General features: G+C 39.8%; 2 protein-coding genes across 8 annotated transcripts; one reads left to right on the top strand and one right to left on the bottom strand.

Annotated features, from left to right (window-relative positions):
* The first annotated feature begins 1,217 nt into the window (after positions 1-1,217).
* vcana (versican a) lies at positions 1,218-37,120 on the top strand. Of its 4 annotated transcripts, none has more exons than XM_035530280.2 (16): positions 1,218-1,644; positions 2,251-2,437; positions 3,016-3,086; positions 3,955-4,326; positions 5,106-5,280; positions 5,534-5,661; positions 7,060-7,353; positions 9,920-11,407; positions 14,767-27,369; positions 27,487-27,600; positions 27,695-27,808; positions 30,031-30,189; positions 30,677-30,759; positions 34,235-34,379; positions 34,637-34,819; positions 35,191-37,120. In XM_035530280.2, exons 3-16 carry the CDS (start codon positions 3,023-3,025, stop codon positions 35,337-35,339), a joined length of 16,071 nt encoding a protein of 5,356 aa, XP_035386173.2. In that variant the 5' UTR covers positions 1,218-1,644; positions 2,251-2,437; positions 3,016-3,022; the 3' UTR covers positions 35,340-37,120. The 4 variants fall into 4 exon arrangements, with proteins under 4 accessions (XP_035386173.2, XP_035386172.2, XP_081570199.1 ...); XM_035530281.2 differs by lacking the exon at positions 2,251-2,437 and having other exon boundaries at positions 1,226-1,644; positions 14,767-14,934; positions 18,490-27,369; XM_035530279.2 differs by lacking the exon at positions 2,251-2,437.
* A 2,329-nt stretch (positions 37,121-39,449) lies between these two features.
* Positions 39,450-57,921, bottom strand: hapln1a (hyaluronan and proteoglycan link protein 1a). 4 transcript variants are annotated; one of them, XM_035530161.2, is made up of 6 exons: positions 57,806-57,921; positions 53,510-53,696; positions 46,781-46,879; positions 42,596-42,928; positions 41,504-41,806; positions 39,450-41,368 (listed from the first exon to the last, which is right to left on the bottom strand). In XM_035530161.2, the coding sequence occupies exons 2-6, from the start codon at positions 53,559-53,561 to the stop codon at positions 41,085-41,087; spliced, it is 1,071 nt and encodes a 356-aa protein (XP_035386054.2). In that variant the 5' UTR covers positions 53,562-53,696; positions 57,806-57,921; the 3' UTR covers positions 39,450-41,084. The 4 variants fall into 4 exon arrangements, with proteins under 4 accessions (XP_035386054.2, XP_035386052.2, XP_026870882.3 ...); XM_035530159.2 differs by having other exon boundaries at positions 57,730-57,915; XM_027015081.3 differs by lacking the exon at positions 53,510-53,696 and having other exon boundaries at positions 57,730-57,903.
* Positions 57,922-60,948: the final 3,027 nt, after the last annotated feature.

The following is a 60,948-nucleotide window of genomic DNA, read 5'->3' as shown; positions in this document are numbered from 1 at the left end:
CTGCTAAGATTGTGATGACAAAAAAATCAACAGTAATTGGACATTTATCACATGCTATGGATAACTACCAGGCCATGGATCCCTGTGACTGAATGGTTGATTAATGTTGGGCTTCAGAACCTGGGACCTGCTGTACGGAGACTTATGTGTTTATAATTAAGATCGAACACAGCAACCATTGTAAATTAATCATATAGTTTGTCTTTATACAGCATATTCACTATGAAAGTAAGCTTTAGAGATTGTATTGAGTATGTTTCTTGTACAGTGTTTTTGTAGTTTTGAGATGCTCCAATGTTTGCAGTATATTGTTACATTTTCTCCCAATGCAAAAAGTTTTAACTTTTGAGATAATCCCCAGTCACAGTAATCTTCTCACACAAGTAGGCTATCAACCACATCAGGTAATCTTCTCAGTCAATTAGGCTATATGGCACATCAGGTTATCTTCTAGCTCAAGTAGACTATAAACCACATCAGACCTTACGGCCTACTCGAGTGAGAAGATTAGCACAATACTCAACATTTTAACCCCCTTTAAGAGTAGAATATTATCCTTATCAATGTGTGGGCACTTAGTGGTCGGACACTCCCTCTTGTGTCAAAGACAGGTAAAAAGAGTAACAACATTACAACTCCCACTCAACTTAGGCATATCAGAGAGTTTCCAAATAATATCGGATATTTATTTATTTTTTTTGTCATTTTCTTTAGAACGTGTGCTGATTAATGAATACCTTCTTAATTAGCCGTTGACTAAGGATGTTGAGTAATTAAATCGGATTGTTTGATTATAGGGATGTATCCCTTCTTTATTATACAGTTATTATTTACCATATATGTATAGTATATATATGTTATATCATGCGCTCTTCTCTGTAACGACGGAACGAATGCTAGCGACCAAGTACATGGTGAACTAGAAGCGCTGCATGCATGCAATTACAGAAATTATCATGCTACTTCGAAAGCGCCTCTGCAATCATTACGCTTGCTTGAACCCTTGATGGAGCCCATATGGCAAAAAGCAGACTATCACTCATATATTTAAATGCATTTAAATAAAACTACACAGATTCAAGATTCCGCCGAAAGCATGTATGTATTTCACATTACTGAATATTTCTGTAAATCTACGATGTTGTTTTTTGAAAAACAAACAAACAAACAAAAAACCCGTTATCTACTGCTATAAAGATGCTTCCGAACATTGTGCAGAACCCAGTAGTAACACCAATAAATTAGGAACAAGCACTGTAAACTCCAGCGAACCAGACTTCCCTTTAGAATCCTAATTTAAAGTTTTTCTGAACGTGCTAGATTGTCTCATATCCCCCCTCCACCCAAGTGGCTAGTCAGTTTTCGAATGGGCACTACTGCCCCTCCTCTATATTCCTGACGACATAACTGCATGTAAGACGAATTGGTGCTGGCTTGGACATCTTCTGTAAGAGCAAGCGACACAATAACCAGAGCTATCTCCAAAGAGGAGCGGACTTCAACGAGCACCGGGGGAATAAAGCATAACGACTGGCAAACTCGTGGCCACTGTTTCACATGGACTCTGGACATACTGGAATGTAATGCTGGAATTTAAGCACCAATAAACACTTTACCTTTGGAATTATATCTTTTAAATTAAAGGTACAGTATTTCAATTCATCATTTCTACTTTTTTTGGGGTACAGGGAAAAGTATGAACTTCAGATGTCGGGTTGAGTTCTATGAGTAAATGTTCTAAGGATTCCCTGTTAACCTTAAAGGTCTTTAATCGTAATTATAGGTAAACGATCCAACAGTTTTGCATGAAAATAAGTGAACCGGTGAAGAATCAAAAGTTATTCCCATCCTTGAATTCTTGTCAAACCTAATAGAGATGTTAGACAGAATACGGACCTTTCAGTATAAGCACAGGTGTTGCAGTTCGGTTCGGGAGCACTGAAGTAGATGCGACTTCATGAAGTTGAGGATAACCTATGGTGATGGCTCATGAATCTCTGTCGTCAGTTGCCACCTAAAGATAAAACGAGTTTTCGCCATGCCTTATAGCTATGGTATTATGCTTTATTAAAATCGTGGTAAAGAGTTTATTTTACATAGAAGTAGGAATGATGTTTTGAATTGCCAAGTTTCGGATCGCTTTATGTCTGTTTATTTTTTTTTAAATTCATTTTGAGACCACATGCTGACTTTCAATCGGAATGCTAGCTGCATTTAAAGTGTCCCTACTATCTATTCATGGTATGAGAGAGATAGAGAGAGAGGGAGCGTAGAAGACGAGGAAGAGGAATACTGTGAGAATGCATGGCACGTGAAGGAAGTCTATTCATCTGAACAGCGAGCCAGCTGCCAGCACGTACAGAAAGACAGCGAGCCCATGGCTGACTCTGAAATTAGCAAGGAACCGTAAATGAGCTGTCCGCCCAGCTACACGAAAGTAAGCCTGTGCGCGTCTGTCGAGGCATGTGGGCGTCTGTCGAATGTTTCGATTATTAAACAAAACTTTACGTTTAGAATTCTTCTCAGCCACAACCATTAAGTATGCCGTTTTCTATATCATTATGATATTAGACACGAATCCTTGAATGAATGAGTTTAGTTCCAAAGCTCTATCTGATTGGTTTCATTCTGGGGGGTTAGCACTGTAAGTGGGCCTCTGTGCTTTGACGCACAAACTTGCATCTTGTCCCCTTAGGGGGTTACGGCAACAGAATACCCAATTCCACTACCACCCACCTTCTCAAAGGAACCGTTTCGTTTGGCCGCCACTAGACCAACAATCCATGGCAGACAAATGAAGAAGGCAGAGCATTCAAAATTGTTCAATGCATTGAAAGAAAATCGTGGAGCTATGCTATTTATTCTAGTTAGATTTGTATTGGATTTAATGAAATAAAGATTTATTGATGGAATATATATATATATATATAGCAATTAAAATGTTTTTATTTGAAACTCTCATCTGATAGTGTCAAGCAAACTATTAATTTTCTGTTTGTTTTCTTCATCTTCTAGACGGAAAATGTTACTGAATATAAAACATATATTGTGGTTATTCTACTTATGCCACTTATTCTGTGGACATGGTAAGTATATTTACATGTATATATATATATATATATATATATATATATATATATATATATGACACATAAATCAGATTACATTAAAGTTTCAACAGTAATCTGCACAACATATTTCTTAGGACTGTGTGTGTGTGTGTGTGTGTGTGTGTGTGTGTGTGTGTGTGTGTGTGTGTGTGTGTGTGAAAGAGAGAGAGAGAGAGAGAGAGAGAGAGAGAGAGAGATACAGATCTCATATGATGAATAAGTGGAAGAGCATTTTTTTTCCATGTTTTTTACAAAGCAGTGATCTTCTGTTTCCCACCAAGCAAACCTTGTTTCTCAGATCCCCAAGTCTTACTGTGTTCTTCCAAGGATCCATACCTTTTAATTAGGAAAACTCTGTCTGGTGAAAACAGACGGCTTCACCTCATCGCTTAGAAAGGCCCTCCACATACTGTAGTATATGTGGCCCTCAGGGGTTATTCCACCTCTCCAGAGCTTTCCTTACATTGTTGATCAGAGAATTCCATGATTCCCTCTATCCAGACATGATGACTCAGTTTATTTCAACTCTGATGTCTAGCAATCATGGCGATGTGCTTGAGAGTATCAGTTCTGTTGCAGTTAATTAGTTTAATTATAGTTTCTATTTCCCACAATGTTCCTTGGTTGCTTCATATCTATCTTATTTTATTTAGGGAAAAAAATGCTAAACCTTTTGTATAGCATACTTATGTGTTGTTTTGTATAGCATGCTAATGTGTTCCAGCACATGTTGAATCCACACTGGCATCACTGTGTGGGGAAACCCTCCACAAGGGACTCTCTGTGATGCCTTTGGATATGCTGATTGTGTGTATTTAATGTGCTGCATTCTTGAATCTTTCAGCCTCCAGTTCAGTAATAGTGATGCAGCCTGTAAGCGGCTCACTGTCAGGGAAGGTGGTCCTGCCCTGCCACTTCTCTATGCTCCCTACCATGGCACCCAGCAATGCCACAATCCCAAACACAAACTATTTGCGTATCAAATGGACCAAGATTGAGGGTGAGATGGAATTCATCGTGCTCGTAGCCCAGAGCGGTGTCATTAAGATTGGCTCCAGCTACAGGAACCGGGTGTCTGTGCAGAGTCACCCCGAATATGTCGTCGACGCTTCGTTGACGATGGTGAAGCTGCGGGCCAGCGATGCTGGAACTTACCGCTGCGAGGTCATGTATGGCATTGAGGACACACAAGATACGGTCAACTTAGATGTCAGTGGTGAGCGTCTGGCGTTTGTCATTTAGTGCCTCTGTCTATTTCTTAATTGATTATATCTCTTCATTTATTCATTAAAAAAAACCATTCATGTTCTTTCCATGTCCCGGTTGTATTAGCCCCATTGTTCAGTTAATTACAGATGATATATTGTACGAAACTTTTTTTAGTATGACTTATTAGAAATCTTACAAATTAGTACAAATTTTAATAAGCTTTACCCCATTAAATCTGTGGCTCATTAACATGTGTATTAGATTTCAAATTATTTATGTTATATCAATTTAGGTCAGTTTAGTTCAATTTAGTTTTATTCTTTTTAACCCAAGGCTATTTAATATTTTCCTCTGCATTGTCTTCTTTTCTTCTAGAACAGTTGAAAATTTCATTTCTTTTATATCATTAAACAGTAAAATGACCTCCAGCTCAGTAACTTTGAGTGGTGTCTCATAGTCTTCTCTGAGACACATCTCCATTTGAAGACTTAATTTATGTTTGGAACGTTAAATGATGGAATGGGTTGGGTCTGGATAATTTTGGCACTGCCCATGTTTTAGCAAAGTTTCCATCATTTTAATTTGAGCCATTACTCATTCACTTACTGTGTGTTTGAAAGCCACCACTTGGGAGGATGGAATGTCCCTTCACCCATGTGCTTATGTTATTGTAACAATTCAACCCTCATTTTATTATTTTTTTTATGTGTGGCTCACTTTTTTTTTTCAGAGAGTTGATAAATAAGTTTAACATTTCACTCTAGAGTCACTCCCTTCTTCTACCAGGTGTTGTTTTTCATTATCGGGACAAGGCCAGCAGATACACCTTGGACTACAACAGTGCTGTAGAGGCCTGCAAAAGCATTGGCGCTACAATTGCCACAGCAGACCAGCTGAAAGCGGCCTATGAGGATGGATTCGACCAGTGTGATGCTGGTTGGATAGAAGATAAGACAGTGCGGTCAGAGCATGTTCATGCGTTGCACTGTTATTCCTACTGTTACTGTTTAATTTCACATTGCTAAATAAATAATATATTGTACTGCATCTCTTAGCAGTAACATCAATGGCATATTTTGATTACAGTCATTCCTTGCTTGTTTGAGGAGCACTTTTTACAATACAATGCTTTATAGAGATTAAGGGCAAAGACCCTTAATAAGCAAGGTAAGCTTTGAATGAAGGGTCATAAAATGGTTTCTGTCTATGTGTAGATACCCCATCACTAGTCCAAGACTTGGCTGCTCTGGGAACATGCCTGGAAAACCTGGCGTCCGGTCATATGGCTTTCGGAAGCCCTCTGAGACTTATGATGTGTACTGTTATGCAGACAAGCTTGAGGGTAAGAGTTCCAAGGAAATGTTTCTCCGTAACTGATTTTTTCCTAGAGCTTACTCTACACATGATGTGAAATGTTTAAGGTCATCAACCTTTCCTGTCATTGAAAATGTCCACCTACAGACATGAAGTTTGGGATAGCCTCGCAGACATTTTAATTTTGAAGTTCATTAAACAACTGAGTACCAGATAGTATGTGATAATAATTATTACTTCTGAAAAGACCGCTGCTAGTGCATGAGCAGCCAAGTTACTTAATTTATTGTCGTTTGGCACTTTTCTGACACATTAAGCATGATTTCAAACCACAGTTGTACAATTACCTCAATCAAAAATGCAAAAAATAGTCATAGGCATAAGAACTTCAGTAAAGATCAGAATTGGTCACAGAATGTTTTCAAGACTTGATGGCATCAGAAAGAAAAGTACTTTTGCATACTGTTTTATGTTGCCATAGCAAACAGGCACAGTACACCTACACTGGAGACAGTAACATACAAGTCATCCTATCTGTGAGCTGCACGGTAATGGCATTTTGAATGTGATATTTCTGTTGTAGTTTCAAAACTAAATTGAAGAGTGTGTGGTGATAATTTTGGTTAGTCTAGATAGGCTTAATCCAGACTGGCTAAATCCAGTTGCTTGCATACTAGGTGCAGATTTGAGCCAGCAAGGACTGTCCATCACTTGCCCACAGAGTGATTTGTTTGTAGCGTCTGGCATGCTTCAACCCACAGTTCTGTTTTAGCACTGTATAATAATTCTAACAGATGACAGGTATTGTATTACAGCCTTAGTGGGGCTTGAGCACTATCCCTAACATATAAATTAACAGCAGTTTCCAAATTGGCGTCACTTCCTGAAAACAAATACACTGTTCTATGTTGTGGTTTTTAATAGGTTCTTTTCCCTTAATGAAATGGGTGTTTGAGAGGTATCTGTTACACATGGGTGTAAATTATGACTATGGATAGACATCTTGGTTATAACATTTGTTACACCCTAAATCTAGGCAAAAACAGGCACACCCTCTACAGTGATTTTTTTTTTGTTCATTTGTTTGCATTTAATTTAGCTCAAGGGTCACACATGGAAAACATTATGCTTTTTTCAACATCTTGTTTACGAGATGTGCTGTCATCAGATTATTTAAAGAGACTTCACAGATTGCTCTGCTCATCTTGAGATGTAACTGATTATTGGCAATGTGAGTTATGTTTATTTGATGATAACTGATTGTTGCCAGGCGTTTTTAATATTATGATGCATGACAGCAGATTTGTTATGATATAATTTGATTTGTTAACACACTGTGACAAAATGCTTCAATCACTGCAGATCTTTTGGCCTTTTCCCCTGATGTTATGGTTACCCATATCTTTGTGTGTTCATATGTGTCCAGGTCAAGTGTTTTTCGCCCCTGCCACACGTAAAATGACCTTTGAGGAGGCCAAGTCTGAGTGTGAGAGCTGGAACGCAATGCTGGCTTCCCCCGGTCAGCTCCATTCTGCCTGGAGGAAAGGGTTGGACCGTTGCGATTATGGATGGCTCTCAGATGGAAGTGCCCGTCATCCTGTATCCATACCCAGGTTGCAGTGTGGTGGGGGCCTGCTTGGTGTTCGGACCATGTATCGCTACAACAACCAGACAGGCTTTCCAGAACAAACCACGAAATTGGGAGCATACTGTTTCAAAGGTATTAACCTTTGGTGTGTTTTACAACTGTTTGTGGAGCGCATGATGCTAAATGCTGGAAATAGATTCCTTGGTATTGCTGTTTAAGTCAGACATCCAGTGCCTTGATGTCAATTCTTAGAGCGTATGTAATCTAGTCCCCACCCCTACAAGCACTTACATTCCCACACACCCAGACACACACACACACATGCATACACACACACGCACGCACACACACACACACACACACACACACACACACACACACACACACACACACACACTTGTTTGCTTGCAGTTTCCAAAGACAATATAACTCTCTCTTTTCCCACATCAGTGACAGTGAAACTGGGCAGAAGCTAAGACTGTGTACATCTAAAGTCATTTTATTTGTGTTTGAAATTGCTGCCATTGTTTGTTAAATTAAAAGAGTTCATTCAAGTTGAGACATGGTGCATTGGAAAAGTTTACATGAGTCTTAGATAGACTGTAGCGCAATGGTTCCCTGACATCATTGCACTTCACTTTGGGTTGCCTCCCGTTTCCGTGGAAACCAAATTAGACTTGGATAACAGGAAATTTAAATCATATTTCTAAATGTTTTATACTATTGTACCATTAACAGTAACACTGTTACATAGGGTACATTTAATTAAATATTCAGTTCTTGAATAACTTATGGCAGTTGCAGTTTACATAATTTAGTGTTAGTGGCATTATTTATTTAGAAAGAACCGCCATACAAAATCTACAGATAAATTAAAAATATTAGTCCTCTTTTTATCTTAAATAACATATTTGGGGTCAATTAGATAAATTGATAATCAATTATATAATTCTAATAATTTAATTAGAAATAATGAATGTATTATTTCTTGCTGCAAAAATAACACATCTCTGTAGTATTTTTATGTAGTCTGTTTTCACTGGGGTTCCCTGGAGCTCTGACCAGGTCTCTATCCATCAGCATGAGAAAGTGCTTAGGTGTCACTCGCTACCTTGCCATCTACCTCCTGTTTCTGCAGTCAGACCCCCCCTCCTTGTCACTTGCACTCGTGGTTATCAGCGCGGACATGTTGATAATGAATAGAGCTACCACCGTGGCTCCAGAATCAATGGGTCTCACTGACCTCTGACCTGGGGGGGTGCTCTATCTTTTCAACTGAGGCTAATTTAGATAACTCACCTCCTGCCATTCAGGCTGCTCATGCAGAAAGACAACCTACTGTGATAAGTACTGGACCCTAGGGGTCATCTTAAATGGGACACTGTGACCACTGCTGTTGGTTTGGTCTATTTTAGCTTGCAGAGACCTCTCAGGTCTTTGTGTTTTACACACTGTTCTGGTAACTTGCACTGAATTGTGGAGCTGAGTGCATTGCTTTCTCTTTTACCTTAAAATGCCTTATCTTTTTTTCTTTCTCTCTCTCAAAAAAAAAAAGAGTGCCAGATGTTCGAAGCCAGAATAAAGGCTTGCTCATTGACTGGAGCAGACCACAGTCTACTTTCCTGTGAAGGAAAATGACTCACACCTTACATCAGAGATAGCTAGAGAAAGAGAGGGAGTGCATGCACTTAATGCAGACCAGCTGGAGCCATGGCTACAGGCCATGTCACATTAGAGAGGAGAGGTTCACTATGCTGTCACTCCCCAGTGTGTTTTAGTGTGTGAACAATGAATAAGTAAAAGCCAAAGTCAAAGCTTTTAAGGAAAACATCTGACAGATATTAGGTTAATTGTTTAATTAAACAAACATTACAGAAAAAGCTTTCCCTTAATGATCATGCAACCAGTCTAGACAGTTTGAGAGGTGCAATAATAAAAGTAAAAGAGCTAGCAAGATATAATTTCTAAAAAAGCAATTTAAAAAGATTCATACAACATACCCTGTTTTAACTTGGCAAAGTCCCCATTAACTAGAAGAGTAAAAAGCAAACATGCAGAAGGTGTTGACATGAAAATGCTGGGTCAGGTGAGATGTTTTAAGGTGTTTTAAGGTTCACACAAATTTAAGGGAGTCTAGGAACTTTCTTTTCAAAGTTTTATCTCTACTGAGCAATATTGGTGTTTATTTCATAATAATTTTATAATGACCTTGCAATAACATAGAAATATGTAATGTTCCAATGGGGTCAGTTTACTGTGGTAAACAGCAGTTAAGTATTTTGTGGGAAGAAACTGTCCAATAAATTTTTTCTAAATAGCTTCTTCACAAATCAAGTTTGGCTGTTAGTTGTTGACCAGCATGAGTGATTTATAAATGAACTTATATGCTACAGAAAGCTTTTCTAATATACTTCGTTAGAGTTATGTTTCCCAACAAGAGAGCCATGGTCTTTTAAAAGTTGTTCAACAATGATTGTTATGACACATTAATCCTTTTTGCTGTGAAATGCTGTGAACCTATTCAGATAGAAGTGCAATATGGGAAACTGAACGTCTATGAAAATGCACAGCAAAGTTTGTATTATTTGCTCAGTAGAGGAACAAAAACATCTCTCATATATCCTAGGTTTGCCAGTTGTGCTGTATTCCTTTTTGGTGGTGTTTACAGTGGGTCAAACATATTTCTGTCTTCCTTTAGGTCATGAGCATTTACTGAACCAGTCAACTTGGGTGGATGTCACAATCCAGGGTGTCAGCTCTGCCTCACCCAACACAGGCTCTTCAACCATTGGCCAGGCTGCCTCCTTTGCGACAGTGTTCTCTTTGGAGCCAAGAGAAACCTCTGAAGTAGACCACGTCTCTGTAGATGACTATGACAGCATTGCCACAACAGAGCCTCCTTCCATGTTTTCCACCAGCATGGCCCCACCAGGCACCTCACAGCTTCCTAGCAGCCCTGAGTTACCAATTAGCCAGCATGTCACAGTGGATTTTATAGAAGATGATACAATTATGACACCAGATTTAAATGAATTTGGCACTGAAAGCTCAACTGGGTTGGAGGCACAAAGACGTGGAGATGTTGTTCATGATGAGTTCACAACTGCTACTCATGCTGTTATAAAGGCACCTTCAGATGAATCAGAAGATCACACTGTTCTTGAAGTGGGCACAATTCCAGCTGATGTTCTGCTCTCAGCCTCTCCAAGCACAGAGCCTATGTTTGCAGTAGGAAAAACTGAGGAACTGGATCTGGAAGACATACACATGCAAACTACCTCGGACCTACTGCTTACCGTACTGCCCACACAGAGGATTAGAATATCTCCAGATTCTGAAGGAACTGTACAGTCTATTACTGAAACAACTGTAGCTACAAAATCAGTGATGGAGCTTGGGGATTATGGAACCAGCACTGAAGCCTCAACAAGTGAAACAACTCATCACAAATCACCCCAAATACTAGTGCACCCTGTCACTGGGCTTTCCTATGAAAGCAGTTCCAGAGAAAGCACAACAAAAGATGAAGAAGGATTGCTTAGTACCAAAGATGTCCATCTAACCATAGGAGCTGAGAGAGCCCCAGTTGAATCTACTAAGTTTGGTGAATATAATGAATATGAAACAGACACAGACATTAGTGTTATGGCTGGGCCACCATCCAAATCCACCATTCCAGAGGCTGAAGTGACCTCTGATGGAGTTATCAGCTCTGAACTTTACACCACACCACTCACTACTGAAGCCACTGTCACATTCACAACATTTATGTGTAATACGATGCCTGGATCAACCACCCTAGAAATGGAAGAGGTGGAAGAGCGTCTCAGCTCTGTGGAACCTAGTTTACAGATACCTGATATCAGTGCGGAAGAACCCCTGAGCACTACACCCATATCAGCATCACCCCAGGTTACCAAGCCATTGAGATCCACAACAGCTGAAACACCTGCTCAAGAATCGGAAAGTGCAGCATTCACTGAGGAATCAGCATCAGGCAGTCCTGAAAGCCTTAGTGAGATAATGACAGAAAGCAATGATATGACTATCGACACTGGCAGAGAGCATATTCAGTCGGTGACACTTTCTCCTACAACAAGCCCCACAAATTGTACAGTGTCCTCAGCTGGACAGGCTATCCAAGTGATCATCATTAATGTAGATCAGCAAAAGGATAATGATACAAGTAAGACCATTTTAATATTGTTTTTTGCTGATTATAAGCTGTTATGTCTATAGCTATGAAAATGTATTAACTGATTTCATCATCAGTAGATACTTTAAATGAGCATGTGGTTTTCTTTCATTAGTTAATATAAATTATTAATTGCATAATTCAAAGTAGAATGACTGTGAATAATCAGGCTTCCCAAACATATAGTATTAAAGCTAGAGTCAATCACAGAATGTAGATATTTATGATAGTGCTGTCCAGGGTCCTGAATAGTTGGATTCCTTGCCAAGTTCATTTTATAGTAAGAGCCTTTGAGCAGAAATGGAATTTTCTGGTTCAGTTGTTGCTTTTTCTTTTGTATGTGTTATATAAATATTTATTACACCTTCTCTGCTCATAAATGAAATCTTATTATGCTTTGCACATAGGCCAATTATATGTTTGGAAATAATAATATCAAATTCAACAAGTTTTTAAAAATTACTCTAAAAAAGTTAAGTAATGTCCTCAATGACCTCTGATGAGGACTAGATTAGCATGTAAAATTCACTGCTTTACTAAAGACCTGATTTAATGAGGCTTCATTGTATTTTTTTGTGTGTAGTGCAGAAAAGAGTCTCTGAGCGGATCGCTCCACATGAGTTCTTTGTGGGCATGCTTTGTTCAGGATATTCCGAGATTAACTAAAAGAGTTCTTTAGACTTGGCATTTCTCAGACCCTTCTTCTGTTCAGTCTCTGTGTGAAACTGTTCACTCACTATGTGGAAAAGAGTGGGTGAATTGGCCTGTTGCTAGAGTAATTGATGGTATGTGCACTTTAGCTTACATCTTTTGGCATGATATACAGTTTCCATACAAAAGTATTTTTCTATAAAAATATATTAGATAGCTACTATATATAGGTACAGTTGTCTGGTTTTAGAAAGTCCAAAGCTAAGTTTACCATGTTAGCAGTATTTAGGTTTAATTTTCTTTCAGACCTGCTGGGGGGACTTTGGATTGGTATTTTAGTGTGGTTAATAAAGCACTCTGGATATAGCACTCATGTACCTAATCTGAAACTACAGGATGCTTTTTATAAAGACCTTCAAGATACAGAAACTGGAAAAAGACATTGCAGTTCTTCAAATACATGTGGCCTTGCACATATGTTAAATATTTCTAAGCTTTATGCATATTTATCTCAAGACTCAGGGGCTTTAGGAGAGGTTTCTTTATGCTTAGCCAAACTGGTGTTTTTAGTAGTAGGCTTGACACTTCCAGCTGGCAGCTGCTAATTACTGGGTTCTGCAGAGGTGATGTAGCATTCATTTCAGTTAAGAGACCAGTGCAGTCTAGTCAACAGGCCTGTTGATGCAGTGACTCCACAGCAAAGCTACTCCTCTTTCTATCCCAGTTTCTCGAGGTTTGGCAGGGAGACATCTTGGCGCAAAACCCGAATAAACACAGATGCATATTAGCACACTGAAGACTGGGCACCACAAGAAGGCTGATGTCACCAGAGTAAAGTCTTATTTCTGTGTAAAGACAGTGAAGCAGTCAGTGCCTAGTTTGTGTAAAAAGTAATTATGATTTTTTTATTGTTTTTTAACACATTTTTATCAGTGAACTTTAGATATGCTTATAGACCCAAAAGGTTTATCCCACCCTTACTGTAATCATTTTAAGTATATGGTTCTTACACTGAAAATACAATACTTTATATGGTAATGTTTAGTAATGTTTAGTGCAGCAATAACTAAATTTATCTTAGATTTTAAAATGAATCAAGAAGCAACATAGCGGTCATGATATAGGCTGATTTTCCAAGACCTGCCACCAGAACTAACAAACTAATCAAGTTACCATATGGCTGAACTATTGCCAAAGGAATAATTGAGCTGAGGTAATGAGGTAATGATTTAAGCACAAGAGCACACTTGTGTTTGCCTTTAACTACTTCAGAAATTCTCCCCTATGACTGTGCTCCAAGCTGTTTTATGTAATGCCTGTTTTAGCAGATGCATAACGTGGCAACAGAACCTTGGTCTTTGCTCAGTGTCTGGAAGCTGAGCAATGGGGGGAAAGTAAGGGGAGACAGAAGTGCGGAGGTACTAAAATCTGTCTTTCCAGACACTTTTAGACTGAAACAGGTGTCTGCATCAGTCACTTCTGCCCTTGCAGGTGTTCCAACCCTCATCCACTAATCCAGTAGAAGCCTGGTTTATGGGAGAAGCTAGTTAACTGTCAATGTTTGTTGTTAGTTTGTTGTTAGATGCATGTTTGTTGTGAATGTGTATTAAAATATATGCAATCCCTGTTGACTGGAGAGAGATTATACTTGCCTTTTTTTGAGATTACTGCTTCCTTTTTTTGAACAGGATTGATCTTGAAGGTCCATGTTATTTGTTTTAAGTATTGTTTTGAGGGATTAATATTAGAGGATGCAGAAACATGAGAAGCATGTCAAACTCTGTCAAAAGACTCAAAAAACTCAAAAGAGCTCTAATGTTTTGTGTAGTGGAGAGGATAGGACTGTCTATGCTGCTCTCTCACATACAGTAATAGAACAGAATGCAGTTATGTATGGAACTTAGATGAGAAACACCTTAAAATTCTTTACAAGCAGTGGTTATTGAAAGGGAGGAAACTGGAGATGCTTCTCATCAGTTAAAATGTGTTTCCTTGTTGTGTAGATGCTTAGAGACTGTTAATGTATTTTTGCCATTGAGATAGATATGTGGAGTTGTCATTCATGTAGTAGATGGAGTAATAGCACTGGAAGCCAAACATGAGGAGATTCTAATAGCACTAAAACCCAAACATGATTCTATTGCCAGCATATGTGTGACACATCACAGTCATTGCATAGAAAAAGATGATAAGTCATTGGTAATATGTTTTTAAACATATCCATAGTTTATTTATTTTGGTCCTGATTATTTGGCAAGAATAAACAGATTTATCCAAGAACTTAAGTACTTTGTACATTCTCTCATCATTATAATTTTACATGGTCACTGCAAATCTTCATAGAGTTTCTGCCAATGAGTGACAAACCTCAATTGTACATATTTTTCTCTTGTACATGTCATTTCTACCACATAATTAATGAAAATAACATAAAAATCAAACATCCCAAAGGTCCCCAGATGTTCAGTATCATATATGGAAGCAAAATATATGTATCCAGTAAAGAAGTGATGGGACAACAAGCATAATAAGGCAGTGTTAAAGCTAATTGACTCATTCCGTTAATCCTACAATTTCATCAACTGAAGCAGTTTGCTTCTACATTCAGTATTTACTGTATTGTCTATGTGAAAAAGAAATGTACTTGTTTTTTAAGTGTTTTGATTATATTTGATTAATTGATTTATTCCATTTTACAGCTGAAGTGGATCCACTACTTACTGGTCAGGTTCCTATTATTCCTGTGGTGCCTGATGAGCCTATCCCCTCCCTTGTGGATGGTGAGCCTATTCTGGCTAGTGAAGATTCTACTTTTGACTTCTCCTCTCCTGTTGCCACCACTACGCCAATACTCAGTTTCATAAATGGTAAGAAAGAGGTGAGTGCTGAGCCCAAGTATGTTGTTGAGGAAGAGGCAAGAGGAGATGTATTTGAGAGTGTGTCCTCAACACTCCCGAATGTAACACAAATAGAAGAACAAAAGGAGAGAACATCTCAATTGGATTATTCTCAGTCTGATATTACAACAGAAGATGAGTCATCAATGTCAAGCCAAGAAGTAACCTATCCATTGCCTGTTTTCTTCAGTACATTTGAGCCAAAATATGATTATAAACAAGAACAAATATTTGTAGAGGGCATTCCTCCATCACCTTTTGTACCAGAACCTAAGGATGAGACACTCATTGATGAAGGAACTATCATACTCAGAACTCTTTCTGCAGACAAAGTTGAAGGAAGTTCCTCAATAAAGCCACACCAGGCATTGAAAGAACTAGCAACTTCTTCTCTAGATACTTTGGAAAAGAAAGTGACAGTTGCGTCATCTAATGCAGGCCCCCAGAGTAGAGTAGTCACTGAAGATTTTAGTCAAACATCATTCATTAAGACCATAAACACAGATCAAGCAAGCACTGAAACTCTGTCAGTGATCCCTAGGAAACCTGAAGATTCATCACAGATAGGAATGCCTGACACTGCTTCTACAACCATGGGCATTTCCTCAACAACTGCATTGCATGCAACAGAAAAAGATGCCCATACCCTTGAGGCAATATTAACTGGTCATTCCTCCTCCACACCTTTCCTGTACACAACAGAAAAGGTGACAGGATTGACCAAAAAGAAAGAGAGCTCAGATGCCACAGTTGGGGTGACAGATGTTACAAATCTAATGGGCACTGATACAATCAAAACAATACCTAAAGACATTTCAGTGCTGATACCTTTACAAATGTCCACAGTAACAATGGGCACAGTGAGCATTCCCTCCAGTGTATCCCCATTGGGGTTTGAAGATAAACATACATCTAGTATAACAATAATTCCTAAATCCTCTACCCTCTCTGAAGCACTACAGACAATGCAGGAAAATACAAAATCAACACCAGACACAGGCACAGATAAGACTGTAAAAACAGACCATACAGAAATTACACAAAGGACAAAGGAAAAATTAGTAGCTTCTTTCACTGGAGACATAGATACTTCAGAGTCATTTACTGAGAAGGTCATAAGATATTGGACAGCAAAGAGCACAATTATTGCAACTTCTGTTCCTGGCATGGAAAGCATAACCAAATCTATTCCCATAGCTGACGAAGAAGGGTCAGGAGACCAAACCCCTGATCTCTTTTCTACAAAGCCTGCTTTACTGCATAGCACAGTCACAAGTGAATTTGGCAACATGACGTCACACTCAATAATGACACAAACTGAGAAGTTGCAAACAGAAGCACTATCAATATCTGCAGATCCATCAGCCCTTCCAATTATTGTTTCCTCAGAAAAAAACATTTCTTCTGTGGAAACAACAACTTTAGATGAGAAATCAACTGAGATTCCAGTTACAATTCTAAACACATTGTCAGCAGAGGAGATAGCCAGTAAACATGTGCTGTCAGGCACAGGTTCACAAACCATCTTTCAATTTTCAGAGACTGATGGCTCAGGAGATCAACCCTATGTAATGCTGACCAAAGAATCCACACCAGTTGCTCCACTGCATACTACATCTAGAGTCAAAGAAATTATCAGTGAAACAGCTACTCATGTAATCCAAACTGTTCCTGGCACAGTGTTAATACAGACTGATCTGACAACTCAAGATGAATATTTGGCACCTATTTCAGAGAGATTGGAAGCAAAAACAGATGCTGACACCTCAGTAAAAGAGACAACTGAGACACTTAGTAAAGTGCCTTTGCCCACACTTGAATCTGCTGTGCCTAATGCATCTCACACATTTAGTGAAAGGACTAAGCTACTCTCAGCTGAAAGCACAGTAAGAGAAACATTTATAAGTGATAGTACCACAGAGCCACATGGAATAAGCATTGCAGTTTGGAAAACTAGGGTCACCACACCAGAAAATGTGAAGTATCTGACAGAAGTAACATCCACATCATCAAAGCCACCAGAATTGCCTATTATCGATTCCTCTGAAATAATGTTTTCCTCAACAGAGAGCTCCGAGACATCTGATAAGTTTACTATGGAGTCCTTAAGCACTATCTCATCCATGTTTAGTGCAGTGGAAGTGCCATCAGGGACAACTTCTGAGTCACTATTCCATTTTCCTGAGGAGAAAGGCTTAGGTGGTCAAAGAGTTTACACTATTACAACAATAACAAGAGCAAAAACAGAAACAGAATCTCCTACTTTATTTCATACTGAAGACAAAGACAAAGACATACTGAAGACTTCCACAACAGCAATGTTTGAAACATCGTTACCTCAGTCAGAGGGCACAATGCTGGAGAGAACATCTGTGATGCCAATTGTTTCATTTGAAAAATCAACTGTGGTTCCTACACATGAACTTACCAGAGAGCAGGAAATGACCATTGCACCAACTATAATGAACGCAAGTCATACAGTCACATTAATTCCCACCATATCCTTGTCAGAGGGAACAACAATAAAAGCAGAAACAGAACATGTGACAGGTTACACTGGTGCCACAAAATTGTCAGATATTACCAGCACTGACAAAATCACGATCACTGACCTACCTCTAGATGAATCAGAACTTGATTACACAAAGAGTACAATGGGCCATTTAAATGTTGAAATAGCAACACATTCCACACCATTTAAGTCTCATATTACTTCAATAGTTTCTGTAAGCCCATCTCAAACACAATTTATGGCTTCTTCTTTGGAACCTGGTAGTGGAGACACCGAGGACACCACAGGTGAAACTGAAGGCACAGAAGCTGGTCCTGTAGCATCCAGTGTTGCTCTTGAATCAATTCCTCCATTTCCTGCTTCCTCAACAGAAGATGTGACAAAAACATCTACAGCAGTGACAAAAACTGAGGAAACAGAGTTGCCAATACACACACCTACAGAAGAGATTTCATCAATTTTTTCCAGCTCAACTTTTACAACTCCCGTTTTATTTTTCAGAACAGATGAGGATGAAAAATTTGTGAAAGAACAAACAACAGATTATACTACAAAACAAGCAGTTTTTACAAGCACTGGCAAAATGTACACTATGTCTAGTTTGTTTGCAACAGATGATAAAATCTCTGCAAAACAAACTGTAGAATCATCTTCAGCTCCTGCTTTCACTCCATCATCCAAATCTCCAGCTTCATCTTCTGATTTAGAGAGAACTGGCACAGCACGTTCAATTTCAACTCACATCGATATGGAAGTGTCTGGGGCTTTAGGTACAGATGATGGTCAAGAGTCTACCCTGCTTGAAGGATCTGCTGAAAAGATATCAGAAATCACAACTGATGCTGTCAAGGAATTTTCTGTGAGGACAGATGAAGCAGAACTTGATTACACAAAGAGCACTTTGGACCATTTAAGTGCTGAAGTAGCAACACATTCCACACCATTTAAGTCTCATATTGCTTCAACAGTTTCTGTAAGCCCATCTCAAACACAATTTATGGCTTCTTCTATAGATCCTGGTAGTGGAGACACCGAGGACACTTCAGGTGAAACTGAAGGCTCAGAAGATGATGGTTCCGGTACTGTAGCTTCCAGCATTGTTCTTGAGCCAACTCCTCCATTTCCTGCTTCATCAACAGAAGATGTGACAAAAACATCTGGAGCAGTGACAAAAACTGAGGAAACAGAGTTGCCAATACACACACCTACAGAAGAGATTTCATCAATTATTTCCAGCTCAACTTTTACAACTTCTGTTTTATCTTTCAGAACAGATGAGGATGAAAAATTTGTGAAAGAACAAACAGCAGATTATACTACAAAACATCCAGGTTTTACAAGCACTGGCAAAATGTCCACTATGTCTAGTTTGTTTGCAACAGATGATGAAATCTCTGCAAAACTAACCCTAGAATCATCTTCAGTTCCTGCATCTTCTCCACCAATCATTTCTACAAATTCATCTTCGGAATTAGAAAGAATAAGCTCTACAACACATTCAACTTCAACTCACATTGATATGGAAGCGTCTGGGGCTTTAGGTACAGATGTTCATCAAGAGTCTACCCCGCTTGAAGGATCTGCTGAAAAGATATCAGAAATCACAACAACTGATGCTGTCAAGGAATTTTCTATAAGGACAGATGAATCAGAACTTGATTACACAAAGAGCACTTTGGACCATTTAAGTGCTGAAATACCAACACATTCCTCACCATTTAAGTCTCATATTACTTCAACAGTTTTTGTAAGCCTATCTCAAACACAATTCATGGCTTCTTCTATAGAACCTGGTAGTGGAGACACCGAGGACACTTCAGGTGAAACTGAAGGCACAGAAGATGATGGTTCCGGTAATGTAGCTTCCAGCATTGTTCTTGAGTCAACTCCTCCATTTCCTGCTTCATCAACAGAAGATGTGACAAAAACATCTGGAGCAGTGACAAAAACTGAGGAAACAGAGTTGCCAATACACACACCTACAGAAGAGATTTCATCAATTATTTCCAGCTCAACTTTTACAACTCCTGTTTTATCCTTCAGAACAGATGAAGATGAAAAATTTGTGAAAGAACAAACAACAGATTATACTACAAAACAACCAGTTTTTACAAGCACTGGCAAAATGTACACTATGTCTAGTTTGTTTGCAACAGATGATAAAATCTCTGCAAAACAAACTGTAGAATCATCTTCAGCTCCTGCTTTCACTCCATCATCCATATCTCCAGCTTCATCTTCTGACTTAGAGAGAACTGGCACAGCACATTCAACTTCAACTCACATCGATATGGAAGCATTTGGGGCTTTAGGTACAGATGATGGTCAAGAGTCTACCCTGCTTGAAGGATCTGCTGAAAAGATATCAGAAATCACAACAACTGATGCTGTTAAGGAATTTTCTATAAGGACAGATGAATCAGAGCTTGGTTACACAAAGAGCACTTTGGACCATTTAAGTGCTGAAGTAGCAACACATTCCACACCATTTAAGTCTCATATTGCTTCAACAGTTTCTGTAAGCCCATCTCAAATACAATTTATGGCTTCTTCTTTAGAACCTGGTAGTGGAAATACCGAGGATGCTATAAGTGAAACTGAACACTCAGATGATGATGGTTCTGGTACTGTAGCATCCAGTGTTGCTCTTGAGTCAACTCCTCCGTTTTCTGCTTCATCAACAGAAGACATGAGAAAAACATCTGGAGCAGTGACAAAAACTGAGGAAACAGAGTTGCCAATACACACACCTATAGAAGAGATTTCATCAATTATTTCCAGCTCAAATTTTACAACTCCTGTTTTATCTTTCAGAACAGATGAGGATGAAAAATTTGTGAAAGAACAAACAACAGATTATATTACAACACAACCAGTTTTTACAAGCAATGGCAAAATGTCCACTATGTCTAGTTTGTTTGCAACAGATGATGAAATCTCTGCAAAACAAACTGTAGAATCATCTTCAGCTCCTGCTTTCACTGCATCATCCATGTCTCCAGCTTCATCTTCTGACTTAGAGAGAACTGGCACAGCACATTCAACTTCAACTCACATCGATATGGAAGCATCTGGGGCTTTAGGTACAGATGATGTTCAAGAGTCTACCCTGGTTGAAGGATCTGCTGAAAAGATATCAGAAATCACAACAAATGATGCTGTCAAGGGATTTTCTATAAGGACAGAAGAAGCAGAACTTGATTACACAAAGAGCACTTTGGACCATTTAAGTGCTGAAGTAGCAACACATTCCACACCATTTAAGTCTCATATTACTTCAACAGTTTTTGTAAGCCCATCTCAAACACAATTTATGGCTTCTTCTTTAGAAGCTGGTAGTGGAGACACAGAGGACACTTCAGGTGAAACTGAAGGCTCAGAAGATGATGGTTCCGGTACTGTAGCTTCCAGCGTTGTTCTTGAGTCAACTCCTCCATTTCCTGCTTCATCAACAGAAGACGTGATAAAAACATCTGGAGCATTGACAACAACTGAGGAAACAGAGTTGCCAATACACACACCTACAGAGGAGATTTCATCAATTTTTTCTACCTCAACTTTTACAACTCCTGTTTTATCCTTCAGAACAGATGAAGATGAAAAATTTGTGAAAGAACAAACAGCTGATTATATTACAACACAACCAGTTTTTACAAGCACTGGCAAAATGTCCACTATGTCTAGTTTGTTTGCAACAGATGATGAAATCTCTGCAAAACTAACCCTGGAATCATCTTCAGTTCCTGCATCTTCTCCACCAACCATTTCTTCAACTTCATCTTCAGACTTAGTAAGAATAAGCTCTACAACACATTCAACTTCAACTCACATCGATATGGAGACGTCTAGGGCTTTAGGTACAGATGTTCATCAAGAGTATACCCTGCTTGAAGGATCTGCTGAAAAGATATTAGAAATCACAACAACTGATGCTGTTAAGGAATTTTCTATAAAGACAGATGAATCAGAATTTGATTACACAAAGAGCACATTGGACCATTTAAGTGCTGAAATAGCAACACATTCCACACCATTTAAGTCTCATATTACTTCACCAGTTTTTGTAAGCCCATCTCAAACACAACTCATGGCTTCTTCTTTAGAACCTGGTAGTGGAGACACCGAGGACACTTCAGGTGAAACTGAAGGGTCAGAAGATGATGGTTCCGGTACTTTAGCTTCCAGCATTGTTCTTGAGTCAACTCCTCCATTTCCTGCTTCATCAACAGAAGACGTGATAAAAACATCTGGAGCATTGACAACAACTGAGGAAACAGAGTTGCCAATACACACACCTACAGAAGAGATTTCATCAATTTTTTCCAGCTCAATTTTTACAACTCCTGTTTTATCTTTCAGAACAGATGAGGATGAAAAATTTGTTAAAGAACAAACAGCAGATTATACTACAAAACAACCAGGTTTTACAAGCACTGGCAAAATGTCCACTATGTCTAGTTTGTTTGCAACAGGTGATGAAATCTCTGCAAAACAAACTGTAGAATCATCTTCAGCTACTGCTTTCACTGCATCATCCATGTCTCCAGCTTCATCTTCTGACTTAGAGAGAAGTGGCACAACACATTCAACTTCAACTCACATCAATATGGAAGCGTCTGGGGCTTTAGGTACAGATGATTGTCAAGAGTCTACCCTGCTTGAAGGATCTGCTGAAAAGATATCAGAAATCACAACAACTGATGCTGTTAAGCAATTTTTTATAAGGACGGATGAAGCAGAACTTGATTACCCAAAGAGCACTTTGGACCATTTAAGTTCTGAAGTAGCGACACATTCCACACCATTTAAGTTTCATATTGCTTCAACAGTTTCTGTAAGGCCATCTCAAACACAATTTATGGCTTCTTCTTTAGAACCTGGTAGTGGAAACACCGAGGACGCTATAAGTGAAACTGAAGGCTCAGAAGATGATGGTTCTGGTACTGTAGCTTCCAGCGTTGTTCTTGAGCCAACTCCTCCATTTCCTGCTTCATCAACAGAAGATGTGACAAAAACATCTGGAGCAGTGACAAAAACTGAGGAAACAGAGTTGCCAATACACACACCTACAGAAGAGATTTCATCAATTATGTCCAGCTCAACTTTTACAGCTCCTGTTTTATCCTTCAGAACAGATGAGGATGAAAAATTTGTGAAAGAACAAACAACAGATTATACTACAAAACAATCAGTTTTTACAAGCACTGGCAAAATGTACACTATGTCTAGTTTGTTTGCAACACATGATGAAATCTCTGCAAAACAAACTGTAGAATCATCTTCAGCTCCTGCTTTCACTCCATCATCCATGTCTCCAGGTTCATCTTCTGACTTAGAGAGAACTGGCACAACACATTCATCTTCAACTCACATAGATATGGAAGTGTCTGGGGCTTTAGGTACAGATGATGTTCAAGAGTCTACCCTGGTTGAAGGATCTGCTGAAAAGATATCAGAAATCACAACAACTGATGCTGTTAAGGAATTTTTTATAAGGACAGATGAAGCAGAACTTGATTACACAAATAGCACATCGGACCATTTAAGTGCTGAAGTAGCAACACATTCCACACCATTTAAGTCTCATATTACTTCAACAGTTTCTGTAAGGCCATCTCAAACACAGTTCATGATCTCTTCTTTAGAACCTGGTAGTGGAGACACTGAGGACACTACAGGTGAAACTGAAGGCACAGAAGCTGATGGTTCCCGTCCTGTAGCATCCAGTGTTGTTCTTGAATCAACTCCTCCATTTCATGCTTCACCAACAGATGATATGACAACAACAAAGTCTGGAGCAGTGACAAAAACTGAGGAAATCAGCATTGTTCTTGAGTCATCTTTTTCTGCTCAATCAACAGAATTTGATGCAGTCATAGAAACTGAGGGGACGAAGTTTCCAGAGCTCACAACTAGTCAAAAGATTTTGCCAGTTTTTCCCACTTCACTTCCTTCCGGGCCTATTACTTCCTTTACAACCCGATCTTTAAGTCAACAGACATCTGACTACATTGCAAAACACCCAGTTTCTGCTCAGACTAACAAATTACCTAGTATAAGTACTGTACCCTCAACAAGTGATTATGTCTACGTAAAACAAACTCTAGAATCAGATTCAACTTCTGCCTCTTTTCATGCAAGCATAGCTCCAATATCATCTCACTTGCAAAGAATAAGCTCTACCATACACCCATCAGCTCATATCGATGCAGTTTCAAGCACAGAAGATGAGCAATATTCTCCTATATTTGAAGCATCTGCTGAGGAGACACCAACACCAAGTGAAGCAAATCTTGAATTTTCTGTAGGAACTGGTGTGGCAGATGTCAGTCCTACCCAGTCCACATTGTTCAAGTCTGAATTTACTTCCACATTGTCTTTTAGTTTAAATCCAACAGATTATACAGCTTCATCTGCAGACCCTGGGAGTGGTGGCACAGAGGCTACAGCATCTGAAGGGGCTGAAAATGATGGTTCTGGTGCTCCTCTTGAGTCTCCATCACCAACTCCATCAAGAAATATGTCAACAGAAAAATCTCAAGTGTTAGTAAACACAGATATCAAAGAGATTACATCATTTTTTCCCACTTCAGTTTTCACATATAAAGAGGATGATTTAGTTGACCAGCTGACAGTAGCTCCTGGTGCACTACTGTCAACAGCACCAATTAACCTGACATCAAAACATACTGACATGGAATGGTCTGGGGTCTCAGTCACAGATGCTGACCAAGGTCTATCCCCTGTAGATGGAGGTTCAGGACATCAAACTCCAAAGCTCAGTAAATATGCAGTTGCTGCCACAGTTGACATACATGAATTTACAAGTACAGGTTCTGAAATGACTACACAAGTTGTCACATTTGGCAAAGGTACAGAAAAGCCTGAATTGTCCCACAGTGCCCCACAAATAAAGACAGAGCAGAGAGCAGATGATTCTGAGATATTTACATTTACACAGGATTCTTTGACAACCAGTTTGCCAAGACTTAGTATGGACACTACACTTTTGAAGGAAGGCAGCAGCATCAACACATTACCTGAAACAGTGACTACAGAGACACATGTTACTTCTGTAGTTCCCCCTGTCATCTTTTCTGATCATACTGATAAACAAGTGACAACTATTGTCCCCCCTAGTAGTGAGATTAGGTCTGATACACCAAGCATGAAGCTTCATGAACCGAAATCATCAACAGGCACTGTGGTCATATTTACAGAAAATGCAAATGATGAGGATGAACTTTTCTCAACAGTTACAGACAGTATGGCAGACCATAGCACTAGAGAAGAATATATTCTAACAGATAATACAATCATTGATGCAGATAAAGTTTCAGTGTTTGAGCCCTCATCACCCTTTTCCCCCACAATTATCACAGCGGAAGCAGCTGGTATTACAATGATCTCTTTAACACCACAGTCCTCCAACATAATAGAGGAACCAGATGGATCTGGAATGGATAGTGCTTTGTCATCAGTGCCACAATTTCATGTTGCATTTCAATCTACCACAGAAGGGTCATCAAGTAAAGAAATTACTTCTAGAACAGGCTCTCTATCAAGTAGTCCAACATCACTGGAAGAAACAAAAACAAAACCAACATTTGTTGAGCTCCTTCATGAGAAGTTTACTGTTCCATTAGAACACTATCTAACCTTTGCTCCTTCAAAGTTAATGCCTTCCAAAACATCAACTTCCACATACTCTCCTCAGACAACCCCACATTTGACCCATGGTACCAGACATTCCATGCACACAACTTCACATATTAGTTTCAGCACATTATATCGCACTTATTCTAGCACCAACACACCTGATTCCAGTCATACAGCCTCACATAGTACCCACAGCACTCATCAGCCTACATTTACCCTGACCACTAAATCTAATCATACAACCACTGACCATTATAAAACCTCAGCCACTGACCACTCTAAAATCTCACATTCACTTTCTGCTACATCACATCCTGGATTTGGTTCTGCACAGTCATCATTTAAACCTACACATTCTACCCTTAAATCTCTTTCCACACCAAGTGATGATTTCTCTGGAGACCATGACTCTGTACAGGATTCTGGAGTGCAAACTTTAATGCCAACTTCTCAAACTTTCACTACACCTACAGACACGGACTCAGAAACAATAAAAACTGCAACAAGTAAACCCTCTGCTAGGTCACCTGTAATTATTCATACTGTAAAAGATACATTTGAGGAAGCTGTACAGACAACAGAAGCCCCACAAGCTGTTATGACCACTTTGGACAATGTATCTCCAATAAACATGGAAGAAATTGTGCCTAAATCAACAATATCAGCCTTGTTTACTCATCCCTCAGAAGTGGAAAGCTCTAGTGAAGGTGCTGACCAAGATGTGATAATTCCAACATCTACACCCTATCATGTCTCAAGATTACCTGTTGTAACAGGTATGCTACCATCTGCTGATTCTGTTCCAATAATTGATTCTGTTGAAGATATTGACACTACAACTACAATGACTGAAAAAACAGAGACTACACTGACAGGCAAGATAACAAAATTGACAGAGGACAATGAAAAAATGTCAGCAGTGCCTTTGGTTGATGAGTCAAAAACTTCAGTGGTTGAGACCTCTGCCTTCCCTGCTACTACAGCCTTCCCTGCAACTACTTCTCAATTCTTTACTAGTACAGTTCAGTTTCTGCAGTCATCTTTTGCACCATTTTTAGATCTTTTAAATAAATCTACTGAAAGACCTTTAGGAACTGTGCAACCTATTCAGGAGCTGTCCACAGAAAAACTGTTTGGTACCAGCAGAGGGACAACAACAATCCCACCAATATCAGGCTCAGATGAAAGCTCAGGAGACCAGCCTATAGAAATGTTCAGTAAAGAGTCCACACCAGTAGTCTCTCCTAAAGTGGCCATAGTCCATAAACATTTCTCCACCACCCATTCAGATTCATTAGTGTCATCATCTCAGAAAACTCACATGAGTTTAGATACAACCTCAGCACGCACAACAAACACAAAGTCTGTGGAATCATACTATCAAGATCTGTCTGAAGTAACACTTAACCCCCAGCCTACCAATATATGGGCAGAAGGAGATTTGACAGCAACAACTATTCCTATAATTTCTATGTCCACATCAGAAAATGAGAAGTCTAGTCAGCCTATTGGAACCACAAAGGAAATTGTACCATCTACTAAACAGATGCCAGTAGGGGAAGCAATTTCATTTGATTTGGAGTTGGTTTCAATCACACACAGACCTGAAAAGGCAGACACATCAATATATAGTCCTGCAGATCAAACAAAGACCCTGGACTTTATTGAACCTATCACAGTTGCATCAACATACACACAGGACACTGATGACACATCTGAATCTTTTGTAGTAGAAACCATACCAGATTTTAGTGGCACTGTGACCACCTCACAGGTTGAGACTGATACTACCTTTAAGAGAACAGACACAAGCTTGCCTGTTACTCACAGAAGTGAGAGCTTTACAAAATCTATCAGTTCAGAAAGTAGCAAAGAAGAGGTTAGAACTGCTGTCCCAACCTCTGATGAGGTCCAGGCAGTTATTTTATCATTAGTTACCACATCACCACTGCTACAGCCTGATGACTCCAGCACCGGATCTGTTAGTGAGCAAACCATGTCAAAGGAGCAGCAGGCAATTGGCCAGATTGAGGAAGCTATAACTCCTATCACAGACATACTTATCCAGGAGAGTGTGGATAATACATCATCAACATCTGCAGTTCCAAGACACATTGATGCCACTACTTCATATGAAGATGCTTTTGATCCAGTAGTACAGACGGCAACACAAAGGCCTTCTGTGCATACAGATTTAGGATACACAGTTTTTGAAGAGACCTTGGATATTTCAGGTATGGCTGTTATTTATTTTTTTAATAAATAATTTAACCTTGGTATTTCTAAGCACAGTTTATAAGTCATGTACTGTGATAGCCTTTGGATTGCTAATTCTTTCTTTTTAACTACAGGTGTTCATTCATGTCCTGATAATATTTGCTTGAATGGTGGCTCATGTGTGAAAATGGGCATTGCCCAAATCTGTCACTGCCCTCCTGGATACACTGGGCAATATTGTGAAATAGGTATTCTTTAGATACACAACAGTTTTCTATTTGAGTATTAATCTGTTGTTAATGTATTTAATATTTAAACTCATTTTAATGTCATTGTTTTTAGATGTTGATGAGTGCCAGTCCAATCCATGTCATAATGGGGGTACCTGTGTGGATGGGCTGAACTCTTTTTCCTGTGTATGTCTGTCAAGCTACAAAGGGGCTCTGTGTGAGCAAGGTAAAGGCACAGTGATAATACTGGTTTCTACAAAACATACTGAAACATAATTATAAAACATAACTATAACATTCAGCAGCTTGAAAGAGTTTGTCTCTTAAGTAATAAAATAGAATTGCAAAACCCAACCTTGATGTGTAGATAAACTTTACATTATGAACCACCTAAGATTGAAATAAAGTATGAAAGTGTTACACTTGCACCAGTTTCTTAACATTACCTGAAAACAGGTAAACTGTATTTAGCTGTAATAATATTGATGACAATTCTATTATTCTGCATGATCACATAGATCATATAGATCCTTTATGATTATAAGACTCTTTTGTCACCCCTTTTCATTGCTTCTTGAATTCTACATGCTAAAGCAAATCTCAGTGGTATATGAACTGTGCTGAAAATCTCCAATCCTATAATAAAAATGAGTCAGACACCAATGGGTAAAACAAAAGCAAATCTTATTTAATATTTGTCTCAGCCTGCAGGCATCTCACACACACAAGGTGTCTGTAAGGGAGAGGCAGGTTACTCTTTTCCTCTGCGCTTTATACTACAACTTTATATACTATAATACTTTATACTTTACACTACAATGCAGAAAAGGGTTGTTTTGCTCCCTTTCTACCTAAAAAGGGGTTGTTTTGCTCCCTGCTGTCTTATTTGCTTTGCAACAGAGCATTCCTCTCAGAAACCAAATTTGCAGATGGTACTAGGTATAGTTGTTGTGATGTTTGGAGAAAGAGTAGCTGTCTGCTCCATGTTCTTGTAGCACAAAAATGTAATTTTTCCATTACAGAACTTTGCCAGAATTAAAATGACATCTATATAATTAAAATAGCTTCATCTGTAGGAAACATATGAATTTGGTGATTTTATTTTGTGTTTATGTGCACTTAATGCATAATTTAATGTTTTGATTAACATCATTAATGCTTCATCTCATGCCGATCATGTCTCCGTAGTGTATATGTCATATGTCATGTTTCAAGTAAACATGCTGTGATTAATGTGCTTCATGATTTATTTGACCTCAGTTAAACACTGTATTAAGGGTACAGTAACAATGTCCACTTATCACACCCGTAAATATTGTAATGACTTAGTGGTGACTTAGGAATGATATAGTGTCTGATTGCTTATACAAAATGACTTTCTCAAATGCTAATGCAAAAAGGAAAACAACAAGGTGATGCAAAAGCAGCTAAACAACTATTTAGAAATCAAGAATGAACCAGAATATCTTATAAATTACTGCATTAGAGTTAGTGGATTATAAGTGTTTTAAATCATGTGTTCTGTCTCTGTAATAGAACTTTATTAGATTATTCAATTTACAAATTGTCTTCGAAATGACTCTTTCTTGCATTTAAATCTTAATCAAGCTAGCATATATATTACTGTGCTTTTTACTTAATCTGGGCCTTTCAGGTGTTCTCCATCATCTTTTTTTGGTGAGGTTTGGTGATTAACTGCTGGTCATTACTGCCTCTGCCAGTGCAAATCAGCTTCAGTCCAGATACATAATTTATTTTATACAAGCTCTCAGTCTGACACAGTGCAGCCCAGAGCTGGTTCAGAAACAGCCACAGTGATTGATTGAACATGGTTCATTTGCAGATATAGTTTATACTCATGACTCATTTGGTACAGTCTATTGAACATTTGTTTATTTAGAAACACTGCACAGCAGAAAATCTGGCCTGAAAACCTACAAAATAGCTTACCAAGCATAAAATATTTTGTGTCTAGTGTGCGTCTAACAACACCCTTCCCCTTTGTTTATCAGTCTAAGACCATAATTTCATCCAACAGTCTAGAATAATAGATCTCTTGAGGTTTTTATATGCTTTGGATGAATCTGGCCTTCGTGATACTATTGAAATGCAAGTGCTGTGCCCATTTAGTTAATTGGTGTGTAGTATAGTAGGAGGATGAAAGGGAGATCAAAACAGAAGCCCTGAGGTGCAGAGCAATTTTAAGCAGGAGGACATTCACTCTTGAAGTAAAGATCAAGATGTTCTGAAACAAAACAAATTTAGATTTATTGCACAGATACCAATTTACCAGGGACTTTATACTCAAAAAAGTGGTAATACTGGACATTCACCTTCTTTATTTTGTAGGTTTTAATTTGGTGCAAGTTACATATAATCAGTTGGTCTTCAGTAGAAAACAGATTGGTAATGGCAGAGCAATAATGAAGAATGACTCTCTTCCTGCAGACACAGAGGTATGCAACTATGGCTGGCACAAGTTCCAGGGCCATTGCTACAAGTACTTCCCCCACAGACGCACCTGGGATGCAGCTGAGCATGAGTGTCGCCTCCAGGGGGCGCACCTCACCAGTATTCTGTCCCATGAAGAGCAGCATTACATCAACCGTAAGTGTTGAGTCTCTGATTTTAAGATATTCCAATGAGTGGATTTTATTTGTACTTGCCATGATGCTAATAATGTGGTATTCATAATCAAAAGGCCACCAGGGAATAAAAAAGTATCATTTAAAATATATTATGAATGCCAAAAATAGTAGGCTGTCCACTACCTATGAGCTTTAAATTGGATAATTTATCCTTGGTCTTAAATAGAAAAAAGTCCAAAATACAGATTTTGCTTTGAAGCTCCAGACAGCAGATATAACAGAAATCTCTTATTAGAAGTACCAGAGCCATAATCCTTGTTCCTGAGCCAAGAAGTGAAGTTTGAAGCCACATGCTTTTACCATGTCACTAGAATGGAGCACAGTATTCTCAGGCCTGAGAAACAGGAAGTGTGATGTGTAAGCTAAAAAATGCTCCTTGTTTTTAAAGACTGACCAGGCGCACCTAATATGGGAATTAACCTACGTGCCCTATTTAATTTTGGCAGGCCTTGGCCATGACTACCAGTGGATCGGTCTGAACGATAAAATGTTTGAAAGCGATTTCCGGTGGACTGATGGCCATGTTGTGGTAAGAGAGTTCATTATAATTTATGTGATCCTTTTGTAAGAGGATAGACATCATAAATTCTAATAAAAATAATGATAAAATTTGTGGTCTCATAGATATCACTTTGTTTCTATTACTTGTCTGATGTGAATAATGAGAATCTCTGAGAGTCTTTGGGAAGTCCGTTCATTTCAGCTATAATTTAAAATGCAGAAACATGCCAGGACTAGTAACTCCTAGCTTGTTTTTGCATTTTATGTGTTCAACTCTGTGCAAAGGAAGGTTTGTAAGAAGTTCCTCAGTTATTGCTGGAGGTATTCTTCCAGCTGACAGGAAAGTGTCTAATTGCTGCTTTGGGTCGTTTGGTGCCAATTGGGCTAACACTTCAAAGATCCAGACTGTTGTCAGGGGTTGGGGAAGGGAGAAAGGCCTTGGGGGTGCAGGAGATAAGCAGTGTTCGTTGGCGGATGTCCTTTCGCAGTTGAGAGATTAAGAAGAAGCCCATGGACGGCAAGGGGAGGGCGCTGACAGGTGCAGACAGGTACCAGCTCTCCCCAGGAAATAGAGAACAACCAGCCTCACAGATGGGCAGCAGCTGAGATGGTGTACGGTGAAGGACAAGGCCTTGGGGGTGGGGTGCGTGTGTGGAAGGAGCTGGATGGGCTGATGTGCTTTTACATACATGGTGTGGATGGAGTTGAAGAGCTGATGTGGCACGTACAGTACGAGCCGAGAGAGGAAGGAAGAGAGCCGAGAAGAACGTTTGTCAGATATGCCGCAGGGGTTGTTGCGAGGGTCAAAATGGCATCATTACAGAACGTCTGCAGGAAGTGGCGGGCAACCTGTTGCGTGGGGTAATAACAGGATGTGTGGCAACGCAACCCACACGGCTTTGAAGGGCCAGGCACAATGCATGGTGCTGCTGAAAGATTCGTAGCCATTTGCAGACGGAGGCACATTCCACAGAGTTCAGCTGACGCACTCCAAAGACAGGAGCCAGTCAGACTGGATCAGCTGTTATAGAATAAGCATTAGGGCTGGATATAGGCCAGCCTTTTCTTTAGGTGAAGAAGAGTACCAATGAAGCGCTTTAAACTGAGCGATTTTTCAAGCGTGTGAAACACTAGGAACAGGATCTCCACACAGGGTGGAAATTTGTGTGAATGCGGAATGAGACTTTGTTGGGATTGCATGGCCAGATAAACATCTGCTACAGCCACCCACATGAAATATTACTGGTGACGCCCACGAATGTGCAACATCATGAGACTCTGTGTTCCCACTCTTCTCCACAAGGACAATCAGTGGTACAGTTATATTCATAGTGTAAAAGGTGAAAAAGCTCTTCAAAATAGCGTCCCCTTTGTCTGAGAGCCAGAGTATCAACTACTGCTGAGTGTTTATTGTTCGTGGGTAGTAAATTCATTCATTTACTGCACTTTGTAGTATCACTTTTATTTTAGGGCTACATTCTTTCCATATAAAGAGAGACATAGTTTGTGACTTTATACCTGGGCAGTGAGCTTCTTGGGTGCACAGGAGTTGGAGAGAAAACTGGTTAAGGGTTGCTGGGTCCCTGGACATGCCTCCCTTAATTGCACTGTGCATAGGTCATTATCTGGTCCTGCAAGTACACAGGGATGACATTTATTATGGGTCTTGGCCAGTGATTATGACCATCTGGATAAGAGACTGCAGAGAATTGCTGATCAGACATCAGACTGGAGGCCACGTCGACCATACTATCTCTTCTCTTTTTTCTGTATCTCATTTACCTCAGATCTGAGGTTAATGTGAACTGTAGCTTACAGTCACTACAGGGGCAAACAGTGCACCCTGAATAACACCAGATCTGTACATTTACACTGACAGCATTTGTCAGACAGTCTAACTCAGTGTGGCATACATATATTTATCAGTATGTGAGTTTCTTGGGAACCCATGACTTTGGTGTTGCTAGCACTTTGCTCTGAGTCTCATTTTATCTACAGGAAATCTCTATTCTGCAAATTTGCACTTTGATGCTGCCAATATAATTTGTGAGTGTGAGTTTTCCAGTGTGAGTTTTCAGTACGGGTCTACTCATTTATGTATTGCAGTTAAAACACAAAACAACAAAAGAACATTTTTGTGTCAGGAATGCATATCGCCTTTGTTAGTGGTAGGAGTTTTGTTGTGAGAAGGTGTACAGCTCCCCTGTGTGGACTCTGATATGTACTGTCACCAGAAAGGTTATTGATGTCTTTGCTAAGAAATAGATTTTGTTCTGCTTCATGGGTTTTACTAAATTTGCAATTCATAACCTCCCAGCTCTTTGTAATACTGATATGTCAATTTAATGAACCGTAAGAGAGATGAATAAGTCAGCATGTGGTCTAAGCATATTACCACATAATTCAAATGATGTAGGCATGAAACAACTAAGTACCATAAGTAAGCTATTGATTTTAATGATTGCAATATAATGCAATCATTTTAGCCTGCAAAGTACTTTCAGAAAACACCATGACCACTACACTTGAATTGTGCACTAGTAAAGAGTGGTAGGTCGTTAATGAGCTCTTTTAGTATGATAGCTGCTGCATTTACAGCTAAGCTTTAGTAGCACTTGAAACAAAGGGAACATAGAAGAAATATATTATTCCTGTTCAAATATTTAGCATCCCTAAAATGTCAAATTGGATATTCTTTTCTTCTTTTGTGAATGAGTAGCATCAAGGGGGAATGGCAGTTTTATGTTTATGTGATAGGTTTAATAGATAAATTAGAAAGAAGAACAAGAGGGCAGTGACATTGATGTGAAGCTGCAGTCTTATGCAGTACCCCTGCATGAGTGCTAATAGCGTCCCCTTGTGGAAAAGCATTAGTCTGCTGATGTGTGAGTGAGTTACATGCCAGATCCATGAAGTACTTCACACATTAAAAACTAAACAGACACACGAACAAAATGCAGGAGGTTTACACAGATCTAGCTTCACCTTACCCACACTCTTCACCTTACCCACACTCCTCACCTTACCCACATTCCTCACCTTACTTCACCTTCACCTTACCCACACTCCTCACCTTACCCACACTCCTCACCTTACTTCACCTTCACCTTACCCACACTCCTCACCTTACCCACACTCCTCACCTTACCCACTCTTCACCTTACCCACACTCTTCACCTTACTTCACCTTCACCTTACACACACTCCTCACCTTACCCACACTCCTCACCTTACTTCACCTTCACCTTACCCACACTCCTCACCTTACCCACACTCTTCACCTTACCCACACTCTTCACCTTACCCACACTCCTCACCTTACCCACACTCCTCACCTTACTTCACCTTCACCTTACCCACACTCCTCACCTTACCCACTCTTCACCTTACCCACACTCTTCACCTTACTTCACCTTCACCTTACCCACACTCCTCACCTTACCCACACTCTTCACCTTACCCACACTCCTCACCTTACCCACACTCTTTTCCTTCTTTTGCAGCAATATGAGAACTGGAGACCCAACCAACCAGACAGTTTCTTCTCCTCTGGAGAGGACTGTGTGGTGATGATCTGGCATGAGGATGGCCAGTGGAATGATGTTCCCTGCAACTATCATCTTACCTTCACCTGCAAGAAAGGCACAGGTGAGCATTCTGCCACAAGATGAGCTGAAATTTGCAAGCTCTCTAATGGAAAGTCTACCTACCTGTATTTCTCTAGTGTATAGATGAACTGTGTAAAAAAGATCTATGAATTCTAATGTCAGACTGGTTGATACCAAATTGGACACTTCAGTTTTTAAAGTGCTGTATCTATAGGCCTTCTGCATGTTCAACAGAAAAAAGAAATCTTAACAAAGCTAAAGTATTTTGCTGTTAACATTCTCCTCCTGCTTTAACAGTGGCGTGCAGCCAACCTCCTCTGGTGATGAACGCACGAGCATTTGGCCAGACACGTCCACGCTACGAGATCAACTCGCTCATCAGGTACCAGTGCATGGACGGCTTCATCCAGAGGCATTTACCCACCATCCGCTGCAGAGGAGATGGCTTATGGGATGTGCCCAAAATCTCCTGCATGAACCGTAAGTGTTGTCTCTGCCTGCTGCGACTTTAATAAGCGGTATAAACTGCTAGTGAATGAACTTTAGTGAGGACAAGTACGCATAATCTTTCATACATAACCAGAACCCATTACCATTTATTCATTAGTGACAGATTTAGCCTTTTGGTTGAAGTGATCTGTCTTTTATTTTTAGTGGTAATGTCACATTTTTGCAGTAAAAGTGTTTTCCAATTATTATGCACGTGTCTATGTAAATCTAATAAAAAATTCTGCTGCAGCTATATAAATATTGTATGTTTCAGAGAAACAGAAGTATTAAAAATAGAGAATGGAGTTAATAATTACCCTATTAATGTGTTTTTGAAAATTGTTCCTTAATTACCTTTCCAGCCTCCAACTTCCAGAGGGAATACAGCCGGATGTATCGGACCATCAGAATTCATGGCAACCAATGGAGGAGATCCAAAGAGAACTCTGCCAGTTCCCTCCAGAACCATCATCATCAGCATGCTTTTCATAACCACCGGACAAAACAATAGGCCGGCTTACTAAGAGACCTGGTCCCAGTAATCTAGACCCCTTGGCTAGAGAGATCTTTCTCAGCTAAGAAAGTGTTTTTTTTTTCATTCTTTTAACCACACGTGATGGATTTTCATGTGATTTGATTCATATATGGAGAAAATATAGAAAGATATATGGAAACAGGAAAAGATAAAAAATGAAGAGGACAAGGATCTGAGGTTTAGATACTGGACTAAGCATACTGCCTGTTCAGAACTGTAGGAGTAAGAGAAGATTTTTAAAAAAACGTTCTCAGCTGGCCACTGAAAAAAAAAAGACTGTCACTGTTTCTGCTGGATGACTGCCATGCGAGTGAATTTAAAAATATATATTCTATTTTCACTTTGGATCACAAAGTGCCTTCTTGGTCAAGTGTTTGCTAATATACAGAATCAACTTGCATATCGACTTTTTTTTTTTTTTTTCAGTTCATAGTACCGTATACAAGACACAAGAAATCAAGATTTGCTCAAAGTTACTTCCAAACTGTGCCTGAGAATCCTCTAGCACATATTGTGATACTGACTGTGGTTTCTACACTTGCATTTTCCTCTGGGTGTAGTTTATCAAAGTTCTTGATATAGCGTTCCTCTGTTTCAAAGCTCCTGAGAAGTTCTTCAGGTCTATGAGAACAAGAACAATGGAGGGCACAACAAATGGGAGGACATGCATTCAAAGACTGAATGCAAAGCAAAGCAAACGGTATAGGAAAATACAATGGGAATGATTGTTAACCCAAAAACGATCAACGGGAATGCTAACATGACACAAAAACTATTTGGACTCTTTGATAACCATCCCAAAAACAACACATTACAATAAACCCATCCAAAGGAATACTTAAGTGCCTTGATTGCAAAATGATCTTTTTTTATATCAGGCCATTTTGATTAATCGCTACACTGTCTTTACAAGTCTAAAATGTCACTTTCATTTAATTCCTCCATTTCTTTTCATCTTTAAAAGGGCTCCTCTTCGCCAAATAACTTCAGCCTCTGTGTTTCTTTTGGACATTGTAAAACTACTTTTTAAGAGAATGTACTTTGTGAATTGCTCAATAAGACTTGAACAAAAATGCCTTTTTAACAGCAACCATGTAATTTATTTTTCAAGCTGCTTCTAATCTTCTTGTGTTCATTGTTAAAATGCAGCACCTTGGAGATAATATGACCTGTCTGTCCAAATGCGTCATCATACAGTCGGGTAGATTATTGCAGAGGGACTGGTGATGACAGCTGATTTGTGATGGGATATGGGAACAAAGAGGAAACAGAAACTGACATGACATTTGGGTTGTTTAATTGGTTTCAAAGATCAGAATCCATCATTCTGTACAGCTTTTCTACATGGAATCCTTCAGTTACATTGCCCATCTTGATAATCCAGTTGTTCACCCAGGTGTTTCTATTAATTTTTTAATCTAGTTTTTGTGTTGTTTTTTCAGATGTGTTTTATCCAAAAGTGCACATATCTTTTTTATATTTATAGTATAACAAGATAATTGCATAATGTGAATGTCTGGGATGTGTGTGGAAAAAATATTGTAAGTAAAGTTACTTTTTATACCTACAATGTGTCACCAAAGAGACAAAGAAAGTTTATTCCATTTTGCTGTGGCTCTTGGCCTTCTGTTATAACAAAGACGTGATATGAAAAAAATGAGAAAGTCACTGTTGGAGGCGTCAGTAATGATATTATCCTACACAATCTGAATCACACTTTTCCCACCTGGAATACAAATAAAAGCCTTGAAAAAATGGTTCAGAAAAGCAATGCTATGTTTTTACCAGCAGATGGAGGAATTCGTTTAGTCTATAACAAGTCAACAACAAACATGGAGCCAATGTAAGAAAGTTCCAGAGGTAATAAATATATACTATTTGTGGGAATTTTGGTAGGACAGATAGCTGCAATAAATAGGATTTTAAAAGAAAAACACAATGGATAATGATTCCTCAGCCCATATATGTTCTCACCCAAAATGGCTACTCCTTAACATTCATCTGATGCTATTATACAAAGCAACTTACAACTATGACTGAGTACAACTTGAGAGATAAGGGCCTTGTTCAGGGGCCCAACAGTGGCAACTTGGCAGTGGTGGTGCTTGAACCAGCAACCTTCCAACTACAAGTACCATCACCACTGAGATACCACTGCCCAACCTTATTGCTGTTTGTTAAAAAAAACAAAACAAAACAAAACATAAAGTACTTTACAGCTACAAGAAAAATGAATAAAGTAACAATTCAAAATAATATCAGTAGAACCACTGAATATGAAAATATTCCGCTGTTCCAAATGCTGTATATCATAGCATATGTCCATGGCATGTGCCTGAAATTACCTTGTCAAACATGGGATTTAAACATGATCTAAATGCCTCATTGGAGTTCTCCTATATCACCAGGACGTTCATAGAGGAACCCTGCACTGAAGAACAATTAATTTTCAGTGTAATGGCTGCCAAGTAACTGAGCATAAGCCCCAAAGGAGTCTCACTGCTATTGGTTGTCACTTCGTGCCCTAAAAGTTCTGCAAAGGTCAGGCTGAATGTCAGACCAGAGTGCACAGAAAGAAATATGCAAGGAAGGAGTTCAGGCTGCTGCAAATTCTTCTGGGATTGTGGTGCAGAAAAAGATGCAGTGCCTGAAAGAGTGATGTTCTGTTGCAGTAGGAATGTGTTGAAGAATGTGAAGGATTTATTATGTGAAGGAAAGGATAGGGGAAGAAATAATGCGCTAAATGTTCGGCATCAGCTGAAGGATGCAAGGCAGAAGAAAGGAGTGATGCAGCATTAATAAGCACACAGTAGGCTATATATTTACATGAACAGAATGTGTCCCAGGTGGATTACTTTAATTGGATCAAATGTTACCACTCTGTGTTCAGTCAGACTGGCCAATAATCAAATCCCCAGCTCTTCATTTAGATTAAACTGCCACAAAGTACGTATGTAATAAGGAAAAAGGTTCAAAGCCAGTGAATCTTTCAAAGCAGTTTTTTTTCTTTACCCAGTTTAAAATGTCATCAGCACGTGATCATTTGCAAAAGTTTTTTTTTTTTTAAGATTACGTGGAAAATATCAGACATATATTAGACACCGTAGTAGGAAAGAACAAAACAACACACAATAAAATATAAAAAGCAAAACAAAGTTTTATCTAGATCTGAATGGAGCTTAATCATATATAGCTTGAAGAGCACATGTTTAGTTTTTGGCATTTATCATATGAAAAAGGTTTTGCAATTAATTAAGCAAATGTTAAAACCTGCTATTGCCTGCAGGATAAAAAATATTTTCTGGAGGATGGAAACAGCTTATACATGGCATAAACTGTGCCAATGTTTGGATACTCACATTTAGTCTAATTCTATAAAAGGCTTTGCCAGATTCTTAAATGTTTCTCATGTTTTTGGAAATACAATATTTGGACAATCCTTTATCTAGCAGCCCTCAGCAGCCCCTGGAAGATCAATGGATTTAGATTTTGAAGCACTGTAAGAGAAAGTCGAGAGCCCTCTGCTCCAGCAGGGGGGCAGCCAAGTTGTATTCAAAGTGTCTTAACAGCCAAAAAGAACAGAAACAAGGGAGAGCTTGAAATTTCCTGTTGCCGTAAAACTTATAGTTCTGTTCTTAGGCTCTGGTCTTATTACCTTTGAAGAGACTGGTGTTTCTCCTCTAATGCTCTAAATGCAAGAGGCAGTGCTGGGGGATTTAGTGCTTATATAACAGTCTGTGACTCCCTAACAAGAAGGCCATGAGGCTGTTGTACCATAGCCCTGTGACAGAGGGGTTTTGCTTCCAACTACATATTTTGGGCACACACTTAGATGGTGAAGTCTTGACTCTTACAACTTAAACAGTAACAGAAAAATCCTCTCTTCAGAATTTATCACACACCAGAGTTTGCATGTAGCTATTTATTACATATAAATTCACTGTTTCAAGACTTTCAGTTTACTTGAGTAAAGAGTTCTTAAGCAATGCTGATATTCAGCATTTGGATTGCTTGTATCTATTTGGTGCTGAACACAGCAAAACCCCAAGTTTATTATAAAATCAACTAAAATGAAACCTCCATCAGTCATTTTAAATTGTGTTTTTAATTATTACATTTTTTTTGGAAATGGTTTTTTAGAAAAAAAAAAGCACTGTATTTCAGATTAAAACAATGTTTCATCTGTGTGATACTGAATAATAAAAGAAAAAACTTTTTTTTTTTAACAAGCACAGTCTTTTGTGTATGTAATTGTGGTTTTGCAGTACAAAGTGGAATAATAAGCAGTTTTCTTCCCATTACAAACAAACCCACATGTCAATACAAACAGAATAGAAAATGCAGTGCAAAGTATATCTGGCTCTCAAAGGCTAGTAATAGCAACTTATTCCTTAAAGTCAACACAGAGCGATTTTGATTTATGAAGCCCATCATCTGTGCACATCAAAGTATTCCAATGCAATACACTGGATGCTTTGCACAGTGTTTAAGCCTAAGTACTATAACAAATCCCTTTCACCCCTCTCTTTATATGCTTATCGAACTGCAGTTGCTTATGAGCAAGCAGCAATGTAAATCAAAGTCGCAAAATAACATTTTGCTTGAATTCCCAATTGTGCGATGCGAGGCTCAAGGTAGTCTCCTGAAGTGCTGTTCTGAGCAAGTAACTGAGTCCTACAAAAGATTTAATCTGCCTCTGGGTGCAACTCATTTGCCTTTGCAGTTCTCTGCAATAATCCATCATCAATTGCATCACCAGCAGCTCGTCAGGGCTTGATACATTAGAGGAAATGTGCCATCTGTAATACTACAATATTGGAATAATTCTTTGGGAAGAAAACACGAACAAAAGAATTTCACTAGTCCACTATTTAAGACCAATATCACTTTTAAAAACTGGACTCTTTAGAGATTCTTCTCAATTTTCCTAATGGACAAAGGTTAAGGAAAAGTTCTAAGGAGGCTAAGGAAAATTTCTTTGAAGTTATGAGTTTAGGACCAAGAATCATACTTGGACATTACAGTATATCATAAAGAGGCAAGAGTTATGTGTTCTAGCTTTTTTAGGGAGAAAGCCTACAAAACAGGATACTAATGATTATCTATTGTGATACAACTAGCTATCTAGCAGGCCTAATGGTACTTTAGAGCTTTCACATTTATTTATATATAGGGTTGTAGATATAGGATCATTTAAATATGGTCACAGTTGAGAGTGTTAAAAAAAAATAAACCAACAAACATGGGCAAATGTATTAGACAAAAGTAACATTTCAGAATAACAAAACTTTTGAAGTGGCCATTGCTTTGACTAGACAAGCTACTTCCTTATCAAAAATAAAAAGTCTGTATTTTTTTTTTTTTTTTTGCTTATTGGAGACCACGTTCCTCTGACAAATTCAATTGATACACTGAAAACAGCATTAGTCAGATTGTATGCATTGTCCTGCTTCATGCAGTGGTAAGTCAGCAGAAAATAGTATGAATAACATAAATATCATGAAAATAATGTTTATTCACTGAAAACTGCATGCAATTTGCAATAGTATCTGGAATGTTACAGTATGAAACAGATTTGAGTATTTTCCTTTAGGATATACTGTAAAGGTTATCACAGTTTTAATGCTAGCTTGTGCTAATTGACTCTGCAGGTTTCAGATTGGATACTTGTTTGTCATTGCTCTTTGGTTGGTATGTGAGCTAAGGTGGTGCTGTTCTCCCTCATGGCTGGGCTTGGTAGCAGTAGGCGCCGTAGAGTTGCAACTTCTTGTCGGGGAAACCAACGAAGCGCACGGCTGCCTCTGCCGGGCTGCACTTCATCCTGGGCCTGGAGATGGGGTAGCGCACGCTGCCATCGGCCAACCAGCCAGCGTCGCAGTGGTCATAGCCCTGCAGCTTCCAAGCAGCGAAAACGTGGCTCACCTTCGCCATCTCGGCTCCGCCGGCTAGGCAGGCCTCTGCAGCCTCATCGTACGTCAGCTTCCCGTCCACGAAGAAGACGTGACCTGTGAACAGAAAGGGTGGTGGAGGACATTAGCGTGCTGCGGCTGTGGAGAAAAAAGGAGTCAAAATGAGCCTGGGAAGAAGAGAAGAACTGCTGGAGAATTCCGATGTGAAATGAGAGGGTGGGTTTTACTCGCCGGCAAATCCAACAGTGAAGCAGAACACGTCGAAGCGGCTGCTGAACTTGTTCTGCTGCCCGTAGGTTCTCAGACCTGCATCTGTCCGCCTGCCCCCACAAGGCTCCCTGGGCCTGGTGATGGGGTACTGTACGGTCCCGTCACTCAGCCAGCCAGCATTGCACCAGTCCAGCCCTCCTTTCCAGGCCTGGTAGAGCTGCTCGAAAGAGGCTACCACAGCGTCCTGTCCCAGGCAGGCTGCCTCGGCGTCATGGAAGTTCAGGTTGTAACGACCCAGACGTGGGGAGTATGGGAAAACCACCCCTGTGAAAGAGAGTGATGCTATCCATAAAGAATCGATTTTATATTGGGACATTTGGACAAAGTCATGGCTATTCAGCCTCAGAAAAAGAGTCATTTTTATGACATCATTTAATATAAAGTGAATCAGTTCTCCCTCCATATAGCATATTACCTTAGGAGTTCATGACTAAATTAGCATTGCTGAGCAACAAAGACTCTGACGTGACAATTAATTTTTAATCTCTCCTTTTAATCTCTGGGCAAGTGTATCAAATCTCAGTGAAATAAGAAACAAAGGATTGTCTATGCTTTGATTCTGTTGCCAAAATGTGCAGGACGAAGGGTTTTCATTGTTATTTCCCATATTCCAGTGCTAACTATATTTATTTGTGACAGCCTGGTTTCATTATGATCAGATATCTCTCTTCAATAATTTAGTTATTCTGGTATCATGTGGGTCTGCCTAAGGGTAAGAGCAAAAACAAAGACTGCTCCTCACAGTAAAATAGTAAAGCAACTTAAATAGTGTTTTTTAAAAAAATGTTTTTTTTGAATATCCATATTGAATATCCATGAAAAGATCTTGGGTGATTTTTTTAGCTGACTAAAGGGGGAGATGAAAATTGAGTACTTGCTTGTTTTTATCAGTGTCTTTGGTGGAATAATTTGCTTCAGCTTTATATTACACAGGAAAAATATATACAAAATTGCAAATGAAAGGGAAAAACCACTAACCTATAAATCCTATTAAATTAATTTTCTGAAGCCTATAAATAAAGAAAACATTCTGTTTGAGTAAATTTAAATTACCTTGCATTTGAATCTCCACCTCAAAAGTGCTGTCATGCATGCCATTGCTGATCTCACACTTGTAGAAGCCAAAGTCTTTCAACTCTGTGTTGGTCATAAGCAGGCTGGCGTCATTTTCATCAGCCTCAAGTAGGTGGATGCGTTTCTGGAAGCGTCCGAATGTGACTTTATGTAAGCCCATGGACAGCAGTACACCGATTTCGTAGTCAGACCCCTCCAGCTTGGACCACTTGATCCTGTTTGAGGAGGCACCGAATGAGAAGCTGGGGTCGTGCTTCAGCCGGCAAGGCAGGGTAATGTTGTCACCAACCCTGGCGAAGATTTGGTGGCTTTCTGAAAAGGGATGAAGGGACTTCTTTATAAGCAGCACAGAGGATTTATCTCCAAACAGTTAATTAGATTTTACATTTACATTTACAACTCTTAGCAGATGCTCTTGTCAAAGAGACTTAGAATAATGCTTTGTTGTCACCATAGAAAACTTATCTCTGTGCTAGTATAACTAGTTGATATACTAAGCATCCCATCAAGCTAAGGGCATGTCACATACAGAACAATACAAAAAAGTAAAGTAAAACATTCTCCTCAAACTGATAATTACAGTATGTTTAGACATGGTTGCATTCTTGCATTTTTTAATTACCTAAACTTTCAGGTCAAGCTTGTACCATATGGGTTTTATTATGTTATTATGAAGTATGATACTGCCTTGATTTAGGTTTAAGTTTTTTAGAAGCCAAAGTATATAATATGTACTTTCTTATCAATCTAAAAAAAAAACAAAAAAAAACCCCAAAACACCTGCTTCACCAGACCTCAGTTTGAGGAACTGATTAAATTAGCCTTTAGTGGAAAAAAAATATCTGATTGAAATGTTCTTATGTCTTTAATCCAGCTTTTCAAGATGTATATTGAAAACAACTGTTCTTCTCATGGGCCCAACTGGTGGTGGTTGCTGCTGTGTCCGTTTGTGTTTAAGGGCTATAATTAACTGGGCCAGCTGCTCAAGATGCTTCCTAATAGAGAATTCTGGAGGGCATTTGCTCTGACAAGTCCTCAGCTGGAACTCTGAACATATCAATGCCAACCTGATCGAGGGTTCTACGGTTCCCTACCATCAAAGCCTCCAGTTCCTAGATGTGATTACATTTAGTTCTGGCCACCAGCCAGTCTCCTCCATCCGCAAGTAGATTTAGCAGTCTGCCAAGTGAGAAGCATTATCAAATGCGAGATTAGGCCACTTAACCAAGATAGGCAAAATGTTTATCTTTTATACACCCCATCTGATTTATGGGAAACATGAGTTTGGCAACCCACCAGCCCAAGCTTCCCATTCTGCTTTGCAGCGCACCGTAGCAAGAAGGCCACATTTATTTTACCATGATAGAACTCATTCTCTTGCTGCTTTCCTTTGTTTTTTTCTGCAATTTCCTTATCTGCCAAATAACATTTATGTACTTAATGAAATATTTTAATCATATAGGCTATTTTATATATTTTATTTTCTATAACATCACTTATGAATGCCAAAATATAGACATCGTCAGAATATACACTTTATATTACAATGAATAAAGAATAGCATAATCTTTAATAATCTTTTATCCAAATGGACATATCCAGTTATCCATTTGTCATATCCATTTGTAATAATGGACATGCATGATTTAGACTTTTAGTAGTAATAATTCAGACTTTAAGTCACTTTGAAGGCTACAGAAGCACTGAATTATTATTCCAATTGGCACTGAAGAGTTTGTTTCAAGTCTTTAAAACTTGGTACATGTGCCATTAAGAAAGAACATTAGTCTTGTTATCTGTTAATTGTGCCAGTGTTCACCTAATCAAATATTAGGAGGAGTTTAATTGCAATACAGAATTTATCATTTGTCAGGCATTATGAGTGCTTCTGAAAGACCATAATTCATCAGAAGTTCCACTAAAACAAACTCTCTCCCACATGTAGCTGCTGCAAATATGAGACTCACTGTTAGTTTTTCAGTCTACTCCTCTAGACACTCTCATTCCTTTGCTCTCTTGTTCATATCTACCCCAAGATGCCGCTTGTGCATGGCCCACTCTCCAATCGGCGATCCCTTATTCAGTCTCTGTTGGGTACTGCATGCACTAAGCTAGTGATCAGTAATCACAGTTCTTGCCACTGGATACTTAAAACAACCCAGCAGCACATACCTGGACAAAGAAGCCCCTTCTGTTCAATGACTCTGGGGGTTACAGGCCTGCTTCTCACTTGTGTCTGAGTCATGCATGCCCTCCATGCCTAATGGACTCCTGGGAACAGTGAACTGATGCCCAGGTCAAAGGTAAAAACCAAAAAGAAACAAAACATGTAGAGGCAAAATGACAAAATTGACCTTCTGTGTCCAAAATCGGATCCCATTCCGATCCCATCTAATTCCCATCCTATTCCATTGCATTCACAGTCCAGAAATGGTGAGAATTTGTAACTTCAGTTTGTTCTCACTTACTCTCCCCTGTGAGCAATAAAAGGGCTGAAAAAACTCAGAGGCATGTACATTTAAGTAGTTGGCATGGAGCATAGAATATATATTTTTTCTAACATATTCACAAAATAGCTTATCAGTAAACACACACACACACACACACACACACACACACACACACACACACACACACACATACATACACACACACACACACACACACACACACACACACACACACACACACACACACATACATACATACATACATACATACATACATACATACATACATACATATTGTTAAAGCAGTAGTAAAGTGATTAAAAACTAGAACAATAAAACATTTATGGATGATTTTAAAAATATACAAAGCATAAAAGCAGACAGAACCCTCCACCTCAGGTGATCACCTGTCTGAGCGAAAGCCCAGAGATCAGGAACAGCTGTCTCGAGGAGTGGTAAAAAGGGGAGGACTGTACATTTACATTTAGACAATGATTGGATGTGGTAAATTGTGCCACTCGAGCCTGCAGCTTTCCTACATCTGCTGTACTGGCACCAGCGCCAGCATTGGACACATCCAGGGAACAGCTAGTAAGCCCCTTTAAAATCCTTTACATTCTAATTACACTGGCCTGGGTCTATAGTGCCATGCTGATTATGGAGGTGCAGCTGAATCTGCACTGGTGCCACTGCAGAAAAAACATTTACGCAAAATTAGCATCAAAGTCCCTGGCACTGTCTTGTACATCCTGCACACTTTTGGTGAGTAAGCAACGTTTAACCGAACATGTGCGTGTGCCTCTTGGCACAGCTGGATGCCACACCCTCTTGCAGAACACTGACATGGCGCATAAAGCTCCCTTAGTGCAGAGGAGCTGTGGCACTGGCATTAATAGAGCATAGAGGAATATTCTTCTATTTATTTCTGCTCTTTGTGTCAACCTGTCTCTCTAATATAACCATGCCCACACACATACATACTACAGGGAAGGCATAAAATACACATTAATAGTTTTAATCCTAAAATTAAACATAATTCTCACCTCAAGATTACATGGACCTAAGACGAATCCTGGTTTATGCCTAACCTTCACTGTCACTTTAAAACACTTAAAGTGTACATGAGCCAAATCTTACATTAACTTTAGTCATGAAAACACACAAACCTACACAAATAATATTAAAGAATGAGGATTGTCAAAATGTCTTAATGAAATTTCATGGATTCTTTGACAATATCTGCTTTGCATAATGGAACTCAATAAGCCCTGCCTCCATCACGATATATTACCTCTAAAACCGAATCACTATGTGGAAGTCTTACCTTCCAGGACAGCTGCCAAATATTATGGAAAGCTGATTACATTACGAAATGTCTCACTGACTATGCATGTTATCACACTGAGGCTCAAAATGTGCAATGTTAACCCTTTTACCTTGCATCCAAATACAAGCATATTACATAAATAATGAACAGGATTTAGTCAAAGAGTCAAGACAAGACACATCTTGAAAGAATTGACTATTACATTTTCTAATAGTTTTATATATATATATATATATATATATATAAATAAAAGCTACCAGTGCTGATTTTTGCCACAAGCTATTTTCAAGTGTTTTCTCTAGTACACAGTGCAGTCCAGCATACACACACATGCACACACAGGCACACTCATTCATCCATGCTCAGAAGATCACAGATTTGCCTTACCCACTGTATAGGCACTGTTGGCAAGCCTCGGAAAGAACACCACCAGGCAAAGCAGGCTGATCATCTTCTGGCTTTTGTTTTGGTCTAAGGGCTTCTTCACTACAAAAACAAAAAAAATCATTAATAAAAAATTGGGGGGAGGACAAAAAAAAGGGCTCAAAGTCAGGTCAGTAATAAGGCAGGCAGCAGAGCTGCCACAAGAAACTCTGGGCTCCTCGGAGGTCCCCACTAGAGCCTTTTATTGAAGCCCTGATCGGCCAAAACCACTCCCCCCTCCCTTTAGAGAGGACCCATCAGCCTGTACTTTTGCACTGAGAGCTCCCATAGCTGTTGGATTTATGCACAATTCTTGCCTCATCTTTTGCTGCCCATGGTTCTTTACCAGGCTTTAATTGTATGTATCCATAAACGTATACCAATGCATGTCCAGACTGTTGTCCTCAACTTTTAGCATAAGTTATTGCATGTACAAAAATTTGCATGCCAAGCTTTAGTTGACTTTTTAATAACTTGAATTATAAACTTGTAAGACTTCAAATTTATGTTGGTATGTTGATAAAAAAAAAGCAAATAATAGTACTGAGAGTACATGCTTGCACAACCTTGAACTGAATATTTCCATGTACTCACTAAGAGACTGTAATAAAAATTTCATGTGATAATGTGAACAGCCAATGCAGAAATGGAGTAGATACATTCAAAGGTTTCCTATAGTCACCTGCATGAAGAACTTGAATCACTTTTATCATTATTTAATTTATATAATCCAAACAGGATATGATCTTTTTTCCATTTGCTTTATCCAACAAAGTGATGACGTTCCACGTCAGTACCTGCCAGACAACAACTGTGCACGTAATCTGATTTACAGTCAACCACCCCATCCAGCGAGCTTTTTTCTCTCCTCCTTGAACTACTAATCATCTCCTTTAACTTAACATAACCCCCATCTTCAGTGAGCAAAGCAAAGGCAAAGAGCAGCACAAAGAGGAGATAGTGCCCACTTTACCATCCAAATCTTAATATAGGACCACTCCCTTACCTCTGTTCAGATAGAGGGGAAATGTGGAGGTGCTGTACCGGGAAGTGTGTGGCCCCCTGGGCAACTTTTTCCAGCCATCTCTGCCTGGACGGTAACTGTCAAGAACGCAGTGCCCTGCCCGATGCCTGATGCCTGATGCTTGTGCCCTAAGGATGATCTACTTAGCCTCTGCAGTTATTCCAGCTATGGAAATGTACTGCTTTTTTTTTTTTTTTTAATACACCAATAAAATAAAAACAACAACAAAACTTTAACAAGCTCTACCTCCATAGGGCCCCGGTTTATACACCAACACCCAACCAAGCAATACCCTACCATAGTGTCCCACACCCAAGAGTAAGGTCCAGGGTAGTTACACAGTCTTCCCAGACTCACTCATTATATGTGGAATGATGAAGGGCCTATGTTTAGGGAGCAGCTGGGGAAGTCATACTTCAGAAGGAATGAGTCATTCCCTTACGGTGCCATTATGTAATGTTAATGAGATGTTCATAACATGCTCCACGTATTACACCAGTAACTGTCAGACGTTGGCTGCCATGTTGCTATAAAATGGCTACCTCTGGCAAACTGTAGATATTCTTCTGTTTGTTTGTACTTGAGTTGTAAATCAGCATGAGGAAATTAGTGCATTTTCACTGCAGTCGCAGGAAGAACAAAGATGAGTCTGAGCTATTGGCTTGCAGGCCCTTGGGTTCCCCCCAAGGAACCTTTGAATGGCATGACAGCGAAATAGCACACATGCTGCTTAAGACACAGCACAGACCTTGTTAGCTCCACAGCCAAGTAAAAGACAAAACATCCCACATATTAATAAGATTAAATGGAAATGACTCAGTCAGCTAGGTAAAATCTTGTCCCTGTCTCAAGAAATCCAGCATTATTTTACTTCATTTTGAACCCAGCAGTTGAAGCTAAGCAGCTGAAGGAAGCTTACTGTATGCCTGGACATAGCATGTAGCTATGAACATATTGAGTGTACCTAGGATTTTTACTGCATTTACTGCACCTAGGACTTCTATTTTATTTTAGGTTAGTGTGTGTGTGTGTGTGGGTGTGTGTGTGTGTGTGTGTATGTGTGTGTGGAATCAGTTGCAGGTATAAACCTGCACATTATATCTCACTTATCTGAAACACACTTACTTTACTACCCTGACTTGAAGTGATTCCTTAAGTAGCAGTCTCATTTATCATTGCTATTTATGTAAAATCACTTGTAATTGTTAGTGAGCCATTTCATACACAGCAAAGATAACAATAAGATTGAGAGTGGTAGCAAAATTATCTAATTAAAGAAAATATAATTAAAAGAATTTACAAATCTACATTTGTTTTTATTAACAAGGCCACACGAAGAGCTAATCCACAATATCACTCTGAAACAAACAAACAAACAAACAAACAAAAATCACATTCAATATACTGTTATGCTACCACCCACAACTAAGGAGAGATGCAGCCTGAAATTGCACATCTAACCTTCAGAGAATGAAAGGATAAAAACATACGGCTTTGGAACAACAGCCGTATTTTCAAATCCAGCAAATTACCTCTTTCTGTTGCTGAAAGCATGACGCTCAAGGGGCAAAACAAGCCTCATGTGGTCATTAGTGTGAAAAACAATGGCTACAGCCTCCATCTGAAAAGCGGCATAATGGCCAGTTAATGGGAGAGCTTCCAAAGCAATCAAAACATGAGCCGAAACCGAGGAGAAGTTGCTTGGTCTGGCACCATTGAAAGTTGCATAAGTTTCCTGTGTCACTTACAAATAATGTCTCGGTTTTGTTCAATGTCATTAGCATGAGTCGTCTTAGAGGAGGGCTCACAGAAGGAGCATGTTTATGGCTCACCCCATGTTTATGACTCACCCTGAGCATTTTTATTAATGTATATACAGAGATGGCTGTATGGGTGTCTGTGGACGGTCTGGCAGCTGTGTTCCACCCTGGGCATTTCCCCACATATTGGTTGTGTAGGAGCCAAGCATCCAGAGGCGCTGAACACATTAGTTGCTGGCCCAGTATTTTCTGTTTCACGCAAGCACTGATCTTCATTTTGGCAGAGTGGTACCATTCCCATCAATCTGTGTTCCCTGGACCCTGGCCATCGAAGTTTTGGGAAAAGGTACAGCCTTCAGAAAGCTGCATACATCTGGGTTGGAAGAGAGTTTTTTATTTTTTATTTATTTTATTTTATTTATTTATTTATTTTACATACTGACATCTGGATTCAAATGTGTGGATCAGGTTAGGAATAACATGGGGTGTGTTTCTTTAAGGGATTCAACCAAAATATTTCATAATAATAAATTGGTAAGCCTGCATACTTTGTCACTGGATGTGTCTTCAACAGGTGCCAGGAGTTACTGAGGAAATAGAAGAATAACTTATATAAGTGTTACAAACTTTGATATAATATTTGAGGATTTGTTTTGTAATCCTCATGTGTTTCTGGAAGATTCATTTTTCATTTCAGATTCATTATGACTATAAAAAAACCTGAAGATGGATCTTATATGTCATATCTTATATGCTCTTAATAGCATACACAGGGTTAGCTGGCCTTTGAAAATCTGGCTTAATTGTGCAAGCAGTATTGAAGAGCTCCCGACTAGAGCTTGCTTAAATCACAATATAGGGATATGATATATCATATGTAGTATAAGTGTCTTTCTCTCATATAAAACTAATTAGCAGCACTAGTGGTCCTCGATTATTAGTAGGATTAATGGCTGTTATTTAGTTTGACATCTGTGTTAAATGCCTGGCATCTGTGTTGGAGTTTCTGGCAGTGGGTGGCCACATCCATGCCAGTCCCTTGCCACTCTTTGTTCATCCAAAAAGCAACAATTACAAGAGGGGACTGAGGCAGGTGTAGACAAAATAATGAGGAAATCTAAAGGCAGCTTAGTGCTCCAGATTCCCTCTTGCCCCTATGGAGATGTGAAGCTGTCTGTCTAATTGGAGTCATTGTACTCTCTCTGGCCTGAGAACAATGAGAAGGAGACGTGCAACTTGAACTCCCTCCAGCCTCAGTTCCGCCGCCTCCCCTCACCAACTTCACTCACCCTTGACTGGTATAGCTCAGCTGTATATCCATACAGAACTCACTGAATGAGCTCAGGAAGCACGCTTTAGACTCTGTATGGGAGCCAAACGGGACATAAAAGGCTAAAAAGAAGATCCAAGCAGTGCATCCCCATGGGTATATAAAACACAGCTTTGAACAGTTATTGGAAAACAGGGCAGGGCAAGACCATTGCTACTGGAGCCAACAGCCGACTCTCTGTCTACCTCCCTGTCAATCCTTCTGTCTATGCTGATAAGTTTTCGTTCCCGGCTATCCATCTGTTCCCTGGCAGCCATTGCAAAGGGGGGTGGGGGGGGAGGAGTTAAGCATCCTGAATGAGGCTTTGTTTTTTGCCACCAGCTGTCTCCAATTTCACTCTAAAGCTGTGTGATAATTGTTAAAACATTATTCTTCTTATAACTGTAAATCATGCTATTGTGTGATCATTGCTCACCATTTGGCACTCAACTGTTGTCAACATGCTCATCAGGTCCTTTACTGCTGGCAGATCTGATATAATGTGACATGTATATGCATGTGGTTGTAAAAACTGGTTTGGTGTTTCCATAGTTATATAACCAGTGATGTCCAGAACTTTTGTCCAGGCAATCAGTGTTAATATAAACCAAAACCTTGCTGTGGTACATGCCTATAAACAAGAAGCTTGTGTAATATATGGGTATCGATACAGAGCATGTCGGGCAGTCTGTATTCTGCTAAATTAACGGTAGTGCAACAGCTTGCCTGCAACCATAAGCCACTCTCTGCAGTGTGCAACAACGTTGGAGCTGTGGTAGTGAGCTTGCATGGGGTAAAACTAACACATCCACCCTAATGCCGAGCAGATGATTCAGTCAGGGTTTTGAATGAGTTTGTTTCTTAAAGACTGTACCTCGTCTTCACAGGGATGCTGAGAGGGTGTTTTAAATGCTTATAAAGAAGCTTAAAGAGACCAGAAAAAAAGACTCCTTATAATTGACAAAAGCTCCTCATAATAAAAGAAATAGCCTAAGAAGTGCTTAAGATTAGACAGCACAGATGCACTGAGCAGTATAAACTTAACTAATACATTCAGTATATAGCCAGTTACTGGGTTGGATAGTTTTTTTCCAGGTCACCAAGATTATTATGATAGCCCTACTGATGCACAAAAAGCATAGCAAGTTTGGTGTCAATGGAACACCTAAGTAGTGATCTCACTACCTCAGGTCTTGGCTGTTTTCCAATGCTTGTCCAAACAAAACAAAGGTGTGTATGTACCTTGACCAGGTTCCACCTGGTGTGGTCCCTCCAGTACATCAGTCAACTTTAGAAAGAGCAACAATATTCTTTATGGGTTCAGAGTTTCTTAAGCCAACACGGGACAGCGTAAGTAGAATAACTGTCTCCACAACAATTGACTCTTATAATCAGCTGTGAGATCAGCTGTGATGGAGACTCGGGATGGCCAGTTCTGCTTGGCTGAGAGGGAAGAGGCAGAGTGTTCAGTGGGGAAAGAAGGGAGGATGGTGGGCCTTGGGTAGGCCTAACTGATGATACAGGTTCCTTGAGTTTGCCACCAGGTTTATGTACAGATGTGGGTTTTGCATAATTTTTTTTTGCATAGAAAAATTCCATCTGTGTTCATGGCCTTACACAGTGACTTGCCAAAGGTATGCGTAGCCACCTGCTTTTTCTGAGCAAAACACCAAACCTGAAGGCAGCATCCAAGCTGTGTCTTATTTTTCCCTCAGTTTCATAATGCTTAGCATTATTTTCATTTTTCAAGTTTCTAAAATAAATCAACACATTTTTATTGGTTTTAGATTAACCAATAAGGACTGCTTGATTGGGCACAGTTAACCACATGAGTAAACAAACAGCTGAAGAAATGTTGTTTATGGTGATAAATGGCCCTTAGATAAGCAGCTGGTCTTCTTGTTCTTGGTAGTTTCTTTATGACACTGCTTGATGCAGTTTGATAAGGGTTTAGAATAATGACTAGAGACAACCAAGGACAAATTACTCTGTTGATGAGTAGGAAACAGGTTATTCATCTCCCACGGATCTAATAGATTAAGAATCATCAACTGATAGCCCAAACAACACTGATGTAAAGCATTGGTTCAGGTCATCTGTAACAATCTGCCCTCCACACAGTTACTTGTGCTCTACCTTTGGCAGATAGCCAAGCTGTGACAGATGTGCACCAAGAAAAATGAGATCACTAAGACTAGAGGTGAACAGTGGATTACTAGGATATTAACTTATTAACAGACTTGGCTTTTCTGCCAATATCTTCTATATCAAGACCTACATATTAAAAAATATCTTGCACATTTGCTCTTGGCTTACTGAGAGCTTTACCACCAGAGGTGTGATCATTTAAAAAGTAAAAAAAAAAGAACATTTGAACAAACTATCATAGACATAATGTATTTATGCCCTGTCACACAAGACCTTCATTAATATTTCCCTCAAAAAAGGCTCTGTATTTAATGTAACATGGGCTAAGGTATCTTAACTTCTCAGATCTTATCAGAATGGTCCTTGTATACCTTACCATGACCCTTACTACTAAGACCCTATTGGGGAAGACCCTAATGAGGAAAACTGACCAGAAAAGGTTTATCTCTTACCCTGGAGAAGTACCTTTTGAAGTTCAATGGCTCTGGACTGTGGACCTGTCATTACAGAGTCAATCGGTCTCCCAGGATGATTGGGCTCCAGGATAGTTACAGGTAAACGTCCATACTCAGATGCTATTCAGGCAACAGATTAACCTTTGGGCGACATCCCACTCATTGTCACTTGATTCTTCATCTTCTAATAAGGAGCAAAAAAAGACAAATATGAATGAAGCCAAGCTGCTTTTGGTTGGAGCCCGAACAAGAAATCAAATTGATAAATACTACGCGTATGATTATAGACCTGGACTGGGCTTGATATGGCTTTATAGCCAGGCTGGATTTCTCATCTGAAGAATGGAACTCAAGATGACAGCCTTCATGGGCTAGTTTCTAAAGAAGCCACTGTGGAAATGAGCCAGAGTGACTTCATTATCACACTTTGAAATTGAGCCAGTTGCTTTAGGGGCAATAATGAATTGAGACACACATGAGCTACAAAGGATGCCCCACTGGCATATCAAAGAAGCATGAACTAATAGGGTGAAGGAATAGATGTTGTTACAGTTTTGCATGCTTGTAATTTTGAGGGAATGGAAATGTACACTTACTACCAACTTTATTAGTAATTAATAAAAAAAAATGCTTTTAATCAAGTGATCAAGTTGCATATATTAACCACCTATAAAATGCTGCATTTGTGTACATGTTTGTGCTTACTGGACAGTTAATTATAAACATCTATTTTGCATCATTGCAAAGTACACTGGCAATTAATAGGTGTATAATTACTGTCTGTCGTCATGAAGAATTTGTCAGTCACCATCTGCTCCATTAATTACCGGCCGCTTTCTGATCACAGGGCCACAGCTGACCACAAAGTATTTGATTGGCAGATCATTCTTAACACAGCATTAGCACTGACAAGGTAGTGGAATAGCATTGGATGTTATTTTGGGATGGGTGTATCAAGCACAGAAGTGTTCATGACAATTTTACACATGGTAATTCCACTGCTTGTTAAGAGTGGTCTGACACCTATAAATACCCAGCCAATAGTTGTCCTGTATCCATGACAAATGACAACTGAGGAAGAGCTAGAGTATGGCCAGTAAAGACTATACTTTCTAACTCCACTATTATTGGTGTTTCTAATAACAAAATGTTCTTAATGAGGTGGGTGGTGAGCTTACTGGTTTTTATAATCTTGGGGAGGGGTAAACTTTATTTTATAACAGACTTTTCAAATGAAATAAAATTCAAACCATAAGGTGTCTAACTATTTTAGTGCACTTTTAACCCCGACACACTAGGTCAAGTCTAAACACAAAGCCCTTTAATGTTTACACAGAAATGAATTAAAAACCGGCCTCACACTCAATTTCTTCTGGCCAGGAAAGTTCTCAGTGGAAAGGAAGCTAAACAAAAAAAGAGCAAAGAGACCACCCCAAACTTTTAGAAGAAATAGAGACAAGCCCCAGAGGGGAGTAGACCACCCTATGAATCTGTAGTGTACAAAGCCAGTGTTGTAGAATGCACTACAGCTGTTTGATTGTAGGAAATATTCTTACCATTTGTACCAAGGACACATGGACATAATGATAACATTCTCTGATATTACAGCTCAAACGTTTTTTTTTTTGTTGACCCCTGGCAAAGTATAAAATCTTCATTTTGGAATTACTTGCCAGCCAGATGAGTTCTTTAGAGCCAAAGTACAAGACTATGTGCTACAGCAGAACTCAAACATTCAAAACTCATATCTTTCAGCACGCTCCCAGGAGGCACCTAGTGCAATGATAAAAAGATATGTCCTTTCATTTCCTGTTCAGGAAGCCAGACTGAAGCTCCTGCAGCGAGTTCTGGCATGTCAGTGATTTAAGACATGGCAAGCTCAACTGCACTCTTCTCAAACTGAGACTAGAGACTAGTCCCAACTCGAACCCCTCGCCCTGTGATGCTGAGACTAGAGACTAGTCCCAACTCGAGCCCCTCGCCCTGTGATGCATCAACAGCAGTTTCTGTGGATGCTGGTTTCAATCAGGCCTGATTCTAGTGCCATAGGAACAGTTCCACTGCCACCTCCCCATGTCCCGTTCTCATCTTACCAGAGATCCGGCACCACTCTGAATAAATCACTTCCACATGAAGAGAGGGCACTGAAAGTGGGGTGGGGATCCTTAGAGCTCCAACATGCTTATATTAAAGCCCTTTCATCAGGCTTGTATAATGAACCAGATGCTCCAAGCAGGGCTGACCATCGATGCTAGCTCAGCTAAGACTGGAAGCAGGTTAGTTCAGGGAATCCATTACTAGCATATCCCATATGCAGCCTGCACGCCAAGTGTGCCATGGAAGGTAAACAATGCTCCCCCTCCTCTCCATATTGCTATCATTATTCTCCTCTTAGCTGGGATGAAGCTACCTTCCCTGAAAGCCATGTAACATATGATGGCGAGTCAGGCAGTTTCTCATTCGTCTTTCCCATCAGCAGGCAATGATGTGATTATGGATATTAAAAGCTCAAAGCGATACTGGCCAGAGTGCAACATGAAAAGACCCCTTTTCAGTAGAGGAATTGTAGCACTGGAGGAGGGTTGGGTGAGAGCAGAACTGACGAAGGAGACAGAAGAAATGGGAAGCTCTGATGCGTCCCACTTGCAGTCCCCCGCCCCTTGGGTCTCTCTCTTTCTCTCTGCAGGCAGCGACAGCAGAGCGGAAACCAGGACGCCGTTTCACATCCCCGGCAGCCCCTGCTGGCACCGGAATACTAAGCGGTGCCCTGCTGCTCAGCATGCGGCCCAGTGCTCCATGCCTGGACTGCCAGTGCGCCGTTCTCTTCCATGCCTCCGCACTGAGACGTGAAAGTTGGGTAACGGCACTGGAGGAGAATGAAAAGCCTTTATTCCTTCGCACACAGTCCCCGGGCATGTGTACGAGACAGTCACTCTTAGCTGTGAATGCCTGCATGACACTGTCAGGGCTCAGAGAAGCCTGCTTCTGTGGAAGCCCTTTGTGATAGGGAGAGAAGAAGGAAGCTCTTCAGTGTTTTGCATATTTGAAAGTGCAGGGCCTCAAACATTTCAAGCCCCCATCTCCCGTCTCCGGAGTCTAGACTCCCGTCTCCCTCTTTTCTGACCCAGACAAAGGAGCTACAGTGAGGCCAGCCAGAAATCCATACATTGAACACAGACCCAGTTAAGCAATTGCCCATCCTTTCACTCCACTTTTTCTCTCTCTCACTGCTGGCGCTCAGCCAGTGAGCCACCAAGGCGTTCAAGCTGCATGTAGCACAAAGGCATTTGTGGCTCCCCCCACCACTTTCTGACCCACCCTCTTCCCCCCATACATTACCTCAGAAGGTTGTCATGGTCAAACCCTCTTGGGAATATGTATTCCCATAACCACCTTTTTCTTTTTTTGCTTTCATCCCCAGAAGTAATTTCTACCATGAAACTCAAGATGACTTACAGGCACGGCCCAACAATCAAAGAAGAAACATGGTAACGGTTTCCCGATTCTGTAAACAAAATCTGAGGGGTGAAACGGGGCCTTTGTTTCTGAGTGACGTGTCAGCACGAGGGGCAAATGGAGGAATGTCATGAGAGTCATGAGATCAGAGGTTCTCTGGAAGACCAGAGAAGGAATCCTTGCAAGATATGAGTGTTATCATAAAGAGGCGTGCTAGTCTTTCAGCCCTTCCTGCCTGGTTGAGCTCTAAAAAATTGTAACAGACAAAAAGCAGCGCAACACTTATATAGTATGAATTAACTGAAGGGAATATGTAAATTAGCATTGATGCTATGTAAATAATGCGTGAGAAACTACACTGCAAATTTCACGTTGGGCTCCAATTGGACAGAATTTAGCCAGATTGCTATTACATTGTTTGGCTGTTTATTAGCACCGAGGGACTACGTGCATCAGCTGCACATCCATTCAAATCCAAGAGGAAAATGTATTACTTGTTGAGCTCCCGGAGTCCAACTTGAGCAGTTAAGTCAATACAAATTGCATAGTACTATCGCATTACTACATATTATTAATATCATTTCACTAATTCCTACCACTCTTATTGATCCTCACTGGTACAACTCAAGAAAAGACTCAAACGTTATTAAAGTTCTAGTCCATATGAATGAGTCTTAATGCCTTGACAAGTCTATTCCCCTATTCCGCAGTATTATACAACCTCGCATAAGCGTTAAAATGTGCTGAGTAGCGTGTGGTACCTGAAATCAACAGCAATCAGTTTTCAGCAGCCTTCCCCGCCGGCACTACAAGCAGATCTAAAAAAAATAAAATTACCGAAGTCTTTGGCACGTGAAGCCGTAGCGCTTCCAGCTGAATAAACTTTGAGTGATCGCGTTTATGTTGTTCAAGCTCCTGCGCCGGAGGTTTTGTGTTCATTATTTAGCTTCATAACCAACATTTGGAGGAGAAATCTTGCTAAACAGGGCTTCTTTGTTTCTCTGAGTAACATTTGGTATCACTTAACGCTGACACCCTCTGATTAAGCATTTGCACACAACACGAAAGCATCGGACCGAAGCACTCATAAACAATTAAGCCTTAACAGCCCATTTTGAACCAGCCTATGCATAAACGACATTGATATATTCTAAAATACACAGTATACTGTGTAATAAATGCCTAAGACACTTTTTAAAGAATAGAACATTACAAGTTGGTTTAGAAGCTACAGTTCATTTTATATTATCTAATATAAGTATTTGTTTCTACATATAAAGAATGACATAGTGTTACTGCTGACATAGAGGAGCTGATACTGGGGAGGTTTTATTGTGTCCCATTACATATTGTTTGCCCTCCACTTGGGGACGAACGTTTCTGTTTACGGGTCAGCTGTTTAACACACAGACAGGAATGCAAAGTGACTGGCTTGGGAACATACAACACCGGGGACAGAATTAGATATGTATACACGTCCTTTTTAAAACGCATTTGTCACTCAGAACTACAGTGTCACTCTGAATGTTTTACTCGTGTATTAAGTAAATCTCATGAAATTGTACATATGGATTTACGCTAATTTGCAGGTATCTTGCGGTCTTATACAATACAGTTTTCCCACGTTTTTCGGTTTGTTTTCAGTTCTACTTGTTTGGCAGCTGAGGTAAAGTGGGTTCATTCAATTAAAGCACAATCTCTATAATTCCGACAATGTCTCCCTGTCGGGGGTGGGAATGGGAAAATACACGCTGTTATGTAACCTCGCACCGCTGCATGTTTTACACCATCTTGCATCTTTTACCTTGCAGACTGAGGTTCGCTAGAAAAAACCCAAACAAATAGAAATTAAATAATTAAAATGGAAAATGAAACTGTTACAATAGTACAACAAATAAAGTTATTTTTATGAGTGCAATTTGACCAGTAATGTTGTCTGCCGGACAAGTTAAAATGAAATCAAGCTGAATTTTCTGGACCTGCACGTAGGGACAGATCCAGCGAACTGGCGTCATACTGAACAGCACCGCATGAGATGGGTACGTTACCCACTGAGACAAAAACGAATATTTTAGCACAATGTGTAAGAGAGTAATATAATTTAAATAGACGTATTGTTAAATCTTAGCGTCTCTGAAAATATAGAAATAATCGTTCCCAGCACGGACCAGCTGGACCATAAAGAAGCATGTACTTATAGATGAAGTCTATATAAATAAACTGTACGCACTTTTTCACCTGCTCTACCTCAATCGAACACGCATTAACTTAAGGTGACATTAAGGTTAAGCGATCATTAGGTTTTTAAATCATGGACTCCAACAACCCGTCCACACTAACGTAAAGTCATTTTTTCCCCATTCACCCTTCTCTCTCTCTCTCTCTCTCTCTCTCTCTCTCTCTCTCTCTCTCTCTCTCTCTCTGTTTGCGCGCGCGTTCCCTCACTCATGCGTCCCAGTGTTTCGTATGATATAAAACATTTTTCATGCCAAAATACTGAGACACTGATGTCGCCATACCAACACTTGTCCTTGGATGTCTAATGAGGATGAGCACTGAAACATAGCCAGCAGGACATAGGAATGTAATGAGTCAGCTATGTCTGACTATATGTCGCAGTTGAGGAAAGGAGGCAGACTAATTCAGAGAGGAAAAGTAATTCTCACAGAAAGTTTTTGAACTAGAAACTACTGCCAATATGGAATGAGAGCTGCACACCTTAAACTGGAGTTATGACTGTAGTTTGAGTAGGAGGGATAATTATGAAAATATTAAACACGATTAGATATTTCGATGTAACCTCAGGTTTGCACCAAGGAACTGAATAGATTTTTGAGTTTAAAATAATTTAATATAGCTACTGCATAAAATGGAGGGAACAGATCTGATCACTTGCGGATAACCGGTTTATTTTGCGTGACAGTTGCGTGACAATGACACCCCCCGCAGGAGTCCAGGACCCCTGATGTATGAGGGAACCCATGACGACCATCGAAGCCCTCAGTGTCTCTTGCACAACCAGAGACCAGATGAGAACACACCACGAGGATGACCCCAGGGAAGAGGAGCCAGCCTATCGGGAAATCACCGGTGGTAATCAGCGAGCATGCCCTTATCAAGGATGTCCTCGGCCGGGACCCAGCTCTGCATAGCCCTTGCAGTCCACCAGGTAATGAAGAATGCCCCCTTGCCTCCAGGATTTGGCGAACAACATAAACTGGAGTCCCCTCTATGAATGGGGGAGGCTTGACGCTGGGCGAAACGTCATCAAGGTTTGTGAAAGGTTTGTGAAGAGAAAAATGGAAAGCGCGAGAGATGCAGTAATGAAAGGGTAGGTTAAGCTTGAGAGGGCCTATGTATTTCTGACATATGCAAGTCTTTTGTGGATAGCCACACTCGGTCTCTGGGCTTATAGTCAAGGGCTGCCCCTCGGTGACAGTCTTTTTTTATTTCTGCAACACCTGCTCAATACATTGGTGCATCTCCTCCCATACTCCCTTGCTGCATCTCATTTAATTATCCACTGCCGGTACCTCTGTCCACATCGCTGTCCAAGAGGCCATGAGGGGTTGATAACCGAGGAGGCATTCGAAGGGAGTCATACCTGTGTTATGCCCATATGAGATATCTGGACCAGTCAGTAGGATGGTTGAAACAGTAAAGTCTCAAGAACTTGCCCACCTTCTGATTCATTCTCTCACATGGCCATTCCATTCAGGGTAATAGCCGGATGTAAGACTCACGGTCACTCTCAAGTGCTCGAAAAATGCAGACCAGACGTGCAATGTAAACTGGGTGCCTCGATCCGATAAGATATTCTCCAGGATGCCAAAGTTGTGGAAAACTTGACTGAAGGGGGCTTCCATGGTTTGGAAAGCGGTGGGTAGACAGGACAAGGGAATAAAGTGAACTCCCCGTGAAAACTGATCAATTACTGTAAGAATGGTGGTGTGACCGAAAGATTCAGGGAGGTCAGTAAT

The sequence above is a fragment of the Electrophorus electricus genome, chromosome 5 (genome assembly GCF_041902795.1).
Source record: "Electrophorus electricus isolate QZ-2024a chromosome 5, ASM4190279v1, whole genome shotgun sequence".
Taxonomy (NCBI): Eukaryota; Metazoa; Chordata; class Actinopteri; order Gymnotiformes; family Gymnotidae; genus Electrophorus; species Electrophorus electricus.
The sequence above is the reverse complement of the archived record's forward strand: the minus strand, read 5'-3'. Positions and strand labels throughout refer to the sequence as shown.

Excerpts from the sequence above, each read along its gene's own strand:
- hapln1a (XM_035530161.2), bottom strand. The coding sequence starts at position 53,561 with ATGACAGGTCCACAGTCCAGAGCCATTGAACTTCAAAAGGTACTTCTC. Across the intron at positions 46,880-53,509 it reads TCAAAAGGTACTTCTCCAGG|TGAAGAAGCCCTTAGACCAA; the intron begins GTAAGAGATAAA and ends TTGTTTTTGTAG. Across the intron at positions 41,369-41,503 it reads CTTCACTGTTGGATTTGCCG|GTCACGTCTTCTTCGTGGAC; the intron begins GCGAGTAAAACC and ends TTCTGTTCACAG.
- vcana (XM_035530279.2), top strand. The coding sequence starts at position 3,023 with ATGTTACTGAATATAAAACATATATTGTGGTTATTCTACTTATGCCAC. Across the intron at positions 5,662-7,059 it reads TTATGCAGACAAGCTTGAGG|GTCAAGTGTTTTTCGCCCCT; the intron begins GTAAGAGTTCCA and ends ATATGTGTCCAG. Across the intron at positions 11,408-14,766 it reads GCAAAAGGATAATGATACAA|CTGAAGTGGATCCACTACTT; the intron begins GTAAGACCATTT and ends TCCATTTTACAG.